Genomic DNA, 63,186 nt, shown 5'->3' with positions numbered 1-63,186 from the left:
ACTTACAAAGCTAATAGTTACCTAAAATGTATGAAAAAAGATTACATTGTCATGTAGAAGTTGTCTGAAAAGAAGAATATTTATCTTATTTTAATATTTACAAAGAAAATAGCGTTTTATTTATTAAGCTCGTAAAATGTTCTCTTCATAAAATGGCGTGTTCCTAAAATATTTATTTGAGTCAGTACAACTCGTGATCCAGGGGTAAGATCACAATAGCTACGCAATAAATTCGAGTTTTCACTCAATTACGTCACAAAACTCGACATTCTTCATATATTTTTAGTGTAGACTGCGGAAATGTTGACGAAAGTCGCCTTCAGTTTACTCCGTTGACGCTCTATTATTGATAGTGATTCGTCACACGGTAATAGGAAAATCTCACTGATCATAAGTCTACGTTCATACTCAACACTTTATTTGGTACATAGAGGCGGCCTTAATAAAAAATGTACTTATTTTCTTATTTTGTTAAAACTAAACCGTTTCGCCAAGGAACCGGCAGTTACTTTAAAGTTTAAGATTTAAATTATTTATTAATAAAGATAATAAATTGTGCTGAATATCAACATTTTACATTAGCAAATGTAAATATTTATTGGTAAATTTCAATGTCACAGAATGACATTGAAATTGACTAAAAAGTTAGTACATTATATTTTTCAGGTCATAATAATTATGTTAATTTGTATCACACGAAACAAAGACCCACAAGTCTAAAAAATAAACAAATTATTATATGATACTGTTACGAAAGGTCAAAAAACACGTGATCAAATGCATCGGTAGTGCATTCTTGAGATGCATATTTTATAAATATGATTATATTAATAATATTGATAAATCGTCTCTACCCTTGGTGTCAGTGACAGTTATCAGTTCCTGTATATCTAATATATTTAAAAAAACCGGTCTATCAGTAAAGCTTTTAGATTATCTGGTTTTAATTGAGATCGTAGTTTGATAATATTATTATTTATTCAAAATATTATGATTATTATTAACACAGACTCATAATACTTGACATTCCACTTGGTAGTATAAAGTTGACTAGTATAAGTATATTAGTGTGGTAATCAGCTCAGTATTTATAAATAAATATATTAGCTCTATCCTAAGCCAGTTTCACCACGCGTTAGTTAAATTTTAAATTAGTTAAAAAAACTTTCTATAAAGATCTGTGGAATTATTTAGAAAGTTCATTAATATTATTATAAATAGAAGTACGCTTATTCATACAAACTAAGCTAATTCTTGGTTTGGACAATATGGAAAATATTGACAATACAAAATTTACGCAAAGGAAATCGTTATTTCATTATATCTTCCATCAATACCATAATAAGTACTTATAAAATCGTCTTATTGGTTTATAATTATGGCATCAACCTAGCCCTTTTAACATTTAACACCTACATCTATTAAATAACTATTCAAACTTATATATACATTATTTCCTTTTACCGTTGATTTGAATAAGCCACTTCGAGGTGTTCGGCTTTCGTAAGACACGAGTAATTTGGGCCTAGACAAGGGCAGACATCACCATTCACCTGTCACTTATATCATTAGCTTACTAATCCACAATTAACGTATCAACTTCTGTCAATCAGGTAATGAATCTTAGACTTGTGAATAGAAATGCATATTTTGATACAAAACATAGATTAAGTATATATTTTTTTAAAGCACTGATAATTAAATTTTATGAACCGATTTATTTTCTATAACTTTGAATAAATGATATTTTTATGTTACTATCCGTAAATAACAAATCCTTACATACATATTTAGCATATTAGAAGCTCTAATAACTCTATCAATATGTCTAGTGACAGGTATTGATTATAATTCTGGTACATGTAAAACATTTAGTTTCAGTATCCAATGAAGCCTTATCTGAATAATCTGATCGTTTCATAATAAATTTATGTTGTAATGCCGTTTAATTTCACTATCGTTACGTATTCACATTACAAGTGGTTAAATTCGTTTATGTTATTGTGCTTTACACAGTAAAATGTTGGTATTACACGTTTTCCTTACAAACGTTACAAACGCAAAAATTGATGAACTGTAAAAAAACTGTCCATTGCAGCGCTCGTAGAGCTCTTGCATTCTCACCATTGTATCTTCATCTCGACTGTCATTGTTAAACGTGGCTACGAATACTATCTACACATTTAATGATTTTATCGCTCATACTTCCTTTTTGAAACCGGTTGATTCCTTAAAATATTCCATTGTTGACAAATTTTGTAAACAATAGCAGAAAACAACTGGCACATGAATGTTGTAGATGAAATCAAAACGTGTATTTTTACTACAGATTACGTTCATTTTTTGATAAGCATTGTTCATTTCTACGGTAATCATGTGTAACCAATTGAAGAGAGATGGTCACGGTGTAGATTGAGTTTGAGCGTGCTCTGACATTGACCTCAGATGTGTGAGGTGAGTAGGGTGCACACGCGGTGGTCGGCGCGCGGTTGTTTTCAGTCGCGATTTGTCCGCGCCGCTACTTTGTCGTACTACGGAGACGCACCACTCACGAGTTCCGCGGTTACGTCCAAACAGTGCGTGTTTTGTTCAACTTATATAAGTGACAGTGATCGTAATGTTATACATTTATGTCTTTGTCAACTTCGGATTGCTAATATAAACTTCAGTTTCGAGTGACTGCTGAATAACGTACGTAAATAACTTTATTTTATGTAGTTTCTTTATTTAGGTAGTCCATATTGTTAATGGATTAAAAATACATATTTTTTGTGTTAATTTTGTATAAAAAAGTTTCGTTCAAGTTAAATATGCCAAAAAATTCAATGCATTAATGATATCAAATTATTTTGTCTTTCCGTATAACATTTAAGATGTTATAAAATAATTAAGTATCAATAAGATCACAAAAAATATTAGTTCCTGTTTCCTAAAATAAATAATCTAATATTTTATTCATTCTCAACTACGATTTAATGAATAATTAATTATAAGTAGTAACAATGCCCGCCCAGTTTATAAAAATTGGTAGCGTTACTTTTGATGTACAAGAATTTAAAACATTTACTTATTATGTTCCTATGTTTGTCAATTAGAATTATGTATGTTAGAAGAAATGTAATATGTGATACAAAAATGTAAAGATGTCATATTATAATAATAATTTAATTGCTACAATATCATTATATTGTATATGTCAATTAATTCTCAGTTAGGTACCTATCTACAATTTGTAGTGCAATTAATTACATACACCTTTATAAAATAATTACTTATTTAAAATTCTCGAAATCAAAATGATTAATCTACAAATTCTTATGAAAAACAAATTGGAATCATTTAAGGAACCGGATCTAATAATTTTAGGAGAGACGATTTATATTGGACTGTGAACAGTAAAAGTGAATTGTAAACGGTTTTATTATACTAAAGTGTTTTGAAGATTTATAAGGTAGGGTTCGACTATTTTATCCGGATGAAGGCGTCAATATCCGTTCTATAAAATGAAATGTTCATATAACCGTTCCATCAGAATGTTTCACTATAAACTTTGAAGTATAAATTCATGAATTGGATGTTCTCAACAAGAAATTATTACACTTAAAACAAAACGATCAAAGAGACAAACATAAAATTTGATAGGACCGTGCTGATTAGAAATTGATTTCTAAACACCGCGAAATGGAATTAAACGTTTGTGTAGTTGATCGGAAATTCCATTACGAAAATTTGTATCTGGCTGGTTCATTGGACATAAAGCCTAGACATGTAGAGCCACGGACGATTTACGGATGGTTTGTATTACATTTGTTTCTAGGCGTTGCTGTGTATTTTCAACTCACAATTGCCATATAAATTACCTTCCGTAAGCCGCCTAACGTTCATTTGTACTACGTGACTGAACCTCTTGTGCATATTGCTGAATATTCCAGTAATTTTCCGCCACTCGTTGTGGGACTGGTATTTTCTTTATTAACATAGACCCCTTGTTCCCCAGTTGTACTATTGATAATATCGTCAAAGAAAATTCAATTTGAGCCGGCTCTTCAGCTATGTGACAGGATTTTATAAAATTGTCTTAAATATTTTTATATTCTTGTACGCATGATTAAATGATTTCTTTTTAGTAAAGCGGTTAAATAATTTATATATTTTTGATATAAAGGGGAGTGATATAAATCAGAGAGAATTTCATGTCATGCTTTAACTTTTTTATAGTTTAAACTATTTTAATGCAATAAAAGTGTATAAAAAAGTCGATTAAAGAAAAGTTTTTCCTTAAAATCGGATGTTTATCGTGTTCGAGGGGGTCAGACAAGTTCATTTCGAGCAATTTGGGTGTATTTCAAAGTATAATTCGTAAAAACTACGACTAATAATGACTAGCACATTATCAAGTACCTAAACATACAGTTGATACACTTAAAACTTTGCCAATTTAAATGTAAATAATGTAAATGTCATGCCGCAATCATGCCTAATTTTGCAAATTATTGTAACATTTATTTTACGTCGCACTAAATCAGAACGAATTTCTCACATAAACAATTCCTTGGTACTTACTGGTAATACCTAGTAATGACATGGCTTTTCTGCTTATCAGACGCTTCTGATATAAAGAAAGCAAATGAAGTACCAAAAAAGGCCGCTGCCTTTATTATTTGCTAACGACATACATAATTATAATACGCACGGGAAGTCTGCCCAGCAAAAGTACTTGAATGTTAGTTAAAATAGTTTAATCTGAAGTATCTCTACGCAGCAAACGTTCTGTAGATTATTACGCGAGCTGTAGCTCTTATAAATGGTTTGTAGCGCACAACGAATGTGGGTAATGAGTCGGGATGTGTTTGTGTGGTTAAGAGATTTAAACTGAATACTGAGCGCCATTTCCCTCGCTTATTAACGAATCACTTGTTTGACTAGGTGGTACCCATACTACTCGTTTACATATGCGTTGCACGTATGCCTCTTTCGAACCAAGTGCCAGCAAATAGGTTTAGCGTAGGCGTTTATCTACTTATAGTATAAAACTCTTGAAATTTCCATTTTAAAAGTTTAGAAATATGCCTGAGGCATTATGCTCGTAATTGGTTCGAAGTGAGAAAGTAGTAGATAGGATACAAGGAAAGTAATCATTAGTATACCTTGTGTTTTTTTTTACCATTGTATCAGCATCGAATACTCAGCATTTACCAGTAATTGGTTAAATCTACTGTCTTTTTGATCTTATTCTACTGTCTTTTTGATATACATTAGTAAGTAGCAGCTACGAGGTAGGTACAAGGTAAAAAAATGATAAACGAACCAGAAAGGATTTATAGAGCGATTGTGAATTGAAGAGAATTGAGGTTAGAACCGGTTAGAATAGTATGTAAGCCCGAGAGGAAAATATTCATGCAGTATCATATTTTAGTACCCAGTTGAAAAGGTCAGACGGGTTATTGAAATCTTCGTTCAAGTGCGGTAGCGTATATTACACATACGACAGACGATAGAATTGTTTCAATAGTAAAATACACATAATTCTAAAGCTTTTTGGTTTTGTAATTAAAATAGAAAAATAGAAGACATCAAACGACGTTATGTCACACTATTTTTAAAAATTTGATTTCAAATAACGACGGGCACAAGAAATAGCTTACATTTTACTACCCCGAATAAAAACGGACCACTACATTTTCAAACAGCTTATAAAGCTTTTGATATTTCCATTCCAAACACTGGGACTTCGCAAAGAGCTGCGTTTAGAAGGAAATATTTTGGGCTTTGCAAGCTATTTGAAACGGGGTTGAAACTTAAACCCCGCTACTTGGCTTGTAAGACGGGCGCACTACAAAGACTGTATTTCCCAACTTACCTTAAATATTATATTACAAAACCTTTACTAATTTCAATCTTTCGTTAGTTGTATACGTAGCTGTTGCTTTATTTTAGTGATTGATATGATGTTAAGGTCCTCTATTATTAAACTTGACGGGTAAGAGGCATGTAAACATGTTCATTATAAGTTTGTGTTCCAAACGTCGCAGTAACTTAAATACTTTGTATATTTTGGGTCACTTAAGCAAAGTAAATAACTATACAAAGTCCACTTTATATGTTCGGATTTAGAGTTAATAATTACAAGTGGCAATTACATTACGGTAATAAAGGGAATAGGAATAGAGTATTCGCTACGATAGAGATTCTAATGGAATCACCAATTGATTTTACTTATTTCCATCGTAAAATTTATATTGTCGTTTGTTTAGGATTATGGCCATTGTCTTTATAGCGCTGTAATGTAAACAATGTATTGGTAATGACTGTTTTTTATAGTTATTTGAAGTGACATTGGCATTTGAACAATGAACATGTGATTATTAATAAAAATTACGGCGCGATTAAAACACATTAACATGTGTACATTGTACATTAAAATTGATAACTTTTGAAACTGCCCAAGTTCAAAAAGCGTCCACTAAGGGTTATTGTCAGGAACTAGTACAAAGTTATGTGGAGATAGTTGTTGTTTTTGTAACTGAACTCTAACAATAACTTATGTGTCTCCCGATACCGACTTGTCTATGACATTTCATTATAACTTTTGGAAAATGACATCATACTTATGGGTTAAAATGTAATTGTAAAATACAGTAACATGTATTAGCAGACGTTCTAAGCAGTTGATAAAACAACCTTAATTTTATTAAAAAATGTGCGTCATTATGCGAAATTATTTGCGTGTCGACTTACAACTTAACGTGGAGGCATTCATTAGAAACCATACGTATTCTATACATCGACGACGAGCAACGACGACCTCCGAGTTATGAATATGTCACATTGTTATTTTTACAACCTTTGACTGATCTACTGCCGATTACCTAATGAATCAGGTGTCAAACCACTAAGTGATTATAGTATAATAAATAATAGTGTACTCGTAAATAAAACCAAAAATCTCCAGTTGGTTTCCTCATAAAAATTGTTTATGACAGCAAAAAGTGTTTCAACTTCGAGAACACAGGGTATATATAAGGTCATGAAACTTCATCTGAGTCAATTTAAAGTTAAAATTGTTGTTAATGATTAGTTGTAGTAGTTATAAAAAGATAATGAACGCTTGTAACGTGTTTGCAATCCACGTCTTGGTTCTGTTTATTTTCGGCGTATAAAAACTAAAATTACCGATGTAACATTTCAATTTTATTTAGTATTCGTCGTTTTTTTTTAGTAAGTAATTAGCACAAGTTTAAAGAAATCTAAAATGTCGGTGTAGTCGATCGGTTTATTATGATCCATCAATATAAATTATTGGTTTAAACAACAGTTAATCCAATGAGCTACAAACAGAAATATTTTATGTTTGGTTAGTTACCCAGTTATTAAACATAGCAATTTTAACTGTAATTCAGTAATTAGACAGCATAAATTATTATTTTGTACTTAACCTTTGTTTTATAATAAGTAAAGTAAAGTTCATTATACTAATTTATACCAACAATTAGGTACCCGCTTTCTTTTCGTTAATCATTGTCCTTCATTTCTTTAGCGACCAAATGAGATACCATAGCACTTTCTTGTGATCAGGTAAAACCGGCTTTTAATTTGGCAACTAGCTGACCTCCATTAATGAACTGTCATAAAATATTACTTGGCTACACGAGGAACACTATCAATCTGGAAATAAAGGATGGAATTAAACATCCATAAGCCGCAACACCATAAAAAACCGTAATGACAAGACCATAACAACAAACTAAAATTCGTTTTTTGCCGACTACTGGTTACGTTTTTACAAACCACGTTTATGACTGTAATTCATACCAAAAATAGTATGTCTGAGTACAAAAACATTTTGGGATACGGGAAAAATTGAAATGGACTTAGTAGGTACGAAATAACTATTCACCTAGACTATTTCCATCGGCATTTTGTGCTATGCAAGGTATGTGTGAGATTTCCTACGTGCCTAACTTTATGTTGCGTACAATATTCGTAATTCATACTACGACACCGGCTGGGTGCCTAATTGGAGCTTGTTCAGCTTAGGGTCCCAAAGGTGCTAACATGTTGTACTATGCATGTGCTCTACCTTATTACAAAGGCAAGAGGTATTTAACTTAGATTAAACTTGGAATGAGAACTAGGACTAAGTTTCCGTAACAAGAATTGCTTATCAGAGATACGGGTAGCTTATGATTTTAAGCCTTAAATAGAAAATACCCTAAGGCTCACGACATTTGAGTAAATTTCAGATTTCCGACCTATAAAAACAAAATAGATTCAAAATGTCTTAGCGTAGTCTTACACGTTATAAATCTATTTAAGATCTTATCCTTATAAGTGTCCCTTTGAGAACCTTAAAACTGAATTTATGTTAAGACAATATTGTGTTAGTTTCACCCAACGTTTGTTTATTACTTGTATTAAAGAAGCTTAATGTCTTTGCAGATGGAGAGCTTTACAGTCGGCAAACATATTATAAAATCATAATATGTACGGCGTACACGTATAATATATATGTAAACTCACAATTATTAACATGAATTATTATGCAGACGGCTTTCACGGTTAGTGCACTTGCAGTGTGTGGCACGTGTCTGTACATCACCGTGATTGTACGCATATGAATTAAAATAATTTGTAGTTTACATACCTTTAAAAGCATAAAATATTATAAAAAAAAACTCCCTAAATTTTTACCTTATTCAGCTGAATCTCAACCATTGATAACGTAATATGGATGTTGAAATATTTTGTTTGAGAAAAGGCAGTGAGATACAAGTAATTATACAAAGCTGGGGGAAGACCCCGGGCTATAAGTGTCTAATTTAATACAGAGGTCTCGCATATTAACGTGTATAATAAGCCTGTTATTCAGAAACCAGTCGATGTTATGACTGCTTCAATACTGAAAATGGTTTTCTCTTTGTTTTATTTTGTCCTTAAAATACAAGTATTTGACATACTTATCTTCCGTAATATGAAATACCGTGACCATATGCTTGGAATTTCCAATAAACTGAGCTATTTGAATAATGTTAAAACGAACTTTGATTAGGACAATATTATTATGAAAAAGTACGAAATATTCTATTGTTATGAAAGCATAGGAATGTAGATTCTAGAAATAGGGATTACAATAGCTTGAAAATTAATTAAACGTATTACACAAAGGAATGAACCTGCTCTTTTATTAAGATTTTTTTTCAGATTTATTTTACTACAAGTATTTCTTTATTATTATTGAGCTAATTTATGTAGATAATAATAACTGGACCAGTAATTTAAACACTGAAGTAATAGAAGTTATCCAATATTGGCACCATTATTATCGCAACGCAATTCGTGCAAACTTATACACATAAACTGTAGTTCGGTATTCATAACAGTCTAATGTAACTAAGCGAATGCGGCGAAATTAAACTCATTACTTATTTCTTCTCATTTTGATCTCCACTTTAATGGAAAGTTTTTATTTTAGTAGTAGGTACAAGAATTAATCCTCGTGACAACAGTTTTTCTTTTTCATTAGACTTATGGGATATGTGGAAAATCTTATCTTCTATTATTTTGGCTAAATATTATGATAATGCTGAAATTCAAAGAGGATATAACCCTCATGAATGTAACCGTTGTGGTGTAAGGGGCTTTCTCTACAAGGACGTTTTTACTTTGGGGACTGACCTAATCGGTTAGGCATCGATGTTGGATAGTGAAAACGGTCAATGACATGCGATATCGTCTTCAAGTATATCCGGATGCTACCGGTTCGGCGGGTTTCATAAATGGTGGTTGTAATAAACTTTTATGTTAACGCAGTTTTGTTTTTGGGCTCGACAAGGGAAGGGTTTATTGTGAAAGCTAAATTTCGTTAGTTTATCTGTAAATATGCAACTAACTTGCAAATAGTAGAATAATTCATACTGTCGGCAGTAATTATATTAATTCTACTTCAGAAATTATAACAATCATTATGGTAATACATACACTACATACTTATAAAAATATCATAACATTAATATTACAACTGTTTAGCTAACGAAATAAAAAGCAAGACAAAGATTAAAACGTTACGATTCTTTTTAGAAAGTTACTAAGGATGAGAAAAGTTTTGTGAGTTGTGGCGAAGATCTGCTGCAATATGAAAGGTCACGTAAAGGTATTAAGTATGAACTTATAGAAGCCTCTCTTCTGCGCATTGATTGTAGGTAATTACTTTTTCTTTTGTATTCTTAATTTGAGTGGTTTCCGTTTTACTTTACAGCTTTATATTATTACTTTCATATTCCTTTTTGAATGAGAACGATTGTTTGTTTTCTTTTTGTCATGCCAAAATAAAATACCGTTTATTGATCCACGAACAAAGTGGAGGCGACGCCAAATTATGGGTGCTTAATGTTCTGAAAAATAAATTAGCGTGTCTGAATTGGTTGAGAGGCGATGCTAATAAATCATACATACATATCTTAACAATGAAGCAAGTAGACCGATATTACTGATAAATATTTTCTTTACAATACGACTTATCTTTTCGCAGTTTTATTACTAGAGAGATGCGATGAGTTTCATTTACTGTACTACGGAGATTGATTAAGCACTTGTTCAACTAGTTGTATAACTACTTGTATAATTAGTTAGAATGTATCGTAAAGTGCCGCGTAGGTACCGTTTACAATCACCGGTGAAAAATCAGACTTCAATGTTTACAGCAGAACCTTATCATCTGTTATGGTCAGTAAGTTTTGTATGCGTTGACCATGTAAAACATACGACTCACCTATGGTCGTAGTTTTCGTAGTACAGCGATTTTTAGTCAAACTAGATTTTTACAAAAAAACTCTAATGGTCATCAAATCTGTTAGAGGCAGGTATTTGACAAACACTATGTACTTACAATAAAAAGATCATACGATTACACTGCAATTTTCAAAATCGTTTTATAAATGACAGAGATCCGACCTTATGATCTTGTGACTGCATCTAAACCAAATATTTGCGTTCTCAATGTTATTTAATCTCTTTCAAACTTTAAATACACTTGCAGAACGTTATTTCACCCACCCACTGTAGAATACTACTTCTCAGCACCATTTTGTTTTATGAAGTCAATCTTTTGCAGCCGCATCCCGAGTGCTCTCGTTATTCTAAGCTTTTCAGTGTTGCATCGACAGCACGATTCTCTACTGTACTGCAAGGACTGTAAACAACAAGGGAAAACATGTTGATTCTGAAAAAGCATTAATTAATGATTATGTAATTATTTCTCTTTTTTATTCTGGGAAAAAGAGAAAGATAGATATATCTTTGTTATAAAGTTTCTAGGTAACCTACAGGTAATTTATTATCACAAACATATCATATAACACGAGTTCAATTTAATTGCATTATAATTGATATCTAATCCCGTTTACTGATGTCACTAACTTATCTGGTATTATAGAAGCGAATAAAAATAAGCTTAAAACTAGAAATGTCAATGACAAGATTCTAATTCCTTTTCCGGTTGGCTAAAAACCAGACTAACAATAATCTGCGATTACAAGGTTTGATAACATGTAAATAATAATAATTCTTTGAACTGGTATCATAGGTCTCTGCACTCCTAGGGCTTCCTCTATAATGGCGAATGATTTCATTTATTGCTGTAATATCCGCTTCAAATTTCAACGTCCTCGTTCTACGAACTATTGTCCTGAGTACAAGTAACTAGTTATTGAGAGGTGTTTGAACTTTGTGCATACGTAGCTATACAGTTATTATGAACTTTAAATTAATATAAAACGGTCAAAGAGGAAAAAAAGTAATTATTATGTAGGTGAACATCACCACGGTATCCATAAATAAATCAATGTTTTTCCAGATTTTTCCTGATTGCATTGATATGAATTTTGAAAATCAAGGACAATCACAAAATTTCTGTTTAACTAATGGTTGAACAAATCAAGGCAAAAACAATACGGATATTGTTTTATTTATTTAAATACGGTAATACGTTTTGTCGTATGAACAACGTGTCTCTTGTGGTCATAGCCAATACTGTCTGTAAATCAAACATTTTATTTTCCTATTGTTACGTTAAAGTCCCTTCTTCCATGTTATTGCTCAGCGACACGACAAACAATGTTATTTGATATTACTACTTCAGTGTTCGTTTTTCATTTCGTCACCTTCCTGTTACATATTTTCACGATATATTTTGTATTTGTTCGCTTGATAATGCCCGTTATATTTCCTCTAGAGATTTTTCTAATTATTTTTCTCTACATATTTGTACGCGTATATCAAATTTTATTACGCTAGTTTTGCTGTTTATTTTATAGATTATATGTTTGTAACAAAAGTGTTGTATTCTGAAGATAAATAAGAGTAAAATTCGCATTAAAATAATGTATGCTATTTGTTGTGTAGTCGCTTGCGAAGCGGTAGGTGATGAAAAGAAATGGTGCAGTAACGAAAGGCATTAATCTTTTTTCGCCCATCTAATGTTTCTGTGTAATCTCCTCTATTTAAGTATATTGTACAATGCTATCACAAGATTCATGACTTAAAAAATAATGTCATGCAATTTGATATTGGTCCGATATCAATAATTATTAAAAATTGTATCGATTGCCTTCAGAAGGGCTGTATTGCAACTTCTTATACTGTAGTAAACAAAATAACTAATGAAGAAACAACTGAGGAAAATTCATTACGTAAGTCTCAGTCTTGGAACACTTCTTGTTGGGAATAAGTTTATTATTCGCTGTCTGCCGTTCAATTGTTACAGTTTGTATGAAGTCTTGTGTAATCTTCTGGGTAGAAGATAGCTTTTAAGAATTGTAGGTAAATCCCGTGTTACATTTAATTAGCTGTAGTATTACGACTTTAGACCTGCCTTCGACAAATTATACTATCCAAAACTCTTATATGTATTAACTTTTAATTGGTTTAATAAGTATAAGACCATTTATTCCTATTATCACCTTAATCAATTTTGCGTTTCTGTTTAATATGTGTGACTAGTGCGTTATCAATCAATCTCAAGATTGATTAATAAGCATATTATACAAGGTGTAGCAAGAATTAGCTAATTTAGTCTTTGTATACTAAAGGTCATTTGGCCAATATTTTTATTAATAGAAGAAACCATAGCGCTGTATTAAGATTCAGATTTTGACTCTATGTTATGGGGAACGGTTACATTTAGATAGATCTTGATATGACGAAGGCTACTACTATTTCAACCAGTTTAAAATTAAATCACTTGAAGGTATAATCATTATTATAAGAGTTTGTGCAAGTTTAAGCTAGGTTTCTATGGAATATTGTATTGGCTGATATACGAGTATATGACCAAACGAAAAACCTCATAAGAAAATAATTTATATATTTCTGCAACTTTTACATAGAAAACACGAAGAATACATATTTACCTTCTATGTGTGCAGAGCTAAGTAGATAAAGAAACTCGTATTTTCTAGAAAAGCCCTTCTTTATTGGGCGCTTATTTCTTTTCTAGGTATAATCTTATTTTAAGACAGCGACGAGACCACGCCAGGCAAAAAATCTTAAAAAATGCCTTCATAGGTATAACGTCGTCGACTTGTTGAGATCATTTCTAAGAACTATTTTATTAGCTTAGGTAATAGACGGTAAAGAAAAAGCATAACAATGGTATCTATTAGTGTACTGTGTAGCAGAAGCTGAAAAGAACGCATATTTTCTATGTCAGTGAGTACCTTGATATCTGTATAAATCCTTGATGGTGCAAATAAATAGGCCATTTTTTATTCACATAAATATTTATGCATATAATTATAAACCTAAAACATTGTGCATATATTTAATTTATTAGCATAACTTAAACCTTTATTCTCTGTTTCGTATAGTTACAAAATTTTGTTTTTTTTTAGTTTGTAACTGAAGTTATAGATACTATCTTTGACTTTCTTTTAACTTGAAACTGTCGATGACCCTGGGCTTTTGATCTTGATATCCATAAAACTTTATTTTCACATTCTTTCATTCTTGTGAGTTTACTTACTTTGACGAAAGGAATCGCTTTGTAGGTATTGTAGGTAGGTATAAATTGTTATTTTGATATTGATGTCTTCGTATTGACGTAAAAGAATCGTATGTAGTTTCGAGAGAACAGAGCAAAAACTTGCGGCGATTACTAAAATACCGGATAAACTTCACTTCTTCAAATTACACGAGCTATTAAATTTGTTTCAATATTTTATATAAAGTTTTTAAATTAATCACAGCGGCCACGATGGTGCAATTACGAGGCTGTTTCTAGGGGAGTGCCGAAGTTCCATATTATTTTATATTTTTAGATCGTAATAGGCTTGTCCAAGAAATAATTAATCACCATAAAACAAGTTTGATTATGAATCACAATTTCTTGGTTTTACATAAACTTTTTAATTTTAAGAAAATAATGCCTGTGATCACTCATAAATAATTGCGTCACATAATTTTTGTTAATGTATAGGTATAGGTAGTACCAATATATAATTCATTTAATTAATTTGTTAGTCTTGTTAGCTTAATATACTGATAAACGTTGATATAAAACATGTAATATTTTATTTATAACTGTAATTTGTGATGCTTCAATATTATCTACATTAATCGTTTAAAAAAAATATTATTGTTGTGGGATTTTAACCACTGTTTATTTGAATGTCCGAACACATTTAATTCTCTTAACTGAATACGCTGTAAATAAATAAAATTAATTCTACAGTTAAATTACGGTCACCAAAATGTTTTACAGAAACGAAATTAAAATTTACTGTCATTTATCTGATTTATTCAGCTGCATCCGTAGTTCATTGGTTAACCTCTATAGCTATTCATTCGAGTAGCGATATTTAAGCGTGAAGCTCCCAAAGTTTTTATGTGATTAGAGGAAAGATATATTTTAATTCTGCGTTTTAATCGAACTGGAAATAAAATCGATAATAAAAACAATAAATTCAATACATTCGTCATTTAGTAATTGTGTGCAGTGACGAAGTCCATGAATCCATAAATTCACGTAATAAATAAAAACAACTAATCATAACGATTAACTATAGATGTTGTTATTATTAAAAAACCGTGACTAAAATTAAAAATTGATTTGTAACAGATAGTTTGTTGAAGAAACAGTTTGTTAATGTTTCGTTCTATTTTTAATGCTAAACGATGTGGCGAAGACGATATTTTTGAATATAATAGGTACTTATTTAATAACAAAATTGTGTTTCCATGAAAATGTGTTGTTTTGTTCGCCGATGTTTAGATCGCACGTCATTCATTAATTCAGGTTCTTTAAAAAATAATAAAGTGAATCGTATGTACATTACTAACCGCGGTGAATTAAGTATGACCAATGGATATATTTACATTTGTGGGATTTATTTATCGTTTCCAATACATATTTCATTAAGTGTTATGACCTAGTCTACGGTGTTTTTCTTCAATCACGCAATGTTGTTTATAGAAGACGCATCCGATTTATTATGAGTAATTGTGTCAGATACCTTAATTTCTACAGTCCGCCCTATTATGTTTTTTTTGTAAGAATATTTTGTTGCGTTGTCTTTAATATGTAGAACCCCTAAAATGCCGCGCTTTCCAGGAGGTACAAAGTGTTATTGTATTAAAATTTCGAATCCCGTCGGAAATAAAACGGAACTCAGAGCTTTGTTACGCGCCCGCTATAATTAAACTATAGATTTATTTATTGTATAAATACACTAAATGGTGAAACAAACATTGACCAAATGCACTTATGCCTTAGTATTTGGGGGTAACAGTCATGATGGTATAAAAATAAACCTGCTTTTAGGTTTTGGTGCAGGTATCTACATACTTTAAAAACCGCAAAATAACCAGTTTGACTTCTAATATAAAGATTTAAGCAACCTTTCTTGTTACAAAAAACATTCAGATTTGAATTAAATACTCGGGTGATGACTTATGATAATAACACCGCAGTTTTGAACTGACTTTTTTGCTGGAAAGCGTGCAGAGCTCAAAATAATGGTACTTGGGTATTTCCATAATGCTTCTTCGCAGCTTAGGCATTGAGAGTAATGAGTTCCTTGTATATTACATAAAAAGAGAGGAAAACTATTTTCGCATTCAACAAACTTATGAAATCGTATGAATATAAGGATCAGTACAGCAAACGGTGTATATCATGAAGCTATCGGCAAACATGCATTATGGCACACCCATAGTTTACCGATGACGGTAATGGATCCCAAATCTAGTCTAGGTTTAGGATCCATTACCGATGTATGACGTAAGCCTGGTGTCAAACTGGAAGTTTGAGAAACGAGAAAGTACTAAGTGCTCGATCCGATCGTGTTGGTTTCAGGTTGAATATTAGCAAGGTTTATTTACAGTTTACACAATATTTCACTGGAAAGCTCTAAGTTAAATATGTTACTACATACGTTGATAGATTTTCACGATTCAACAAGATTGTGCGAGTTCGATTTCAGGATTTATCGCTATTTGCATAAGGAGGATTCACTGAAATTCGGTAAGTGAGTGAAGGCAAGCACACAAGCTTAGTCGATAACTGCAGTATACGAACAGATGGGAACCCTTAAATGGAACGTCACACGACCCGCTTTAGTAAATATTGACCGGTATCGAGTTACGAAGAAAGTAGACTTCAAAGTGGCTTATGGATTTTTTGTCACAAACATTATATTTGACAGAAACATATTTTATCTAAAAACTATTTATATTCATGAATCCTCTTTTTAATTAATTCTATACTAATATAATAAAGCTGAAGAGTTTGTTTGTTTGTTTGTTTGTTTGTTTGTTTGAACGCGCTAATCTCAGAAACTACCGGTCCGATCTGAAAAATTCTTTCAGTGTTAGATAGCCCATTTATCGAGGAAGGCTATAGGCTATATAACATCACGCTACGGTAATTAGGAGCGGAGTAGCAACGAAAAATGTTACAAAAACGGGGAAAATTTTGACCCATTCTCTTAGGTGACGCAAGCGAAGTTGCGCGGGTCAGCTAGTTAAGTATAAAATTTATTGTCATTATGAGCCATGCTAATCTTTTGAGCGAGTTTTTAATATTCAAGCTTCGTAAATTGTCTTGTATAATTGGATTCTTTTTAAAAAACATGCCAAATATAATGTGTATATTAAGACCAAAAACTTATTGAGCTATGCTGCATGTAGAGCGTGTAGTGTTTTTTATTTAGTACTTAGTACCTATTTATTAAAGGATGTAATTAAATATCAATGTTGCTGTAATAATAATATGTTTAGATTTATTTTAGATAGTGACTAAACAGCCTATTTACTAAGCGGATATATAGAAATACACTAGACTCTGTCACGATATTACAATCAATATTTATTTAAGTAGAACGTGAAAGTCAAGAGCAACGACCCTATCAAGCATAATATATTAATTAATACTTCCTTTAATTAACGTACCTAGTAATACTTCGAAACGCTAAGTAACCGGTAATAAATCCATATACATCGGCGATCTAGAGCTTAATTTTCAGTATTCGAAAAATCGGTATAAAGTCATTTCTGATTACAATTTATTAAATCGTCTGTTACTTAAAGGAAAGTAATATTTATTGTTGTGATATTTTATGGATTTGATATTTCGAGGAAGCAACCAGTCTAATAATATCACTCCTATCAGAAAATGTGTACCCAAAAAACTAAAACTATATGAAATAAAGAACACTATGCAAAGAAAATGATATTTTGTCATATTTTTACCCTGTTGTGCGCATGAAAACCCAACAAAATATACGGTGTAAATTATAGCATCTATCACAGTGAGGTCGTGCCAGTATTTTAGATGCACCGGTGGATATTTCACAGTCAGATTTATTGAATAGTTGTTCCGTGCTCGCTTCAAATGATATTCTGTGCAATTTAACACAGCGACTACATTGTTACGATATTGATATTTATGACTAACACTAATATGAATGAAACATCTTCATCGACTCATGAATGAAGAGGTACAAGAATATCTCAGTATCTGCTGAGCTTCAGTCAGTAACAACAATGTTGCGAATGAATTAAGATAACAAGTATTATCTAAATCTGAATGAGCTTCTGAACTCATATACCTGATTAAATTAGATATAGTTTATTATTACGTATTTGTATGAATAGTATTGTATGTCTATTTTGCCTTGAATACCAAAGTTTGATTAGACTACAATATGATCCATTGTTACAAACCAGAACTACGATTATTTTCGATGGTATCCAGACCTCTTTGTATTGAGCGAAATTCTGTTCTTCATGTATCTATATAAAAATACTTATGTAGAGACACTGAAATTCATTGAAAAATAAACAAATGTTACGTTTAAAATGCGACCGTAGTTTCTGATAGCTTTAAATAACAAAGCGTTGTTAACATTTCTATCTCTATCTGTGTTGTGGTTGTACCAAACAGACACACAAAAGGAGTATAAAATCTACGTGAAAGCGTAAACCGAGACTGAAAGTACGAAACGTATTTTGGAATTATTTCCGGACCTTTCAGCTCATTAGAATACAATGTATAGTGCAGATAAAGACCAAAAGCACTATTATTGTTTAGATGCGTTTAACCCAAAAAACTTTATTTCGAATTTGAAAGTAGGTTAGAGACTAAAATGTTATCTCTGCAGTACAAAGGATTTTGTCTTAACACTTATTTCAGTCTATATATTTTCAGGTAATAGCTACATATAGTATAATAATATTGTTATCGACAAATGAATTGTAGCCACGCGTATAGAAATATTCATAACATTTGTTAATCCACACATAGACTTACACACTTACTTGTAATCAACAATGGTCCATAACAGAGAGTACCTCTCTAACAGCTTCTTATTGATTTCACAATGTAAATGGGCCCCTTTCTTCGTCTGTTTACTTGGCTGGGCACTTTAAGGCTTCGCATCTGACTATTTCTCTTTTGATGAAATTTATGAAAAGGTAAATCAAATGAAAATTTCGCTAGCCATTGTTTTAGAGTTGCTAAGTCAAAATCACCACAATGAAAAGGTGTTTAACCTAATTGACATCTCACTCCCTGAATTAATTTATGAATACACGTGATTAAGTGGCTTCGACGCTAGCTTGTAATAAATCAAAGTTTATCATACAAAGCTTCTATTCATTGTTAAAAGCTGTTTAGATTTTAGCTGATGCTATTTCGTTTATTATTTTCGTATAATAATTTTATGGATCACATTTTCTAGCACGTGGTGATCATATTGATCATACAGATGTAGACAGTCAAAACTTATTTTATTATCTTTATTTCTAGAGAGGTATGTTTACTTTTTTTTGACTTAACTTCGTAAACGCACGTTTGGAATAAACCTTTTCCTTGGAAAAATCATTCCATTAATTGTAAAGGAAAAATTAGAAACCTTTTATCTGTATTAATTTGAAATAGGTAGTTATTGAAAATACACATGTATATTACATTAGTCTTAATAGAGGATTAGGACTGATTCCATATAAGCACAGTTTCAGCACACTGTAACAAATCAGTAAAAGTTTGTTAAATGTTTTTAAGCTTATTACGAATTGCAGCAATATTTAAATAAGTTCTTTTTCATTTCGTTCCAAAACTCAACACGATTGACTTAATATGTAGATTTATACAGAAATAACGTAACATTATGATTGCCACGGTCATAGTGATACAGCCCCTTTACCTTGTCTAGTTTTTGAATGTCGAGTTCCGAACCACAAAAAATATAACAAGGCTCATGAATATCACACTAGGCTCGCTCCATTAATTTGATGGTATTATCAAGAAGAACTTAAAGGTCAATGTCCACGGTACATTTTTTCTTATGGTGCACATATACATACTTTCTAAGTTATTTTATATTACATCGCCTCACTTATTTTTTAGGTGCCCATTCACGTCAGCGGGAATATCCTGATAACAAATAATTATACTTATATCATATAACTAACGTGGATAAGTTTGAAAATAACTGTCAACGTATTAAAAATAGTGCAGTGTCACAAAAAATGATATGGCAAATAAAATAAATAATAAACTACTCAATTTTAGGGCTGCACTTACCTCCGGTTTTTGAGTATTTTTAACGGTAGTTTATCTATTCAATAGCGTTTAAACTCATATAAAAAAACGCTCTTAAACCGGGGGTTAGTGATTAAATAAAATACACGTTATTTACCGACTATCAAATATGTTGAAGTACAATGAGCGTTTTATGGATAATACGATACGAAAATACTTTACCTTTATTCGCTAACGTATGTTTTTGAACATTTCGCGAAGTGGAAGTTTGATAAAATCAGGATTTCCGTTCAGCCAATGTTATTCTTCAGAACTTGTTGACATCCTCTTCAAAAGCTCGCATATTTCATTTGTCAAAAAGGCAAGGAATGTTAAGACGGGGGTTGGTGGGGCTTTTATACGATTCGTGAAGGCGCGCGGCTTGGCGTCGGCAGCTGGCTCACGGCCGCGGCCTTAACGGAAGTTTTTCGCTCATTTGTTCCTAATTCCAAGGATGTGGCCTTCACAGCGAATATATAGGCAGAAGGAGTCTCCCGAAGCTCATTCTATTGACAGGTAGGATTTACAACATTCGAGGGTTTTCCTCATGACACTAACTTCGGCAGTTAGATACATAATAATATTTTATCGCATTGCTTTTATATGGTGTGTGTAAACATATTATGTGGATATGAGAAGGGAGGGAACGCGAAGGATGATATGATACGCTTCTACTCACTATCCAGTAGGAAAAACAAACATTTATCTTTCGCACATATGTGATTAGGATCAACTAAAAACATCACATCAGTTAGTTTAGCATTACATTTCCTGATTCAAATAAAGAATATTAAGAATATTAAAATATTACGAATGGAAGATAATATCTACGATTTTGCTTTAACATGATCTTATCTGATAGTTCCTAGGAAATATATGTTAAATTGACATAAAATATTTTTTTGCACAAGCTGTAAGTACCCTCAAATAGTGATAAACATCCTTCAGCATCCTGTTTCCGTAGCTATCACAAGCAATGTCCGTTCGGAAAATGTCGGTTTCTGAACGCAGCGACACCACGAGTGCGCCGAGCGTAACGTACGATTGTCGCTTTTCATCCGATATGCTTTTCAGTCTCAGCTGCTGTTGACGACTCGTTAAACTTGAATTGATCCCTACATACCCTTCTCGTCTATTTCATAATATGCGTAGGCGATATTGGTTAACCAGTAATGTGGAAAATCATTCTACGTATTAATATTATACCGGGCGTTAAGTATTCTTTATAACTGTTCTACTTACTCTATTATTATTCACCATTATTTTTTCACGAATATAGATCCCAATAATAGACTAGTCTAGCCGGGGTATTTGACAATATTGACGACTATATTGTTACTAAAGCCTTCATTTGTCTTTTTAGGTTTTGCGGGTGTGTTTTTTGTAAATGGTCACTAAAGTAGGACATAATAGCAATATTATCTCCCTGATCGATCTAAGTGGATGCCGCTCCTTCATGGTCTTATCATGTGTTTTAGTGAAGGGCAGACAGGGTTCCTAATCTGTACTATAAATAACACATTGGTAGTGAAAATTGCGTTGAGCTAATTATTGAAACAAATCTTTATGAAAGAATACCATGTTTGTACGTTTACAGGGCTTTGCACAAATAATTAATGGGTCAATATATTTTTAATAGACATGCTCACAGATGTATTTTGATGTTAATTACCGTTTATTACCAACATAATGGAAATTAATCAAAAAATTCAATAAATTTACAATTGCGTACAAATTAATAGTGTGATGATGAATGTATGAATAATTTATTATAATAATCAATTATCACTCATATTATTAACTGGCTTAAGGAAATAAAACTCATAATTCATCTTTATTGATAAAATAAATGAACGACAACAATAATTATTATAACTGTAAAAACTTTCAAGTTTTTTGAGCATTTATGCATAGATATAAAATCGAAAATGTAACATTTTCAAGCAATTAAAACAATACTGTGCCTCTACATATTATATTAATTCTGTATGTTAATGTTTGATCATATAAATAGTATTTATAGACCAACTGGTGTTACGAGTAAATGATGTTCATTAACTTTTTACATTTAACGTCCTACATGAATATGGTAGAAAAACCGTCGCAATAAAAGGTAGGTAAGTGACATTTATTTAAACGAATGGCTATAAATTTATATCAGAGAAGATACGATTTGGATAGAGTGGACACATTGCTAGGTGACGTGACAAGCTTACTTAGTAGAGGCCAGGTCAGCGAAATATTTTACGGGTTACAAGTTCATGTACGTGAGTGAACGTAATAAAGGTGTTCACTATTGAATATTGATACAAAACTTATGAGCAGGGCGTGATCTAAGTAGGATAGCGTGAGGAATAGGATTTCTTTTGCAGTTCCAATAGAATTACGACAGATAAAATAGGTTATTTCAGCCAGGTGGTTGATCCATTGTCTAGAAACTTTTCTCCGAAGGTATTTCTAATCCTGTGCAACTTTTAGAATGGTCCAATCAGTTTCATTTAAGGACCGATGGCAGTCACTACGCTAGCTGTCTGTCTGCTATAATGTATGTACTTACTGACGGTCATACTTAATGTACTCCTAGATGTATATCATGATTATAATCAAATTAGCGCTACGTGACGCTATCCTGCAAAAAAGTACGAGAACTTAGAGTTTTTTATCTCACATGGCGCAAATTAATTGTTAAAGGCTATCAATGCTGTAATAGACCCAGACCAAACATTTTTGCTGAAACAGTTTTACCATAAAAGCCTTTACTTTATTTTTTGTTCACTTACCTCCTGCCAATTCCGATTATATTTTGTGTTTCGATCAGAAAAAACCCAGTCTACATTTATATCAACTTTATTTTTTGTTTTTCACTCAATTGGTAAGAGACCTCATTCAAAGATACATTTTTGTCATAGTTAGTTTATCGACCTTATTTATTACATTTGCTTAGCTGTACCGCGATTCTGTACAACTATCGAGTATCGACTACCGACTCGCTATCGAAAAAATTTGTTTGAAAAATTGATCAGCGCCCCTAGCGGATTTTCGCAACAACTATGTTCTTCAATGGCGCCATTTTCCACCAAACATTGAAATAAAAGAAATTAAATAAATTATTTTTTTTAGCTGGAGCGCACGTAGGTGCAATTCGAAATTCGAATTTCGAAATAAAATGTTCTTTCCATTTTTAATTTTAATAAATTATTTAAATATTTTATATTAGATAATTTTAGGAAGACGCGGCCAACGAGGCTGAAAATGCATTGTCTCCTTTGCCTGCGTCAACGTAGAAAAAAAAAGACGCTGATTCTTTTTTCGTGTTGATAATGTTTCGTTGAACAACATTAATTATGATATTTATATTATTGATTTATTTTTACTAATACCGTTTAAAGTAGACTATAATTATTATTTATGAGAATAATACCTTTCATGATTATTTTTTATCCACTATATAATATATTTCAAATTAGTTTATACACAATTATTACCAATAAAATTTAATTTAAAGAACAAATTTTCAGAACGAATCTTTTTCTCACTTTAAATGTCAAGTTTTCGATACTCGATAGGTCGCGATTCTCTGCCGGATTGCTGCCGGTTTCCTAACGAGTAGCTCGATAGAAATGTATGGTATTCGATAGCGTGACGTTAGTATCGAATGTACAGAATCGAGGTACTGAATTATCTGGTTTGTCGATAGGTATATTGACCATTAGATTGATGTCTGAATGAAATCTTTGCCCTACAGTTTAATTAGATTCGTTTTCGATCCAAAAGATAACTTCATATTACGTTAATTAAGCAAGGCTGTTTTTACGGCCGAAATCCGATAGGTAACACTAATAAAACGAATTAAATTAAATCGAAAGTGTGAGTTTGGGTCGTTAAGGATTACTATCTAGGAATCTTAGTAGGCTTCGACATAATGAGAATTTAGAACTAAATGAGCAAATGGAATGGCATTGTTGATCATTTGTTTTCATTAACTTTATTAATTTGTTGTTGTGTGTTTTTTAACATTTTTTGATATTGTGTATAGATGTAGTTATTTGAGTGTTTTTGAATGTCTCTCTTAGAATCGCCAATATGCTCCGTTTGATTTAAGTTATGAAATTAAGATATTTTACGAGTCATCTAAGCTGTTCGTGCATATATTTAATGTTAGGCCGTTATTCCTAATCGCCAGCGAGCACCGTAGCAACACGTTTCCTCATAAATAATAACAATATCAATAATATAATATACAACGTGTCCCAAAACTCAACGTCAAAACGAAAACCTGAGCTAGGCCGAGTTGTGTTGGCTCTCAAAAAATAAAAATAAAAAATCTATCTCGTGTAGTTTAAAAATGACAACCACTTTTGTAAAATTGCCACCCTCTGATGAGTTTAGTCTACTGTGGCAACAAATGACGTCTTTTCTAGTCCTTTTTTTATGTGGAGTATTCTTAAGTAACGCTCCCACAAAATTCAATTCATTATTTGCACACAACTTCATTGGAATATCAGAAAATATCCCTTTTATGGCGAATTATGCCGTGAAAATAATTTCATCACTCAACTTTGACAGTCTGTCCTGAAAAATAATTGTACTACGCTTTGTCGGCATGTACCTTCAAAAGTTGGCGCATTTAATGAGCTTTCGAAAATGGTATAAAACTTACTAAATTATTTCATAGACGATGAGGAAATAAAAAAAATCTTAAGATAGTCGATATTTAACGTATTATTAGTTCGTCATAAAACTTTCTCAAAATTATTCTAATGTCATCTAGAAGTCTATCTTAAGATTTTTTTTATTTTCTCATCGTCTATGAAATAATTTAGTAAGTGTTATACCATTTTCGAAAGCTCATTAAATGCGCCAACTTTTGAAGGTACATGCCGACAAAGCGTAGTACAATTATTTTTCAGGACAGACTGTCAAAGTTGAGTGATGAAATTATTTTCACGGCATAATTCGCCATAAAAGGGATATTTTCTGATATTCCAATGAAGTTGTGTGCAAATAATGAATTGAATTTTGTGGGAGCGTTACTTAAGAATACTCCACATAAAAAAAGAACTAGAAAAGACGTCATTTGTTGCCACAGTAGACTAAACTCATCAGAGGGTGGCAATTTTACAAAAGTGGTTGTCATTTTTAAACTACACGAGATAGATTTTTTATTTTTATTTTTTGAGAGCCAACACAACTCGGCCTAGCTCAGGTTTTCGTTTTGACGTTGAGTTTTGGGACACGTTGTATATTTCAAAATACACATGTGTCTTAAATTATTAATTTTTAGATACTTATATTTCCAAATGCTTAGAGTTTCAAATGTTCTTAGTTTCCATTAACCAGGCCTTTGTTTCCAACGACCTCCCTTAAATGTAGTTTTATTTTGTAGTAACTGTTGGGAAAATATACGGGGGTATTAGAAAATTCTTTAGTGGAAGTACACATCTCTGTAATACTACGTACTTATCATTTGTTATAAATAGACTCACTTGTTTTGGGACCTTCATTAAGCAGAGTGAATCTACGCTTTTCAGAAACAAGACATCTGTTTTAGTGCTCTTGAATTTCAGAGAATTAAAGTATTTTGCGACTAAATTAGATGTGCTTGGTATTCTGTAGACTAATGCAAATTAATCTTTGTTGGTGTTTTCCCAACATACAGAGTAGAGTCGAATTTTCCTTATAGTTTTTCATACTTGCTAGGATTTACTTATTTCTTTTATCGTTGAGTTGTATATTTTTATTGATCTTTTTATATTTGTTTGTGATTTTTATGTATACCATAACATACCTGTTGAGTAACCTGTAAATAAATAAATAAAGACAACGGTCAACAATATTTTAAGACTATTGTAGGAAACTGAAGCAAACACTAAGACTTTACCTACTTAAACATGTGTGATCCAATACAACATATTGGATTTCTATACATATTATCATTAAAAATATATCCAAAGTTACTTCATAGTCTAAATGTTTGTATTACCCTAGGCGTTTGAAAATAAGTTACTATGATAATTGTTTTTTGTATACCTACAAATAAAGGTAGACAGTGGTACTTCGTACTTCAAAGACTGTTAAGCCGCCTCTACGAAATAAATACTTAAGAAGCATATAAAAAATAGAACAATCAAGCTCTATGTATTTCATTAAGCAAACCTGATATTTTTTACGAGCAAAGAACATCATAACCAACTAGAGGGTAAAAAATATTTTAAGTTACGTTGTTCTAAAAACAATTCTTATTTAAGAAGTGGTTCTTTCTTACCCGTTTCAAAATGGAGAATGTTTAATATATTACTCTCCCGGAGTGATCTACTTTCAAAGACATAATAACATCGCGAGTCTCGAGCCTTGGCGTAGAACGACACCAAAACTGGTATCATTTTTAAGTTCTTTATTAAGTTTGCCATAAAATTTTACGGCCCGGTTGTTTTGTGATGATACGAATTCTATAGGATTAGGACACAAACATTTCTGACTTAGCTTATAAATCCGCCGCAAATCGAATTGAGTTAATGGCTTTATAACGTTTATTTCGAGTGTATCTACAGTAATATACCTGAAATTAAGTAATATGACTTAAGTAGCTACCAAAATCTTTTCTAAAAGTAAAAATGGATATTCTAGATATCACTGTATCTACCTCAGATAATTGTACCAAGTTGTTTTGTTACTATAGGTATATCAATAAACATTGTAGCAGTTACTCGACCGGCTCGGCAAGCGCAATTGGCGGCCATTCATAACAATGATTGTGGAATATTATGGATGCAGTATGTGGTCGATTATATCTAAGAATAAATTGATACTGTTATTGGGTAAGCAGTTGCTAACCCGCGTAATGGAATGATTTCCTTTACTATTATTAGGCATGTCTAAAATTAGTGCTTAAAAGCGATTGAAATGTTTACAAACATTATTTGTATATTATATATTGGTGATTACCCGATAAGTTGTATATTTATAAAGGTGTATCTTGCATAAATAATAATGTATGTATGTGATTATTATTGTTAGTATAGACGTTTACAGAAAGATCAGTTCTGTTAATTAAATATGTTTTTCTGATAGGTACTGAATTACCGATGGTGGAGATAAATCTACAGCAATGCTCGTTAATACTACGAACCGGTAGCATTCAATGTGCCAATATTTTCACTGACCTTTATTAGGCCATTTTCTCCCGTTGTCACAAGAGAGCCATTTGCCGATAAATATGAGGTCAAAGGGATCGCTGAAACCCATTTAGCTTTTATGTTAAAATATTATATGAAAAATATAATATTTCAGGCGAATTTTATGAAAATATGCATGTTAAAGTAACAAATCGAGTAACAAGAGCTTAATGACACCAAACTATGCTAGTCGAAATATTCAAACATCCGATCGTTGTAAATGGACCCAAATTTTTGGTTCAGAAACAAAAATTTATATTATTTTGTAGAGCGAGTTACGATCATGAAATTTCACAAACAAAAGCTTTTGTTTGCATATTTCTGAATACTTTTCTTTTGTTAAAAAAATACAATTGTTGAATCGTTGTTGTTGCACCTTGTTGTTGTGAATACGAAAATGATCAGTATTATAAAATATTATTTTAATAAATACATTTGTTGAGTCAGCCAGCATTTTTCTTGTTTTGTGCGCTCATCAGATTTTTAAACAAGATATATTGTAAAAAATGGCTAGTTAATATTCAAGGGTGTCTGGTTGTAGCTTTTATGGTTAATACTGCCCCTAATAAAAAGTTCTACGGGTACATAAGGCTGGTATTGTTTGGAGACATGCTGTAAGTACTATAAAAGTCGTGGTATTGAAACAGGTTGTCTTAAAATAAAATTTAAATTAATGTTTTCGTAAATCAAGTAAGGGATATCCACAGTAATTTTATCTTTGTAAGATGCGGGGAATTCCAAATTGGACCTGGGTTTCTCAGGCTGATGTCAAATACCTTCATGTCTATATTTAGATATCAGTACATACATTATTGAACTATTTTTAGAGTAGGCAGACCACGTTGTACGTATATGCAAATAACAGTTTATTTTCCTTTTAGTCATATTCCTAGCTGCATTTCAATAAGTTATATAAAGCTTTTATTTAGGGCGCGTAATGTAATTCGTTGAAATGGTTATTACATACGAACGCGTAGACTACTCAGAACAGTGGCAACAATTTAAATTGGCAAAATTTTATTTAATCAAGAGACCATACTTGTCTAAACCGTAGATGTATTCACGTTACCTATATAATTGAGTTCCATATAAATAATCTAGCTGACTAGGAAAATGGTATTAGGACCTTGAGTATGATATTGTGAGATATTAGCTCAGTATCTACAGGCTAACATTATTGTAGTGTTTTTGGTTTAGTATAGTATCCACTATACACGGGTCAAGGCACATCACATGGTTTAATTATAATTATTTAGAAAGATTTAGAAATAGTCGTTTGTGACACAGATGTCTTTTCGCGGATTATTTCGCGATATAATAAGAGCCAATTACCGGATAATGGCCGCCTTTTGAAGATGTAATATATTAAACAACACAATCTAATAATCTTTAACAACACAATCTACTCAAATTACTCGAGTTATATAACTGCAAAATAGTTAAGATACACGCGTTATAGTCGTAATTAAAGTGATGTTTTTATTAAATCGTCAGTTTGGTATAAATTAAACGTATTATTCAGGGAAATACCAAGTTTTTATAACATTTTGAGGTGAGCTTCAATTGTTTCTCATACTTGTTAGCCGTTTGATATAAGTATCTACCGTAGTTAAACGAATTTTTGCGGATATCATATTATTAAACCTACGTATGTACATAATATTCCACATGGATGATCAATAACTTACTCACCCATACACGTAATATTAATATTTTGTGATGTAATAAATTGGTCTGCTAATACAAATTATCGTATAGGTATTCCCTTCTGGGAAATTACCAAGCACTCACTCCATAACTTTTTGATAACAATAATATTATTATAATTAAAAATGTAACTAAGTATCATAACGCTTTTCTTTTAATGATGATGTTATTTTTATTTATACAGAGATTGTTAGTTGCTAGTTTTATTGGTAGGTAATTATACTTTGGTAAAAATTATTTTGTAATACCTACAACAATGAATGTATACCAACTATTACTAATCTCAGCAAGCATAACAATGGCTAAACTAGATAAAATATTCAATATTACTAAACTAAGCTTTCAAATTGAAATTGTTCAGCAACTTTTGCTGCTGGCTATGCAAAATGTATGAAAAATTATTTTGTAGCAACCTACCAATATCCAGCCATTCATAGAAGTTTATAAATAAGTATAAGGGAACCTGTTGTACCTAGGCCGGTTTTTTAGAAATATATTTTTTATTGTGATTTGACGTGCAGCACACAAATCATATTTGCATATTTTGAAATGTCAATTATTTGGGTACTCACCAAAAAAATATCAGAAATGTATATTTAATACTTACATAATATTTTTAAATTTAGAAAAAAATGGGAAATGTGGCCAAGGTACAACATACCCTATGTACCTAGGCCAGTAGTACGTTGTACCTGGGCCACATTGAAATTTGGGGGTAATTTAAGCAAATTATCAAGTTTTGTTAACTAAAATCATTTTATTTGATTTATTACAGTACACAGTATTATTACAGTATACAGTATTTAACAAAACATTTTAAAAATTCTCAAATGATCAACATTTAGAAATGATCAAAATTAAAATTATATTCATAGCTATTTTTATGCTTTTCAAACAAAATATTTAAATAAAAACAACTAACTTTTTGCCACCGTTTCGTTACATCACATCGCTGCGCCTGCCAAACTCCATATGTGTATTTTGATGTTAAAAAAAATGAATCTTGTGTCCCAAATAAAAGAAAAAGTTTTCCAAAATCTCACAAAAGACACATGTGGAACTTGGCAGGCGCAGCAACGATATCACATAATATAATATAGCAAATCAATATACCTATATAGCATAGCAAATGGAAAACAAAATATTTAAACAATTATCTTTACCTATATATAAATTATTATTTCTCTCTTAAATTTTAATCAGTCATTTGGACTAGCTATTATAAAAACACTATCAATAATGTAGATATATTATTCAGCCTTAAGCATTTAGTAGAAATCCCAGTACTTCTGTATCTCTGGAACATAATAAATTTCTCTGTTCTTGTTAACTTTTTGCGGGGTTTTTGTTAAATTTTTTCGACAATGTCACTCATCGGGTACAGATTGAAATCCTCTTTTTCAGGGCATTTCCAGTTTTTAAGTGATTTTTGCATCGATTTCTGAAATAATAAAGATATTTAATTAGGAATATTATTACGTAAATGTGAAATAATTTAATAAAATATTCTCTTGGCCAAAGTACAACATCCAGGTTGTACCTTGGCCACTGGCCAAGGTACAACTGATCGACAGTGACCGAGGTACAACACTACTCCAACTTCACTAAAACGGTGGATTTTATATAGTTTAGAGTTAAGTATCTCGTAAGTTTTTTATTGTGTTGAGACTTGTAAAATCAAAGAACCGATAGCATATAACAGTTAAGTGACTATTAGAAAACTTTTAAAACTATTAGACTTCAAAATATATTAGAAATACTTACTTTTTCACGCAAAAAAGTTTCAGCGTCGATAACACCAAACACCGGCTTAATGGCGGTATGCGACTAACTTCACATTGAATAGTCTGTAGTGACGTATCGAATACTATAAACAGTAGAATTTAGTATCTCGCGAATATTTGAAAACGAGCCCAGTGGCCTAGGTACACATAGTGCCAAGGAACAACAGGTTCCCCTATATTTTTATTGTTTTACACATTAACATCAAAACAAGGTTATGGAGAAAAACAAAATAGCTCGGACTATGTAGATGAGGATGGGGACACGAGAGACGAATAAAATCTGTCCGAAGAAGATTTGATTGGCTCCCCTATTCGTTATTAGCTAATTGCTTTGCGGAGCAGTCGTTCTTATATTCTGTTTGCCCACAGCTATGTTTGTATACCTTACCTATTAGGTACCTATAAGAAGAAATTTTGTCAGATTCACAATCTTAATACACAGATATATTCCTTATATTTACTTTAGCTACGGCTATCAATATTTGTTATCACGACGATACTTTTTGTATATTTAGCTACTTTATACAGACTTCACATTAAGGAAAAAACAACTAAGTACTTTGGTAAACAGTAGTAACAGCTGTGATGATAATACAAACTAAATAATTTAGATTTTTAAATACAACTTGTACAAATAGTTTTTAATATACCGTCTGTAATTCTTGCCTTGCATTAAACAGATACGTTTAAACTTGACCGTTCGATACTAGTAAAAAAACTTGTTTGGGTTGATCACCTTTAAAATGATTTAGTTAATAAACCATTTAACATTAACACTCATCTAGTAACAGTAGTTAGTCGCTGGATTAATATACTTAATTATTTCATATTAATCTATCCAATAAACTTGATTGTGTTTTAATCATTTATTTGGCCGCGTTAAGGGCCAATTAGTGTGACCTTCGACACATTTTAGTATGTATAATTATTGTATAGTATAATATGAATAGTTTATAATTATATGGTCTAACTTTTGCAAGATATTTGGAATTAGTTTCCGTTATTTCAAACCATATTTTTTTATTGATGCATTTTAATATTGATTTAATTTAGAATAAATAAATTCTTCATCCGGTTATACATAAGCAGCGGCTTGTTTAGGTAAACACAAATTTTGCTAAGATGCTCTTATAAAATTTTATTCAGAACAGGTTTGCCTTGTTCACAGGTAAAAATGACGCTGCCAGCGCCCCAGACGATGGACGAATACGAAGATTCATTTGTGATGAACACAACTAACGTGACCGGTCATCAGGCCGCTTACGATGAACAGTATGCCCTCGATCTCCTAGTGCCTCTTACCATTACATACGCAGTTATCTTCGTGGCTGGCATATTGGGCAACACCAGCACATGTGTGGTCATTGCGAGGAATCGCTCCATGCACACCGCCACCAACTTCTACTTGTTCAGTCTCGCTATCTCAGATCTCATTCTGCTCGTGTGCGGACTGCCCTTTGAACTTCATCGACTATGGAATCCGTTAACATATCCGCTAGGCGAGGCACATTGCATTGCTATCGGGTTGGCCTCGGAGACGTCAGCTAACGCGACAGTGTTGACAATAACTGCTTTCACAGTGGAAAGGTACATAGCGATATGTCGGCCGTTCATGTCACACACCATGTCAAAGCTGTCGAGGGCGGTGCGCTTCATAATAGCTATATGGGTGTTTGCGTTGTGTACAGCTGTGCCTCAAGCCATGCAGTTCGGTATAGTGTCGTATGTGGAAAATGGTCAGAATGTGAGTTCGTGTACAGTGAAGGGTGTGGGGGTGCACCAAGTGTTTGTTATATCTAGTTTTGTGTTTTTCGTAGTGCCTATGTCTATGATATCTGTGTTGTACGCGTTAATCGGAATTAAGTTACGGACTTCGCGAGTGTTGCATCCAGTGAAAAAGTTATCGGTGGACAGTAACGAGAGAGCTAGTGGACAAATGCAATACAGGAATGGTGCGTCGCAAAGGAGAGTTATTAGAATGCTCGGTAAGAATAAGTACCTCTGATTCGATTATAACATAGAAATAACATGACACAACACTCACACACGTATATCAAAATAAACTCAAATATAATCCCCTAACTTAAAACTTATAAAATTCTGAAGCATTCGACGTCATAAATTAAAACGTAAATCTAAAAAAAATCGCTTCCGATTGTTCGGTATCATATCTTACTCGACAAACAATAAACAGTCACAATGTTATAAATATCTAAAGTAAATACTTTCACGAAAGCTGATGGTTTTTTCGACTCCGAAGGTTGGGAGTACCTACGAACTTTTTGGAAAACAGCTTTATGTGTAGTTAACTATCATCTATACTAATATTATAAAGCTGAAGAGTTTGTTTGTTTGTTTGAACGCGCTAATCCCAGGAAATGCAGGTGCGATTTGAAAAATTGCTTTACTGTTGGATAACCTGTTTATTGAGGAAGGCTATAGTCTATATAACATTACGCTACAAACATTAGGAGCGGAGTAGCAACGATTTCTGTCATTTACCATAGTATATAGTTTATTAGGCCTTCATTCTGTAATTTAAATTGATACCTGTATTCAAAATAAACTAGCTATTAATAGAAAAAATCGATACAATTATAATATTACCGTTATTGGTCTACAATAAGAGGTTAAAGTCCCTTTGGCCCTGTACCACGTGGAGCCTTGAAATAAATCTTTATTAGCTTCTGTTTACTTTTAATTTCGGGGTTTTCCTCATAAAATTGACGTAAAAAACTGAACATTGGGTTGTGGTCACTCTAATAAACGATCTACTAACTACTAAATACATCCGTAGAAATGTCACCGCTATTTTGAGTTGAAAACCGCCATTAATTTGTTTATAAACATCTAGGTTATGGTATTGAACAATGTTTGTATTCCATTCAAGCATTTTAGTAGTCCGGTTTCCGCTTTTGAAGTGAACTTAAATTCATTAAAAATAAATTATTCATGTATTTTTTGTTTAGAATTCTTTACGAGTTGTATCTTAATGAGACAATGTTTAACATATTTTTTATAGAAAAAGAACTTAATTACTCATATGATAATAAAATAATAAGTTAATCATAATCTAAAAAAAAAACACGATCTTAGCCAGTAGGTACATGAGGTTAATGTCCTTGCATTAACATATCATTGCGACATTTTTACAAACACAAAATGTTAATAAATCGCGCCTATATTTAAATCGAATTAAAACTTTGCGAATTTTTTGCGAAACGAAAACTGGTGAAAAGTGTTCGTATCGATTTATATGGGAATTGAATAAGCTCTAATTTTGGTAGCACGAAATATTTCTGTTTACCATCCAATCGAAAATTTCTATCAGACAGAATCAAAAGTCGTTAATCAGCAGCACGAATCTTTGATTTGACATACGATAATGTGAATTTCGAAGAATTGCTTATAATTCTTGTTTTGTTTTTTCCTAGCTTAGAGTTTATGAACATTTTCCTTGAAATGGCAGGTTGTAAAAGATGAACAGTGTTTCAACCTAGTTTCTACAGCGTCTCGTGGATAAGGGTAGGATAGGCTAAACGACCTAGTAAAGCCTAGCAGTCTAACGGGATTAGATCTCCTATTACTTTATATTTTGCTATTTGAATTCAGATAAGATTGCTGCGGTAGTGTAAAATTGAGTGTGCTTTGCCTATGTCAGAGTTTGACTGGTAATAAACTGCAAACAATATTTTTACTTCTTATAGTATAAAGGAAGTACAAAGTACAAACGATTAAATCAGATAAACTTTCCTGGTGCTGTAAAGCAGCAAGTAAAAAGAATAACATTATATTATAAACGAATGTATTTTTGGTGAACTAAATACGACTACACAATTCTAAAAATAAGCAGTATCACCTAGTCACAAAAAATTCATAAGATATAATAGTATTTATTACCCAATGACACAGTAAAATGTGAATGATGCAATAACTCGCGAATATGCAGGAATCAAAACATTAATTTTCGAATTTCAACAGTTCGTAAAGTGTAAATCGAGAGAAACGCTTTTAAGCGACGCGATAAACAAAATCCGGGACTGCTTACGACGACGTTCAATATCACATAGTACATACCTTGTATTACAATTTATCAATTTGGCGTTAATTGCGTGCGTCAATTTATCTGAGATTGATTAGCTTATTCTTACAACTATTTAATAATATATTTCAAAATTATAAAAATAATTTACTCAACGCATTTACAGTATTTCTATCCTGTTAAATCAAATCAAATCAAATCAAATCATTTATTCATATAGGTCAAATGTTGACACTTATGATAGTCAATGATACAGAGAGTGAATTTACCGCCAGTTCGGAAGGTAGGGCCAATGAGAAGAGCTGGCAAGAAACTCCAGGCCACTCTTTTTAATCGCCAATTAATTTTAACAATCTTTCTATTAGGTATAAATCTTTGATGATGTAAGGAGCCGCTACCAACACTACCGAACACTCATAGGTATAATATATAAAATTAAATCAATATAAAGGTGCTAATAACATAACAAGTGTATTGGAAGCATGATGGGAGCATCTACTTACATCATGATAGTATTGCAGTCATAAGAGGCATCTCAAGAGCAGACTATGGCACAAGGTATTATATCTATTAATACCTATTTACTTTAAAAATATATATATTTGGCAAATTCACCACAACCAGGACGACCAGTCACCCCAAGCAGCACCCGTTCACGAGTATGACACATGGACCAGCCATCACCCCCTTCGCACATATTAGAGGGAAGGGGGTGACCCGGCACACGACGTTATGTAAGATGAGGCAAAGATAGTCCTTTAAAAGTATAAAAAAATCCCAACAATATAATTTACTGAAATCATCTCTAGCACAATGATAACAACCAAGCATTTGAACGTCTGAAGTACAACAGATGTAAAGTGATTGAGCTTAAATGGCTTTTATAATATTATTTTTCCTCGAATTCCAAAAAAAAAGACATCGCGTGGGCGATTTATAATATTAATTTAATTAAATGGGTTTCACTGACTTAACTTTTTACGACAAATGATTTCAAACCTACTTCAAAAGGATTTCCTCTAATAAAAGGGGTACGGTAATTTTTATGTCGCGCAGGTTAATTGGGTCTTTGTTTCTTTGTCTCTTTGTCTAAGAAAACAGTTAATATTTTGTGTTTTTGTATGAAATAAAAATCGTGCATTTTGACTGTCAATTAAATACAATTCAAATTGATGTTAATTGCAAACTAATATTAATTGAGGCTATTAATAAATCTATGTGTGAATTAAAACTATCAAATCTTTACTTGTTTAAAATTTGATGAATTATGGAAGGTATTAAATATTAAATAAATAATAAATCAATGCTTCTAATATTTTATTACCGATGAGTTGTAAGTAATCTGTTATAGTTATAACTGACAGAACTTGCCTATGTTTTTAATGGCCAATGACCAATTAAATATTGAAATTTTACTGGGTATTCCCTTCTTTTCAATAAATGAAAGACAAAAAATCGATTTCATTTTAATAATATCATTGGACTTTCATCGGGCTTATCAATTAATAACAAGTAGAGCCACAGACTCTTGATTTAATACCTGCTCAATATCCAATGATAGCTTTGTCCGTATGTTAACAAAATACCTAACGATATTGATAAAGCAGACGTATTTGTCACGAACCCTCGGAAATACTTAAATTCGGTGAAATATAGACGACAATATTTTTTCTCTCTGCCTGTGAAATCTAAAGAGATAAAATCTGAATAAGAATTTAAGACACATTTTGCTGTTCAGTGACTCTTTAATAATGTTTTTGTTAGTTATAATCGCTCTGAATAGAGATATTGGTTTAGACATTATGTTACTAATGCCTTTTCCGATAACTTTAACACTGTATTTTTACAATAAAATAGTTTTGTGCTCAAGAAATAAAATATTTTATAATGTAGGGTGTCTTTGTTAAGGCATGGGTGTGTTTCCATCTGTATTTTCTTTTATCACAATACAGGCGTTATAGAGAAACCTGAAGCGAGCGTAAGTGCTTCTTTCATTGCGCTTTTCAGCATCTAGCTATTGTACTCGTAAACAACTGTGATACCTTTTTAACTTTTACGACGATTGTATTATTTTAACCAAAGATTTCATTTGCAAAGATACAAAATTACAGGTTACGAAAGAAAAAAAATTAAAATACAAACATAAAGAATTAGCCGCGGAGGTTTTAACGTTAATTAATTTAAGTGATAGCTCAAAATACGACAATATGACTATCAAAGTTTGAACAATTCAAGTAATTTACGAGTAATACTGACAACAACAGTAAAGTATAAACATTAGTGTGAAGTTATATTGTTTGAGGTACTAAAACTCGCCACATAGACGGATGGCTAAACGTGAAGCACTCGTCCTTCAGCGGCTCCAGCTTTCATGTGAACTTGTAAGTGCGAAACTTTGCTGTACGTACGGGATTGTCGAGCCGTTTGTTCACGTGTAGTTCCGTTTAGTATTATGGTAGGAGAGGTGACTTAAAGCCTGAATTACGCATATCTGCTACAGTCGTAAGTCTGGCACAATAGTCTGATTCAAACAAAACATTTGTTCCAACACCATTGTTCTTTTTCCCAGCCTCTTGCCAGCTTTAATTCGGTGCTCTAAGTCCCAAAATATTTTGGGAATCCTCCCTCAGTTAGTCCAATGCTTTTCATATTGGCTTTTACTACATCACGACGGCGCTTCTTGTGCTCACAAGCGCTCCAATATCTGACTGAAAATGAAATCTAAAGTGCCGATTCTAATAAAATTTTATGACAAAGCATACTTTTTAGCTTTCGGTTATGGTTTGAACAAAGCCAGAGCAGCTTGGTAAGTACCAGTTGTTTTCGTGATAATAGCTTCAAGCTGCATTAAATTACTTTTTACCGCCGCACTAATGTTATAAAATGTTCTTGATAACATTAAAACAAACTATAAAATGGAACTTTATACGTATTATAACAATTATCTTCCGGCAGTACATTTTCTGGTAGGTATTTCTAAAACATTCATATTATTTATTTAACCTAACCTCCTGTAAACAAATTTCAGAATTAGGTAACTGATTATATAACTCCAGACCTAAATCAGATTACTAGCTCTTATCTACTACGCATCTTGAGATAGGTAATACTTATTAGACATGAAATATCATATCTAATTGGATTTCTTGGGATCGTTCGCAAAAATTCTAGGTTATTCTACAATACGCGTGACTTACTCAGTAAAGCGAATGGCATGTACTCGGAGCCTTAATGACATTGTTAGGTGGCAATGTGAGAAGGAAGGGTGTCACGAAAATAGCTCAACGGGTTAAGATATTGACACGCAGACAAGGTCGAGCTAACATAAAAGTCGCAGTAGAACTTGTAACAGCTGAAATAGACAGATATTACTAAGACTAGACGTAATAATATCTTCAAAATACAACTAGAGATAAACATGAGAATTATTTCAAAGCCCTAGTAATTTATTTACAGGACAGTGTATTTGAGAACATAAACGCGGAAACCGTATTATAATATACCTATCTGTACAAGCAGTATTGCCATTTATCGTGATGCGAAATAACGTTGAAAATACAGGAACATTAAATCACTGTGTTGACATATCTGATCGACCAGAATCTATTTTGTCCAGGGCTTACTTCGCGCCACCGATTTATTCATACGTACAGCTATTACATAAGTTGATGTATTATACTAAAATAAATGTATTTTTCATAAAAATAGAATAGCATTTCTTCATTATGAGAAAAATATTCTCTGGTTCTTTGGACGTATTACTCGTCTTGGCAAATGTCAAGACATTCATGATAAGTAAACAAACTGCATGAAAGAGTGTCATTAATTTGAATCTTCATACGTATTCGCTCTGTGGAGTACCAACATAAAATTGTTTTCCTTGCTTTCAGGTAAACAAATATATATATTTATCTCATAGTGTTATCGTATGTGTGTGGTATCAAATCGTAAAACGTGTAAGATGGAAAGCAACGTTAATAAACAAGCATTGCACAACCACGGAATATAAAAATATTTTCTGTTTGTTCACTATTCATTATTTACATTTTGTCAAAAAAAGAAAATTAGAAAGTGAATGAGGACATTGAGCAATTTTGCTTGAATGTAACTTTCGTTTTATTGTTTTAGATAATAATCTCGTTAATTTGTTACCAAAATAATAGGCCTTATTAACACATGACTTTAATAAGTAGATTTTCTGCGGTTCAAGACATTAAAATCTGTTATCTACAAATACCTATACATATAGAGCCTGTGTATGATTATTATACTTGCCTAGTACACGGAACTGAATATACGAACATAAGTCCCAAGTATGTCATTATTGTCAATTAAAATATTTTAAAATTTAATGTCGAGTTCACATGTTCTAACCAGTGTCTAATGCTCGCCTACATGTTTTTGTTCGATATAAATCTAGTTTTGGGAGCCTCTAATTTCCTGTGCTTATTATATTTATTATTATTCAAATGATGTAGCAATAATATCTTAATTTTAAGAGACTGATTGAGAGATTTTTTGATTACATAATACTCTAGGTTTGTAATGTAGCATAATATTCTTCATTTAAAGGTCACACTAACTAATTGTACTGACTTATTGATCAGTGTTTTAATAACTGTTTTTTATTATTAATGAATAATTAACGACATATTTTAAATTCTCATTATTAGCCATCGGAAGTACATAGATAATGTTACGGATATACTGTTCGATTGTAATCAATTCATCGTTATTAATACGATTAAAATATTATAATGCAATGTAATACGGGAGATGAAACATAGATAACTCTGATTAAACCATGATTTTACATACATGAATAGTATTACGGATACGTTTAGTAGCATGCATATAGCGTAGTATAATTAATACATAAGACAATGTTATTAGGAATACATTCAATAATAATTCAATGAAAATTATTAGTTTGCTGACGTCAAATCATTTGTATTGTGATTCGTGACATCTGCGTCGAATGCGTCCGTTTATTACATATTCCGATGTTACAACCTTCAACGTAAACTGTAAATCTACAAAACCATTGAAATACGATACTTTTTAATTACGTTGTTTTTAAATTATTCTGCATCTAAATGTTAATTTATTTAAAACTATTACATAAATCCATTATCTTGTATCTACACTAGTAGCCGTCAGCTGTGATCCGTACGTTATGTTAGACATATAGCCTAGCTTCATAAATATAATTTTACAACCCCAAGAATGCTAATATCGTAGTTTAGTTAATTCTAATTAGTTTGTCCAAAATAAGGCGGTCAAGCAAGCAATCAAATAAGCAAACTAATATCTCCTCAGTGGTATTTCGCATAACAACACGTAACATTTTAAATTTAACATTTTAACGCTTACTTTCGTTACTGCTGTAAACATATTTGTTAGGTATTCATAATCGTGTCAACTGAGAGATTCAGTTATTAAATATTACATTATATGGTACAGTTGCCGTGGCGCTGTCGTTCTTCATTTGCTGGGCGCCCTTCCACGTGCAGAGGTTGCTGGCTATCTACGGGAAGACTTTGGAACACCCTTCCGACACATTCTTTTTGGTACAATATTTAATTAATAAATAATGTTTTTAGTTTTTTTGCAATAATTTTTGATTTTTCCATCTTATTCTTTCTCTAAATAAAACTATCAGCTTTCGATATGTCAGCTTTCGAGTAAATATATTTTATATTCGGCGATTAAATATTTTAAAATGATTATAAATTTTTCCCAAGTCGTTTTTATGTATCGAAAGTTTGTACTGTTGCCAAGAGTCAGTGTAACGACATAGCATTGATGGTGTTGTTTGATATTTATATAATACAATATGATTTGTTATCTGTGCAGGTTTACATCGTGCTCACATTTTTATCCGGAGTTTTGTATTACCTGTCGACCGCCATCAACCCCTTTCTCTACAACATTATGTCAAATAAGTTCAGGAACGCATTCAAGGTAAGTACTTTTTAGCAAATATTTGTATTTATATTCTCATTACTCTAATTAGCTCCATTAGCAAAAGCGTCTGACGTAAAATTTAATTGAAGAATTGATTTTTCTATAAAGTAGGTTATAAGGTTGTATAAGATAACCCTACAGCCTGATTTTGCTAAAATCTATATTTATATTACACAGGTCAGTTTCCGCAAAGCTTAAGGCTTTAAGTTTAAAATGGCAATTTTTTACTATTATCAACCACGTCCAGGTCCAGCGATTAATTAACTAAAAAAGCTCTAAAAGTATCAAAGCGCTCGATGAATATTAATTTTATTCTTCTAGTTTGTTAATAAGGTCGATATTATTTAAAATATTGAATACTCTTTGAAGAACTGCGTGTAACCTTGCAGAGATTTTCTTTTCCTTATAAGATTAACTAAGCAAGTCACGCTCTTAGTTTGTGGTTTTAGTAAGATACCACTAATTATAACAAATCTCGAGAGACGCAAAGAAAAATAATGATGAGAAATAAGATAAGTAAAGCTTAGAACAAACTGAAACACAAACTATAAAATAAGTAAAGTCTATCCACGTCAACGAATAATAAAATATTTATATGAAAACATGTTAATACATACACAGGAATGCTGTAAAGGCTGACTCATATCTATTTATCTCGAAAGTAATAAGATACAGTACATGGTTTCGCAATTTTATTGAAGGACTGAAGGGCATGGGGCGTCGGCGTACATATTACGGGAACTAGTAGCAAATGTAAATAAACTGAGCCAATATGTTTTAGTTTGACATTTCCTGTAATATCGAAGTGCGGGCCCTTCAGGCGGCGTTGTATCATAAAATAACTGCGGGTGGCAGTCAACATTAGTTACGGTAATTGGATGTGTCACCATTCATTGATTAGGAACTTTTACCAAGTTACATAATATACAATTGTGGTATATTCGGTATTAAGTTCTCGTTACGTAAACGTGTAGAGATTGAACAATTGTTATTTTAGGAAAAGAAATACAACCATTCTCTAGAGATTCATCCTTATTCTTGTTAGATTGCTACTCATTGTTCTTTTTATTTTATGTTTTATCAACCTGTAGAAGATCAATTACACATTGTTCGAATTAGGTTAATATTAAACGGACTATTGTTGGCTAAACTGTAAGGAAAATATAAAAAAAATAAGTACTGAGTAGATCAGAAGTTTGTCACGGCAGACTCAGAGGTGTGTTGCAACTGTCGCTTAAATATACCGCAGTGACCCATTTCCTCAGTTGACCTTACATCTTGCACGGAGAGATAAGGGGCTTTGGGAAATTAACTTACTAAATACGAACCACTACCGTCACGAGTTAGTATAACGGTCAGGAAAATTTCAAAAATATCGAATATTTATTGAACCCTATGTTACGGCGGCGCCGGTGAACATTATACGCCTCTTTTCCTGTTATTGGAACTTATAAGCTTGCGGGTAATATTGTTTGAGAGACCCCAGAGGGATCACTTTCCGCGAAAGCTACCAGCTGTTTGGATTTGAGACGGCTCACGGCTATTTCGTATCAATCGTCCTATTATTTTTGAGTTACTTAGTAGCAAAATGAATTGAATGTTTGCTAAGTACAACAAATATTTACTCTTTATTCAAATGACTGATTGCCTTTAACTCTAAAATTACTGAGACTGAGATTAAGATGTATTTTATAGTATTCCTTATTTCAACCTACGTAACGAAAACATAACTTATAAAGTAAAAGACTTTATAGAAAACATATGATATTCCTCGCAGAACACTAATAATAAAAAAGTACATTTTCTGTGTAGTTCGACGGGGCGCCTTGTTAAAATTATAATTAGTTAACTGTTAATCAAACTAGCCGGTTTCGGGCGACCGCCTCCACGTGAAACAGATATTAGTCAACGTCAGACGTCACTCGGAGCAGAAATGACAAACTCACGCAGACCACTGGGTTACGAGATAGAAATGTTTAGAATAGCGACGTAAATCAAAAACTGCTCAGTAGTGCTCAGTTAAACTAGCAAGAAGTGCCAGTTTCTGTCTCAGCTTATGTCACTAATTAATTTAGTTTTGTTCATGATGTCAAGGTAATTTATTAATTTTCCATTCAGCGCCCTGAATGTACAGATTATAACGTTGTATACGAAACCCTGTATAAACAGTCCTAATAACCATTAGTGAACCAATTCGTTGGAGAAATTTTAGGAGCTTTATCTGAGGGTTCAAGTAATTTGTTCATACATTAGACTCCCTGGATATGTAAGATTCACATAAAGTCTGTATTAAAACCCGGATTGACGAACTATATTCCTCTCCTTGTGGCACGATAAAGCCCTAACAACCACCATTTTAACCACAAATAAACTGTACTTGTTGATATTGTAATTATGTAAATTTTGATTATGTACTTTCCATTAGTGGTGAAATTTGTAATACCTAGTGTAATTATACCGTAAATTATGTTTTGAGTAAGTATTTAGGCAGTGATATGTGTCTACAAAGTTACTGAAAGTAAACAGTCTTTTAATTCAAACATATTTGTTAATTATAAGACATGAACCGGGAACATAACTTTTTTATGTCGACAGAAACTGGGGGTTTTGTTCTTACAACAAGAAGTCGTATAGGCTTTTGTCATATAAGATCTGAAAGTGATATATGCGCCCTTGAATCTGTCCCTTCTCGCTAAGTGAAGGATAATAGATTGGCCTTACTACTACTCTGTACACAAGTCTGCTTTTGATATCATTTCGTTTACCAATTCTGTTACTTTTTAGTTTAGCACTACGTTTTTTTTTTTAAGTTTATAATTGATGTCAGTAAAATACATTTTGTAGTAGACCAATAGTTGTAGTAGACGTTTTTCACCGCTATAAGTGCTGAAAACAATAGAAAAAACAAGATACATAAGCCTACCGACACCTCATTTGTTTTTATTAGTTTTTAGAATTGTTTTTTCCTCGTCCGGGTCACTTAACAGTCGTAAGAATTTCAAACTAAATTAATGCTCTAACTTTGGTCGAAGTGGGGCAAGTAAACAATATTATTACTATAAACACGACACGCAATTACGCTTCACTAGATCTTAGAAATACTCATGGTATATTCACACGGTGATCTTACATCTATACTATCTATACTAATATTATAAAGCTGAAGAGTTTGTTTGTTTGATTGTTTGTTTGTTTGAACGCGCTAATCTCAGGAACTACTGGTCCGATTTGAAAAATTATTTCAGTATTAGATAGTCCATTTATCGAGGAAGGCTATAAGCTATATATCATTACGCTACGACCAATAGGAGCAGAGAAGCAATAAAAAATGTTACAAAAACGGGGAAAATTTTGACCCATTCTCTCTTAAGTGAAGCAAGCGAAGTTGCGCGGGTCAGCTAGTTAGTTATAAACAGTATCATTTGACTACACACTAAAAACTCAGCAATAAACTCCATGTTTTCTTACCGGGACGAGTGTGCTAAAATTAAATTCGAGTAGAATACGCGTTTTATTTGTAACTAAAACCATTTTGTTAAAAACGTCTTCCGTGAAATGTTGGAACAACATCTATATTTATTCATGGTAACATATGAATGTATTATTTGAATGGCTTTTCGGAAAAGACTTTCAACACAAGCTTTATACACAATCGAATAAGTCCATATACCATAAGATACATCATTGATCTTGTTATACAGTCTTCCAGTATAAAAGAAATGTGTATAGCACTTTATAAAAATATCGTATATTCAGTAGCTGTCATTATTTGCGTTGTTATAAATAAATTGTAATGTGCCATTTAAGACACTTATTGCGGAAATCTTAAATTGATTGAATTCAAATAAAGTCGTCGAAAACGGACGCTTCGTAGCGCAAATGTTGCAAGAAATTGATCTGTCTGTCAATACATAGTTATTAGTCGACGAAATAACATGATTGGCATTTATGTGTTAGCGGAATGTGGGATTAAATCGTGAATGGTTTTATTTTATAATGTACGAATAGGCCAGGCCCTGTTTTGTGCTTTCGTAAGCGGCTTAATGGCTTCCGGGGTTGGTTACAAACGGATTAAACGTTCATCTGCGTAGAATTGCTACGGGAATGAAAAATCACCTCTAATCCTTGACTTTTAATTTAACGGTGTCGTAAAAATGTCTTTAATGCCGATACTTCTTGCCTTATACTTTTTAGTCTGTTATTAGCTATTATTTCATGCCGAAGATAATAAATTAACGAAGATACAATTTATAATAAATAAAGAGCGCGTAATAAAAACAATCATGGTCTCGAATTCCTACGATCAATGTTGATTAATTCGTTAATAACTGAGTTTGGTACTGCTTGATAAGAATTTGTTCAGTGTTCAATGATCTTCAGAAATTTTACTGTCCGTCATTTGCTCTGTGATCTTACACTTGTGGATGGTAGCTTTTCGTAGAAATACATAATTAAGTTGCTATAAATAGATTGATGACCTCTTGATGTGGTGCTTCAATTCGTAAAATGAATTTATATTTTAACGTCACTTATTTTCCAGACAATAATAATCTTATTTCAAAGGTATACAAATAGCTTTGATCAAAACTTTACACATATTTACTCTTCTACATCAAATTTCATAATAGAACAGCACTTTAGTTCGCTCTACTTGTAAATAACTTGTTATACTAAGGCTTTAGAGGTGTTAGTACTGTTTATAGAGATCCCTCCGACTGTATAGACTTTACAGGAACTAGGAAATAGGAATGTAGGTAAGTCGCAGACTGCAGTACACATTTATCTACTGAGGCCAATGTATTTAAACTAAGTTTCCTTGTGTGGGATAAAATCTTTTCCGATTTTTCCTCTTAGAGATGTCCCAGTGGCCCTTGTTCTGCAGTCAATGAGGGTTAATTAAGATAAATGGACTACTATTCGTATAAATCGGTGCATATTTTGGCAAAACTTACACCTTACACTACTATCTGTAATTATGATATGTACTAAATGAGGTATTCTAACCTTTAATTTTCAATCGCGTTTAAGACCCGTTACATTATAATAACATATGTACAAGTCGCGAGAGTTTAAAATCGATAATATCTGTAATTTTCAAACTCGACATGTAAAAGAAATAGAAATGATTTCGTCATTTAAGTAGAATATATAACATATGTAAAAATTGTGACAGCATATCTGATTGTGTATTCTATTGAGAGTTTGCATTATCCTGTGAGACAATCAAAACCCTTGTTGTAATTTAGCATTCTCTGTGATGCAAAGAAGTTTGGTCTTAAATCTGTATTTATAGTTTACTATAGTTCTAATGTAGCTTAACGGGCATCTAAAATTACTGTTATATATAATAATGTTGAGGCAGACGCCGAGAAGTAGAGTAATATAATCATTATTTTGTGAAGATTTCCTACAGAACTGTTATAGCAGAATATACTTTTCTACGTCCGTTATTGAATTTACACAGACAAAACTGGAAAAGTTGTCTAGGGAATGATCAAAAAGACTGTAAAATTTTATAATCTAAGTTACTCTGAACCGTTTTAGGTTTCATAAAGAAGACGACAAATTCGAGATGCTTCCTAGCGTAGCTGCTGAAACTAACTCTACCAACAATGTTATTATAAGTTATTGTAAGCAGGATAACTGACTTTGTTATTGGGTTTTTGGTAACGATTCATATGACGTTACATTTGAGTTCCAAACGTGGCTTCACGTCACTATAACGTAGTAATATAATTACCCTATAAAGGTAATTATATCTTTTATAGCTGCAAAAACATGTTACACTCAATAAAAATATATTTATGATTTCAAGTTTGCCAAGCCATTTGATCGATGAGTACCTATTATTTTTTTGGCGTATTAATCAAAATACTCGTCGGCGTGTATATCATAATAAATTCATCGAATCCGTTTAGTATAAAAAAAGCAGAGCAACAGGTAATGATATCATAAGAAAGATTAGGATTATTAAATGATCCAAAATGTTATTTTGTGACGTTGACTTCAAACTATTATAGCTCTATATCTGTATGTTGAAATTCTAACTGTGCAAGAATTTACGGGTAGTCATTACTTCGTTATCTTCTCAATTTTCTTACAATCCGGATGGTAGAACTGATTCACGCGTCGTAAAAATGTACATAGAAGTATGTTTGATAGTATCGTGTGCCACGTATAAATATTTTTGTGTTTCAAAGCTTCTTTAAGTTCTATTTGCAGATCTCACACATGAGTTTTACAGTAGTAACTAAATTGTTGGCATTAATACTGAAGGACTACTTTATCATAATCGTTGACAATCAAACGATGTAAATGGGATTGTGAAACACTGTTCCTGAGGTATAAACACGTGGTTGTTCTTGTTTTCCAGCCTTATATCTCAAGTTTTGACAAAGTTGTCAACGGAGGCTTCTAAATTGAGTTACAAGATGTGTTTTGGCGACATCGTTGACGCTTGTCAATAGAGAATTTGAGTTATTCTCACAATAAAATGAACTGAGGGATATCTTATTTATCTCTTCGCGTGACATAATCCACATTTCCCTCACAAAGAAAACGCAATGAAAGCAAGGCTGCTCAAAATGTATTATGCCTAGGGTTATGGAACTGCTCAACACGTACACAATATAAAAATATTCAAATTCTATATCAAAGCATATGTATTAAGTTATAATGATAAGAACACTAAAGAGATTATCGTAAAAAATGAAATCTCGTCTATTGCAAGGTGATGAATTTATAAAAAAAAATCACACCAAAACACAACAAACTACTTGATACCGTATAAACGGATAATGATCAAATACGATATTTGTTAAAATATAACAATTTATTAATATAAATTCAAACAGAAGTGAACTTTATCTGTGACTAGCTGACCCGCGCAACTTCGCTTGCGCCACTTAAGAGAGAATGGGTCAAATTTTCCCCCGTTTTTGTAACATTTTTTACTGGTACTCTGCTCCTACTGGTTGTAGCGTGATGATATATAGCCTATAACCTTCCTCGATAAATGGGCTATCTAACACTGAAAGAGTTTTTCAAATCGGACCAGTAGTTTCTGAGATTAGCGCGTTCAAACAAACAAACAAACAAACAAACAAACAAACAAACAAACAAACTCTTCAGCTTTATAATATTAGTATAGATTAGCGCGTTCAAACAAACAAACAAACAAACAAACAAACAAACAAACAAACTCTTCAGCTTTATAATATTAGTATAGATTCGCTTCCTAGTTAATGGTGATATTGATAAAAAAGCATAGTAATGATACTGCTTGACTTACAGCGTACGTGTAAACGGATGTTAATATTATACGATGGGTCATATCATTTACTAGCTGACCCGCGCAACTTCGCTTGCGTCACCTAAGAGAATGGGTCAAATTTTTCCCCGTTTTTGTAACATTTTTCGTTGCTTCTCCGCTCCTAATGACCGTGGCGTGATGTTATATAGCCTATAGCCTTTCTCGGTAAATGGGCTATCTAACACTGAAAGAATTTTCCAAATCGGACCAGTAGTTCCTGAGATTAGCGCGTTCAAACAAACAAACAAACAAACAAACAATCAATCAATCAAACAAACAAACAATCAATCAATCAAACAAACAAACAAACTCTTCAGCTTTATTATATTAGTATAGATATATTAGTATAGATACCATAATGTTGCTTCCTTTGTCAGATGTTACCGTTATCGTCATTTTGATTACAAAAAAGTAAAACGAGTATTCAAAATTCTGTTGGTTATTAATTACATTGTCATTTTTTGTCTAAAATAAATTGAATTCTCCAGATTCCGTGGCTTGAAAATGTGGGCGTTGTAATAGGTTTCTGGTGGCGTCTCGCGGTCAAAGGTCGCATATAAATCCCAACAATATTTTATGTAAATGTTTTGTAGTAACTTTCGACTGCCCATTAACATCCGGGACTAAACATTTATTTGGTTAGTTCCGATGTCTTTTTCTCTTAAACATGTTAGAAAGGGACAGCACCACTCACAAGGAGTGTAAGAAAATTTCCTTTGATTTCCAATAAGGACCGATTCCCATGACAACAAAGTAGGTCAAAGTTTATTCCAATCTAAACATGATTTCTCTTAATTTAATATGTTATTATTACCGTGATCGTACTTAATATGTTTGCTTCAGAAGCAAATTAAGCACCCGTTTATTTTCGTGTTTATGTTGATTACATGTTTGTTTACATTAACCACTGGAAAGGGTACGCGTTCAAGTAACGTGATGTCGGAAGTTATGACTATAGACTTGTTACTCGACAGACCACTGAGAAAAATATTCATCTAATATTCGAACAACTGGAATTAGATTGTTTTTTAGGAATGCGTATTTATTATGTATTCATGCCAGTATCAAAACTAGTTAACAACCGCGATATAATCAAACTCGCCACAATTCTTCACTAGTCTTCAATTCAATCTATTAATATTTGAGTTAATTCATAAATTGCTGTATTGATCTTGGACTTATCATTTAGAGATTAAACCAATGAATATAAACTTTTGCTACTTAATTTCATTACCAACATCAGCTATCGAAATTTTATCTATTCATGCATCATAATTTAACTTTTGAAGTTATTTTGCACAGGAAGTGGTATTTAAACAAAATACGCAAGTAGCTTTTAACCTCAGATCGTTTGCGTCACAGGCTTGAAAGATGCTAATTTCTCAATGATAAAACAATTCTTAATGGCGTAAATTCGGTTAAGAATCGTATTAGGTAGCCGACCTTCCGTATTATTCTTGATTTGATGAGTCGTTTGTTTGCAGATGACGTTAGCCACGTGGTGCGGAGGTGGCGGTCCTCGCATGGGTCGCACGTACAGCGCGCTGCTAGCTTCTCAGCGTCAGCGTGCCGGGGTGGGTGCTGCTGAGCGTGCTCGCTCGCGCCGCCTGCGCCGTCTCTCCACCGCCACGACCCAGCTGTACGACGCGCCGCCGAGAGCGCAGGTGAGGTCAGAACCACATCAAATACTAAAAGGGAACAATGGGCGGCGGTAACTAACGCTTCACTAACTTATTGTTAGCTCTTAGACATAGATAAAAGATTACGTCCGATCGCAAGTGCAGAATATCAATGTGTATTTGTTATGAATTTATGATTTTTATTACATAATTATGAATTTCTAATTTTGCATACTGGATGCAAAAAGAATGTTATGACATTCACGACCCTGCTTCTGACATTGATTCAAAGTTTTGTTTAATCATGTGTAGTGAGATTGTAACTATGAGACAAATAATAATACATTTATTACCTATAAAACAAACATTAATCTATTTGCATTATCGGTAGGTATTTTTAAATACACCGAGTTTCATCGGATTATGGGGTTTTGAGATAGAATGAAAACTGGTTCCAAATTCCGATTTTATTTTAATCGAAATTGGAACGAATGGCACCGTCCTTGTAAAGGGGTCTTTGTACTCGCAAATTGGTAAAAGGATCGCGCTCTAGTGCCGTGAAGTCAAATAACTTCAACATACAAAATATATTACCTATACGGAAACACCTGCATGTTGCAAGCTGTCGAATGTTTGCCGATATTGACATTGATATTTCTCTATTTGGTAGATACCTACATAAAAACCAATATAATAATATATGATATAGTGCATTGATCCTTCGGTTTATTTCAATTCTTTCTATTTATGTAGAAATGCACAGTATTTTGCGCTCTAATTTGAATTGTTAGATAGATTGAAATGTTTCGTGTATAAATGTCAATGTTTTCCATAAATGCGAAATAGCGAAATATTTTTATGTTTAAAAATATAGATTTTTATCAATGATTTATTAAGTTTTTGTGTTACAATTATGAGTTTAAGCACCGTACCGGTTTCGTAAACCCACTACTAGTAAAACAAGTCCAATTCAAGGGTCAAGCTCCAATGTCACATTTTAATTTGAAACATTTAAACATACTAGCTCACTGCTCAGTATTCATGTGACAATTACGGTTACACATAGGTAAATGCAAATGAGTTTGTGAATAACTACTTGTGTTACAATTTTAGCGTAAATGTGCTCTACTATGAACTACCTTATGTCCACCAACTTAGTAGAGAGCCTGGCCATCTACAATGTGGTGAGGTATAAAGTACCTATAGAGTAATAAATTAATAAATAAAAATAGAACTAAAATAAAGCAATGGATGACCGACGTTCGAAACTCTACATTTTTTATACCTCTACTATCCATACGCGTATTACATTTGGAGCAAATATCCACTTACATAAATTCACTAAGTTGTTAAGAAAGTGTAGCTTAGACAGCAGATAACATCTTCAGCTGTTAGTCTTACTCGATCGCATCACAAAATATTTATTTCCTAACACCGCTAGTCCAACACACACCATCAAAATCTGGATTAAAAATAAAAAGCCTTTAAAAAAGCTTGCATTCGGCAGCTCATTCAGTGGCACAGCACGAAAAGTATGCTTGCTGTGTTGACTGAAATCCAAAGCGACAAAATATTGGTTCCGACGAACAAATATTAATAATAAAGTTTCATTACCACAGCACTAGATTTATTGATATTACGTACGATTTAGCCACAAATACATGCATAGCATATAGCGTCATTAATAATTACAGTTCTCAAGCCAATAATGTATTTAGTTCAAAGACTGTTGCTTAGTGAATAAATATATGAGTTAGAGCATATTCTAAACTGTTAGCAGTGGAATATAGACGTTATAATATAAAATTATTTGTGTGTTCGAAATTATATTGCTTCTGAATAAATTAGGTTTTTAAGTACTTATATTATATCATATTGTTTTTGCCCGGTTACTGAGTACATTCTATCTTTTCAATAGCGTTTATACTAATATAAAAAAACGCTATTGAATAGATAAACTATCGCTAAATGTATCTCAGAAACCGGGGGTTAATAGCTAGAGTTTATGTTAACTGCTAATTAATGCTGCTAGTAACTAACTGCTAAAAGTAACCAGATATTATATAAATAGCTATTTGCAATATATCTTGAGGGGCACATTTAATTATAGTGTGTTACGCATAAAGTGTCGTAACAACATATGTCAAATTATTTTTTTATGTTAATCATAACTGCAGGATATGTTATAAGTCGGTGTCCGGCGACTTCTATCACTATTGAGTTCAGTGTCTAGAAAAAAGTTGTTTCATATTTTAACTATTACTGCAATGTATGCGAGAATAATTTTACTAAGCAATGACAGATAACGTTGCTATAGCGTTCATCTCGCAACCACTACAGTGCCTCGATTCTCTACTACTATCGACTACCGACAACCGAACTGTCATCGAGAAATTTTGTATGAAAATCTGATCAGCGCCTCTGACGGGTGTCGTAGGAAACATTTTAGACATTTTAGAGAATCGAGGTTAACATAATCTAATGATCATGATACCTTTCATGACGGCAGGTTAATATTGCTACCAAACGTGCGTCAATTACATTTAATGTGATCTGACATCTCCTAACAATATTATTACTATTGCTCTACAAACTGGCACAAGTAAACTAACTTGTAGGTAAATAGATACTTAGTGTTATATACTCTTAAGTCGGGTTAAACTTTGTACGAGTTGATTCGGAGTTAAGTCGCTTGGTTACATGTTAATTGCAATTTGAAAGAAAAAAACAAATAATTTATTTATTGGTAAAAAACGGGTTTAAATAATAATCATAAAAAGCGCAGTACGTTTAAAGAAGTCCATGTATAATAATTTAATTTCGGACAAGAATAAATCCTGAATGACTAGTTTTAGTAATACCCTTTACAAGTCTTTAAGAATGTTTGCATTGTTTTTTCCTTAAAGTACCTAGTTCTTATTAAATTGAAGACTCGAAACTGTAAAGGTCACTTTGATTTTTTACGCAGAAATTCCAGTAATCATTTCATAAATATCTTCGATGTCCTATGTCGTACTTTTCACGTCGTATCATAATGGGACCCAGTCGGAAAAAAGGTAAAAAATATGTTCGACCACTCCCCCGCTACAATGTTTTCCACTCAATATAAAACCTTAAAATTTCCTTGACACATGACGTCTACCTCGTCGGTCGTTGACCTAGAAGTTTCCATATATATCACGAATACACAAGCAAAAATAGAACATAGACCTATAGGAAATAAGACTTTGGAAAATCATATACAATAGGTAAAAATTAGATTTCCCATAGTGAATTAGTCGTTGGTTAATTTGTTAATAGTCACATAACCTTAGCTTTAACTTTTGACCTCAAACTTTGATCTCGGTCCATATATATCATTTATTCATTTAGGTCAAATTTTAAAAACTTGTGGTCTAAGTTATTCTTCACGGTTTTGGAGTTAGACAAAACATTAATCATCCTACTAGTATAAACATGGACGTTTGTGATCATGCATGTTGTTAGTAGTAGAAGTTATTGATCGAATTTTGAAGAAAATTACTACGCAAATAGTTAATAACCCGGAATATTTTTTAATCAGAAGAAACTTTACACAGGGGATAACTCGCCGGAAGAAACAAGTCATATATAATCAAGTAAATTTTTTAACAGTTAGTTATCGATGTAAATGTAGGTAAACAAAAACTCTCGTTTGAATAGTATACAGTATGTGATTTCCTAAATGTTTTTGCTTGCCCTCTTCTGTTGGTAACTAATGGAATTTTTATTATTTTATTCTTCTCACAAAATCTATTTATATCTACGCGTAGGTGAAGGGCAAAAGGGTTTATTGCGACCATGTGTCTAATGTAAGACGTCGCCAGTTTATTGGTTTGTGTTTAAAAAGCTCGCATTAGGGCGGATGACGGCGGATCGCCCTTGACCGGATTACTGTTCATTTTATTGCTTTTATATTATCAAGGAATCTTCGAGAACCTTTTTAGGGCGCCGAAGCGAATGCCTCTAAATAATATTTTAATGTCAATTTCTTCATATTCTTGGTGCTAATATGGTAATACGGGGTCTGAATTATTAAGGCTCCCTATGAAATATAACCCAGCACGGATTGCTTATGGCAGGCCGTTAACAAGCCTATATATTTTCGAAACCGCTCAGATTTTCGTTTTGTCGAACATAACTCATCTACAAACGCAAACTTAGAACGTTAGCGACTAAATTGTATTGTTCTTGAGGGAATAAATTAACAGAAAACCACGAAAAACTGAACTTTCCGATAATTTGTTAAATTCAAAATATAATTAACAATATTTTGTTTTCCAAAAAAAGAGACTTATTATTATGTGACTATTAATATTATTGAACACATTTTTATTCGAACACAGAAAAAATGCTGTAGGGAACTCCCCTTCAGCATTTTTCTGGCTTCAAACATGAAGATTGTCTTATAAAAGCTATACTTCTTTCTGATGTGACGGAGTCGGATTGAACCTAACGTGCTCATGAATTTATAAGTGCATAACATTAGGCAAGAGTCACATTGACATGGGTAAGCGTTAGTCGGCAAAAAGTTTGACATAGTGTCTGAGCTCCTCTACCTCTACATTTTGCAGTAACGCACTCATCTACTAACAAAGATACTGGTAAGTTTGCCTGTTTGCTTGAACAATAGCAAACACTCTATTTGCTTAGTTAGGCACTTATCGGAAGTTTGCCACTGTCCCTTAACCCTTGTTTCCCAATTCAAACAGTCACTATCCATATGAACAAGTATATATATTTTAAGCTGATTCAAGCTGTTTTTAATGTTGGCATTGCATAAAAGTGCCGTCTTCCTGACTAAATAGGCTATAGATTTAATAACAGCAATAAAATAAGTAAAGACAATTTGGTTAATAGTTATTTTTATTTCAGCGCTTAATTGGATCATGAGTCCAATTAAGACTACATTGTTGTATCTATACATATGAAATTATAAAAGAATATTTGAATATACCACGGCCAAAAAATATATTTCTCACTACTCTTTTTTTCAGTAGGCCGTGAAAAAGCCTAGGACGTTCTTTATATTATTTTCTGTATTTCTCTTTGAATATGTAGTATAATAAAAAAAAAGAACATAAACAACCTCGACTTTGCTATTGCTCGTATTTTACTTAGAAATAAAGTGATTTTATGTTTATTTCTGTATTTTGATTCTATCACCATGGTGTGAAATATTAACTCTAAGATAAAACTTTAATATGTTCAAGTAATTTTAATTTGAAGTCATAAATTAGTGGAAATGATTATTCGAAGGTTAAGATAATTACATCTAAATAATTATTATTGTGGCTGCGGTGTATCCGCCCTTTAGTGACCGTTCCGTTTACCACTAACATAAAGATAAATCCTCTTTTTGTCATTCGTAATGTTACAATCTGCTAATGACTTTGGGTAAAGGTTTCTCTGTCAAGGGCAATTTGTACGCTAAAGGGTGGAAGGGTTCACTCTTGATGATCATGAAAATATCATGTGAAATGTGAGCAATCGTATTAAACAGAAGGTGTCATAGTATTAATGTCATGTTCGCATTTACATTTATAGCCTCCTAAATATAACTGCAGGGAAATATCAGGAAAGGAGTACACCAATTTACAGATGCCTGTTCCGTTTAAGAAAACTAACCCATAATTAATTTCAGGCATCGATATTTGTTCTAAAGCTTTGTTTTGATTGTATAAATTAGGAAAACTAGAATGAAAACAACCGCATGTCTACACACACTCACATACTTTCTGGAGTCTTCAGGATTCATTCCAACTTTTGAACGCGTTAAATATCATATTTTTAGTATAATTCAGTGGACCTAAGATATAAATCACTGCTGTACTTTGAATGTATCTCTTGTTTTCTAGTCTATGTATGACGTAGATTTAACGAGCATCACATTATTTTTTGTTCAATGATAGAAGAGCGGTGTCTACGATGTTTTTTATATGTCAGTAGAGTTATGACACGACTGTTTTATGATGTGAAATAAAACAATTATAATACTATTTTGTGATGTTGTTAAACATAAAGTCATAAATTATGTGACAGTTTCCACGTTAATGTATTATAGTGTTAGTAATGTAACATTTTTGTGCGCAGTGCTACAACGGGCGAGATCTACCGACAGTCAATGAATCGCCCAGTGGTAACGGCCACTGGAGCCGTGCGTGGCGACTTCGCATCAACGAGCCCTCCGACTCTGTCGAGTCCCCTCGCAGCATCTCCAACTCCAGCCTACGCGAAGTTGACGATGAACTTACCGGCGAAGAGCTGGCCACCTACATGTACCACGTGAACTGTAATATAGGTGGACTCACCTGAGACACGTCTGTGTAACCGACAGTGACGACGCGACAGCTCCTCCGTGAGCTCAAACTACTAGTGACGGTGGTCGACGGCCTAATAGTGTGATGTATTTTATAAAGTTTGTAAGTGACATTCAAATTGTACATACATAAGTAAGCATTGTTGTCCATTGTTAGTTATGGCTTTGTTAAGATTCACAATGTTATATGTGCACTTTAATGTCTATTGAAGTCCTAAGTGCTGATGGAGCGGAAGGAACATGGTGGTAAAATATTGTAAAAGTTGACCACGAAAATGTATGACGGATGGAGCTACCGTAATGGATTAGTTATGGGTATGTGAACATATTAAGGGACCTATGGATGTAGCAGAGTAATCCCCGAGACTTGCCTACTGGAGTGTCATAAAGCTGTAATCTTTGGCACGCACTAGCCATTATTCATTGTAGAATCTATTAATTACACTAGCTTGACACTTTCAACTCTAGTTCCCTAATAAATCTGTATTATGTAACCGAAAGGTCGAACATTGCTTAGCACCTGAAATCCTTTATAGTAAAAAATTGAGAATTGACTTGAATAGGTACGTATGAATATGAACGAGTATTGTTATATGAACTTGAAAAAAATTAAGTACTTTCTGAATTTGATGGTAACTTTGATGGTTGATAATACTCTACTGATAATATTGACGACGGTGGTTCAAAAAAGTATGTGCTAAGCACAATTAATTAAAGAAATGTGTGTTTAAGTGAAATGTGTGAATTGATTTGGATGTGATACGAAGGCTGACGCATTAGCACGAACGAAGTATTCTATAAATTATGTGTAAAGTCCGTAAAAGTAAGAATTCCTAATGTTAAATGTGTCGTTGTTTCCCGCCTAAAGTTGTAAGGGTCGGCTTATATATCACCAAACCGTATCAAGGATATGCCCCGCCAAACTTTGTTCATGTGTAAGTGCCGACGACAGGCCGGGATTTGCCTGATTTGTGTACATCATTGTGTGACTCTCTACCCAGAATTGTATTATTGAACGACGTACAATATTATCGTACCCAATGTCCATATTAAATTAGACTGTATCGGGCAACTTAAGTTCATTTTTGTTAAATCTAAAGTATTTTTGTCTGTGAGTATACGAATCCGACTGCACGACACATTTATATGTTACAATTGTGAATTACTTACTGTTCACGTTTGACTTTTATTGAAGTAATTAAATCTCCATTTAATGTTAAAATAATAATTCGTAATCAAAACAGACTGTAATATAATAGATGTAAGTATTTGGAACATAAAACGTGTGATTTGGAGCATAGATAGTGAAGTGTATATTATCTGTTCGTCAATTTTATGACGTGGTTTATGTTGAGTTGCTATATTGGAACATATTTTTGTCGACATCTGAATTATATAACGTCGTAAATCTAATATAGAGTATAGCGGGCTTTTGGCTGTGTGTTTAGTAGGTAGACATCGTAGTGTATAAGGAGTTTGTCAGAATTTTATTATACTCAGAGGTGCGATTACGAATCACTTTCCATCGCTATGACAACTTTTATATTTAAAAAAATCACTTATAAGCATTTTTTCTTGTAATCTAAAATACTTCATAATACTTGTGATACGACTGTGTTGAAAGTTCGTAATCGCACTACAGAATCAATGTTGCAGCGATGTTTTTATCAACTGTGATGTTTGAAACGAATCTCTTAAATATATTTTTTTAATTTTGCTTCCGTAAAGTAATTTGCCATCCTTAGTTAATTAGGTACCTGAGTTTTCTTTCGTAGACTTAAAATGAAAATTGCCTGTGTCAACTTAAATCTGTGTAATAAATATCACTGTTAACGTAAAGTATAGATAAAAGTTGTTGTACTATATAATAATGAGTGATCTATTTTGATTATTGTAATGTCAATGAATAAAAAATGAAATTCTCGAGACGTAACGCCGGATTTTTTATTTTACTCTCACAAAAAATAGGTATTGATTATCTTTTCTGATAATCAACCATAATCTTACCGGACGAGTTGAACCGGCCTCCTTTTTGCTAACATAATATATTTGTAACATTTTTTGTCTAGATTAGCCATAAAACATAGAACTTAAGGTAATTTTATCATAACTTTAATGTTCTCACAACCGGTGGCAAGCTTGTTTATTTCCTTAATTTGTTATGTTCTAAGTACAACTGCTTTAGAAATCGCGTGTTCTGTGAATTCGTGTCGGCTTTACGAGCCACTAATGAATCCAACACATATGTATGTACATTGGGCCATGACCAACGCTAACAAAGTTTATTTTTTACGCATAGTTGATTGCCGAACACTGCGTGCGTTGTTAGAAAAATAAAGAACGAACCTGGGTGCGAAGAAAACAAACGTAAACTCTTTAATTTTTCTTTAAACAAAGAGTATTATCATTATTCTTTGCGACTTATATTACCTACGGATCTGCAAACCTGCTTTTGTTTTGTGGCACAGAGAACACGCAAATACACACAAATAACTGTCTAGATATAAAAATAGTATACCACCTGGATGGCTTTCAATGAAACGTTTGGGAAAGAGGAAATCTTTGGAAAAATTGGCATTGAAATCGTAAACTAAAGTTGAGTAATTGCAGCAGTTCATCTTTAAAAAGTTACGTCGACCTTCTAAGAGAAAATGCTGTAACTAACATATTATCTGCCTGTATTAAATAAGAAGACCTTTCTTCACATTAATGAAGTAATCCGTGTGTATGTACTTAATTCCAAATATACAACACAACATCCAGAGGTAAGTAACTTGGCCCAAATTGGGAGAGATTATCTAAAGTGCTTTTAAGTTCATGTACCCTTTTTGTAGGACGAGATCAAAAGTATTATAATCAAATTGTTTTTATAAAATAATTTCCCCTTAAATGATGATATCATGAAGATATGAAAGTCTAAATCTACATCAATATTACTAATATGAAAGTTCACTGTTACGCGTTCACTGATATGGCAAAATATCGAACTTTGGCAGACCGGCAGGATAAAAAGCGGATGTTGCGAAGGAAACAGGTTCTTAGTTTGTGGTGCGTGGCGTTCTGTAGTTTGTGCCAACTGGCGTGGAAAATAAAATAATCCATATGATGTTTAATGTAGGACTAATGTGGATTACATATACAAACTGAGTGTAAAATTGTATTGGTAGGCACAAGGCGAAATGTTTAACTATCAGTAAAATGTCTGCATGCAAATTGTTGCAAATGCACACATTCTTTCGTTCGTGACGAGAAAGATAACCATTGCCACGTAAATAAAAGAATTCCTACGATATTGTTGTGTTCAAGTACATATTGTAGTATGTTGATGCCCACTCCATTGTCTTGATGTCCTCATTTTATAAAGTGCATGGTACTGTATACACGTCGAAATAAATAAATATTTAGATAGAACCAAGCGGTTTTGGCTTCGGTTCCAATAGCTATCTAGTCTTTTTATCTTAGTAGTCTTATTTAAAAGTCCCGTCTATTTCAAGTTTTGTTCTAACATTATCAATTTTTCAAATCCTTACATATTAAAAGATAGAACCACGAAGTTTGTTAAGTTACTATTAACTGCAATGTTACTTATCTTAAAAACAATTCCCATCTTTTGTCTTTGCGCTAATAATTTGAATATTTTATCTTTAAGCTCGCCGTGTCTACTATGAGTTAGCTAGATTCGATTAAACTTTGTACAGTTCCACGTCTTACGTTGTAGTGGTAGAAGCCGGTGTCCTCGAGATAAATGAAAAAATTAAACTCACGAGTGAGCACTCGCGGAGAAGTCAATTTGAACTTAATTGAATGGAACATTCAGTTTATTTGAAAGTCCATTTATACCATCTCGCTTCTATTTTCCCGTAGAGTCGGCCGAAGAACATTACATTTCGCTAATGAAGGTCGTTAGTTTCGATATAGCATGGGGTGGTTCTTTTGCTATCTGGATCTTCAGTAATACCTTCACTTAAAAACAGTAGAATAGAAACAAAATTAATATCATCACTCCTGCATTCCGTTTTTCGACACTTGAAAATAATTACTCTAATTTAAATAATGATTTAGCGTCTATCAAAGAACTTCAATATTATTATGCACAAAAGAAGGTAAATAATATATATTTTACGAAATGAGGTAATGCAGCTCAGCATCAGCTTGATAATTCAACAAACTTTACATAAAAAATGGTGAACCAGTGTAATGAGATACGTTCAATGGCAAACACTGTTGAAACTGCACGCAACGACAGGAAGTGTCAACAAGATTGATTTGTAACAGAAACCCACTGAAATCAGACTATGTTAACATCATTTTCATATACAGCTGCATTTTGTGTTAACTGGATCAAATAAAATTCTTTCAGTTTATTGATACATACGTTTATGTGAAATGGTAAAATATATAATGCTTGTATTATGACCCGTAGGGCTAGGCGTATCTTATTATGATCCGTCCAATAATTAGAAACACAGATAATCCCCAGACAAGTTTCTTGTCAGCTCCATCTTTCGTCTTGATACTTACTTATTTGTTATCCAAACGGTGCGAAAGATATTACTTATGTATCCGTATGGAACGAAAAGAAGGCAATTTCCGGTGATATGCCATAATAAATACGGGGGTCGTAATCGGAATACACAGATTCGTAAACAAAACTTGTTTACTTTTTCTGTGAGTACATTTCAATAATATTGCATCGATTATACTGCCCTAGGAACATATTTATGTACTTATTTTTAAATTAATTTCTGTAGTGTTTATTATGGTTATTTTACAACAACGATAAAATAAGTAATGGAGACGGAAATGACAAATAGATTGAACAAATGAAATACATAAGTGAGTAGGTACTTATTAATTACAATCAGGTACATCGGGTCAACCTTCTGATTACATTACAATAATCTAATAAAGTAATACGGTGAGGTTGACGCTCCTCAACATTATTTTGCAGGCCCGGAGGTTAACTTAATGTTATTTTCCCCTCGTTTTGGACTTTCCTTGACTGACAACAGCTAGAATGTAAAAAGGAAAATTATTCGGAAAACAAATTAAGGAGGAAAATACTGAAAGTAATTTTTGATGATTATTTAAATCGAATTAATATACATAATATATTAAGTATGAATGGGTATTCATGACTACGCCGCGGCGCTGTTTTGTTTTTATATAGTCCGCAGTCTATAGGTAAGTACTAAGTAGCTTAGTGTTTGCAGTTTCAGTCTGGGTAAGTATGAGCTTATCTTTAGTAGCTTGCAGCGCCCTTCAATGGTTTAATAACAAGTACGCCATTTCCACACTTATCAAACTTTTCTCATATCCGTACAAAGCAACTTCACAAGAAAAATATACAAGTTTTTTATGTTAATTTGACAACAATATCTCGGGAAAAGTTGTGAAGTAGCTCAAGAATCGTAAAATTGTTTTACTTCTGGAGCGTTATGCAATCGAAAACACAATCATATTGAAAATATTTACGTTGTTTCGAGGTAAGATGATATCATTTTCCAGATAATAGGTTCGTGCGCACTCGGCTACGAATAGATCCCATCTCATCATTCTTTGAGGGTGTCGTAAAATGTGACTAAGCCATTATTATGATGTTATAGGTGCACAGGTGGACGTGTGTGAAAAATATTTATTTTAGCTAAACCGTAAAGCTATAGACTATGAAAAGTTTGAATAAATATCGAATAAAAAATGAAATGTCGAATAAAAAAGTAATAAAACATCGCTTTAATGCATGTCCCTACATTTTTATAGAAATACTAGCTGACCCGCACAACTTCGCTTGCGTCACATAAGAGATAATTTTCCCCGTTTTTGAAACATTTTTACTGCTGCTTTGCTCTTATTGGTCATAGCGTGATGTTATATAGCCTATAGCCGTCCTCGATAAATGGGCTATCTAACTCTGAAATAATTTTTCAAATCGGACCAGTAGTTCCTGAGATTAGCGCATTCAAACAAACAAACGAACAAACTCTTCAGCTTTATAATATAAGTATAGATGATTGTAAAAAAAAATCTTGAATGTAGTTTGTTAGATTTCTGTATTTGTCTCTAAAATAAAAATGGCATATTATTATTTAAAAAAAAGTTTGTAAATCTATCATCATCATCATCATAAATAAATTATAACAACCTCATGTCTGCACATTATAGATATTATAGAAAAAAATAAAATGGGGGATCTTCATACAACCAATAGAAGCCAAAAATATGATTTAATTTTTTTTTGTCTGTCTTTTTGTTGTTTGCTTTTCACGCAAATGCAACTGGACGGATTTAGATATATAGCTTTTTTTGTTATATAGCTATTAGTCTTCGCTAACATATAGGCTATTTACTTTGGAAATTCGCTCTTTAGGGGGGTAGAAAGAGGGGGTAAGTTTGTATGAAACTCCGTCAGTTTTGGAGCTAATTTGATTAAAATTAATATTTGGCTATATAGTTAGAAATTAAGAATAACGCAATAAATATTTTTGGAAATTCTGCATTAACTGGGGTAAAAAAAAACCTATGAAACTACGTCGGTTTTGAAGCTAAATCTATAAAAATTAAAGTTGTTTAGCAAGCAAGTGGTCATGATCTCCTGGTAACTGTGAAATGGTTTATAGAGAGTTTTTAGAGTTTATAGAGCCGTTTTTTAGTTTTTTAGGCCTTTTTCTGTGCCTCGATTCTCTACTACTATCGACTACCGTCAACCGAACTGTCATCAAGAAATGTTGTATGAAAATCTGATCAGCGCCTCTGTCGGGTGTCGGTAGTCGATAGTAGTAGAGAATCGAGGCACTGATCGGAAAATAGATCCACAGCTACCAGGAGATCATGACTAATTGGTGTTGTTATTTCCATATTCTGTTCTTCTAGCATGTTCAAACACGGTCGAGCGGGATAAAAAGTATCCTATGTCCATTTCCTGGCTCTAAGCTACCTCCCTACCAATTTTCAGCCAAATGTGTTCTGCCGTTCTTGAGTTATAAGTGGTGTAACTAACACGACTTTCTTTTATATATATAGATGGCCATGAACGGAGAGACAAACTGAACTAGGAAACTCGACTCGACGGCGTACCTTAAAAGATAGGAGCAACTGTACTGTGTATACGTAAGTGTTGACGGACGGTCAAATTATTCCACCAGCGTGTCATTCGACCATTTAAGTTGTAA

The 63,186-nt window shown here is 32.6% G+C and overlaps 1 protein-coding gene across 2 annotated transcripts; it reads left to right on the top strand.

Annotated features, from left to right (window-relative positions):
* The first annotated feature begins 2,496 nt into the window (after nucleotides 1-2,496).
* Nucleotides 2,497-57,938, top strand: LOC142975551 (pyrokinin-1 receptor-like). Of its 2 annotated transcripts, none has more exons than XM_076118475.1 (6): nucleotides 2,497-2,691; nucleotides 31,909-32,725; nucleotides 40,246-40,352; nucleotides 40,639-40,746; nucleotides 49,546-49,725; nucleotides 55,792-57,938. In XM_076118475.1, the coding sequence occupies exons 2-6, from the start codon at nucleotides 31,915-31,917 to the stop codon at nucleotides 56,011-56,013; spliced, it is 1,428 nt and encodes a 475-aa protein (XP_075974590.1). In that variant the 5' UTR covers nucleotides 2,497-2,691; nucleotides 31,909-31,914; the 3' UTR covers nucleotides 56,014-57,938. The 2 variants fall into 2 exon arrangements, with proteins under 2 accessions (XP_075974590.1, XP_075974591.1); XM_076118476.1 differs by having other exon boundaries at nucleotides 49,546-49,730.
* Nucleotides 57,939-63,186: the final 5,248 nt, after the last annotated feature.

The sequence above is a fragment of the Anticarsia gemmatalis genome, chromosome 9 (assembly GCF_050436995.1).
Source record: "Anticarsia gemmatalis isolate Benzon Research Colony breed Stoneville strain chromosome 9, ilAntGemm2 primary, whole genome shotgun sequence".
NCBI classification, from domain to species: Eukaryota; Metazoa; Arthropoda; class Insecta; order Lepidoptera; family Erebidae; genus Anticarsia; species Anticarsia gemmatalis.
Note: the sequence above shows the minus strand (reverse complement) of the source record. Positions and strands in the feature narration are given on the sequence as shown.

Excerpts from the sequence above, each read along its gene's own strand:
- LOC142975551 (XM_076118475.1), top strand. The coding sequence starts at position 31,915 with ATGACGCTGCCAGCGCCCCAGACGATGGACGAATACGAAGATTCATTT. Across the intron at positions 32,726-40,245 it reads GAGAGTTATTAGAATGCTCG|TTGCCGTGGCGCTGTCGTTC; the intron begins GTAAGAATAAGT and ends TATATGGTACAG. Across the intron at positions 40,747-49,545 it reads AGTTCAGGAACGCATTCAAG|ATGACGTTAGCCACGTGGTG; the intron begins GTAAGTACTTTT and ends GTTTGTTTGCAG.